A 72089-nucleotide genomic window follows, 5' to 3' on the forward strand; every position below is an offset into this window, starting at 1 on the left:
AGGCCCAACAAAGAAAATAACAGAATGCCACTAGCCATCACCTTCAGCCCCCAACTAAAACCTCTCCAACGCATCATCAGGGATCTACAACCTATCCTGAAGGATGACCCATCACTCTCACAGATCTTGGGAGACAGGCCAGTCCTTGCTTACAGACAGCCCCCCAACCTGAAGCAAATACTCACCAGCAACCACACAACAGAACCACTAACCAGGAACCTATCCTTGCAACAAAGCCCGTTGCCAACTCTGCCCACATATCTATTCAGGGGACACCATCATAGGGCCTAATCACATCAGCCACACTATCAGAGGCTCGTTCACCTGCGCATCTACCAATGTGATAGATGCCATCATGTGCCAGCAATGCCCCTCTGCCATGTACATTGGTCAAACTGGACAGTCTCTACGTAAAAGAATAAATGGACACAAATCAGATGTCAAGAATTATAACATTCAAAAACCAGTCGGAGAATACTTCAATCTCTCCGGTCACTCGATTACAGACCTGAGAGTGGCTATCCTTCAACAAAAAAACTTCAAAAACAGACTCCAACGAGAGACTGCTGAATTGGAATTAATCTGCAAACTGGATACAATTAATTTAGGCTTGAATAGAGACTGGGAGTGGATGGGTCATTACACAAAGTAAAACTATTTCCCCATGTTAATTCTCCACCCCCACCCTACCCCCTACTGTTCCTCAGACGTTCTTGTTAACTGCTGGAAATGGCCCACCTTGACTATCACCATAAAAGTTTTCCTCCTCCCCGCCCCTTCCTGCTGGTAATAGCTCATCTTAAGTGATCACTCTCCTTACAGTGTGTATGATAAAACCCATTGTTTCATGTTCTCTGTGTGTGTATATCAATCTCCCCACTGTATTTTCCACCGAATGCATCCGATGAAGTGAGCTGTAGCTCACGAAAGCTTATGCTCAAATAAATTTGTTAGTCTCTAAGGTGCCACAAGTACTCCTTTTCTTTTTGCGAATACAGACTAACACGGCTGCTACTCTGAAACCATTCTCCTTCTGTCAATCAAGCCAGACTTATAAGGTGATCAGTATGAGGTCATCCTGAGAGCTGATGCTGATACTCACTCTGCCTTGATTTTCCATGTACTCACCTATTTTGCTTGGTCGTGTTTTACCTCTGGCATTCCCTGGATTCCTGCCTGGTAGCTGTCATTTATCGGTTCCGTCGACATGCTGGGCACAATCAGCAAGGGCAGAGAACTCCAAAGGTTGATGCTTTTCTCTGAGCAGCTAGCACATTGGTCTACGTAGCTCACTCTTTCTCTCTCCCGTCCCCTAGGTGGCCCTGCAGGGCTTCTAGCTAGCAGCACCCCCTGCTAGCATGAGAACCCAACACTACTTTCACAGGGCCACAAGCCCCTTCCTTGACTGGCTGGCTGGGTAGATATAGCAATTATAGTGGAGCACCAGCTCTGCTATGCTTAAGACTGAGCATCAGACTGTTTAAAGCTCAACCATTCTAAGTGCTCTAAAATCCGTGTTTACTTGGATTACCTTGCAATTTTCTGTGTATCACAGTGGTGTGGAGTAGTTTAGTGATCCAAATGCATAGTAATTTGACAAAAGGGGTCCCCGAGATACAGTCCCCCCAAATTCAGCTGTTAACAATATCGTCTGGTTCGTCTTTTTTTCTGAACACCTGCAGCTCATACTATGGCTTTGATCCTCCTCAAACTGATCTCAGCCACTCAGGATTTTCCCTCAGCAAGTGCATGGCACCCATGGTCCCTTTTGGGCAGCAATATTGAAAGTTAGTCAGGGTTAAGTTTAGAACTCCAGGTCTGTGCATCATTAGCTCAAGCCAAAGAAAATGAAATGTGCATGTGTAGCAAGACAAGGGCTCTGTTAACAGTCAACAAGTTTCCAGGTAGGCTGCTATTACCAGCACTGTGTGGCTCAAGAAGACATGCTGCGGACATTGAAACTTAGCAATACCTTCATGCTATGCCCCACTGGTGCTTTTCACATAATGTGTGCTGTGCAGGTTCCTTGCATTTTGCCGGGGTTCCTATTGGAGGTTTTGCCCTGATACCAATATTTCTGGTTTATGAGCAATGTTTTAAAGCATTCTAAAACCAACATGCACACTCAGATTTTACTGTAGAAATATTGTCAAAGACATTAGCATTAATTAAATAGAGAGACTCTGCTAGGCACTTAGCATAATGTCATCATGTCTACAGCCAGTTGGAAATTTTTCAGCAAGATGGTTTTTCATTGGAAAATGCCTATTTGTTGAAACCAAAACTTGTCGTGGGAAAAGCTTATTTTTGACTCAAAAAATTATTTAAAAAATGTTTTGTTTTGACATTTTCTAAATGAAAAATTCTGGGTTGGCTGTTTGCAATGACTTTTCATTTTGAAATTTAAGCTAATAATAGTGAATGAAATTTAAAAAAAATTAAAAATGGTTGAAGTTGAAATGAAATGTTCTGACATAATCTTAACGTTTCATTTTGATAGACTTGGACCAATGTTTTTCTCCAGATATTTTCTTCAGATATTCTTCATAACATTTTTTGAGATTTTGACTTCATCTTAATTCAGGGCAGGAGACATTTTTGATATCTCAAATTTTTTCCTGGGATGGGAAGCTGTAAATGTGACTTATACTCTTCACAAGTTTTCTGAACAATGGCACTGAGCATGATGAAAGGAAAGTAAGTCGCTGAGCCATTTGGGCAAGGGGTTCTTCATACTCAATTCCTTCATATAAGCTATTCATAACATTTTCAGAGTCTTATAACTTTTTGGTGCAGAGCTAGGGAATATGGGGGCTCAAATACTGCGCCTCTTCTACACAAACCCACCCCAGACTTGGAAACTGTTACCTTCCCTTTACCCTGAAGATTACTTCAGAGACATTGCCTTCACTTATTCCTCACTAAGCTGTGAAGACCACTGTCATGTCTTCCACCAGACTGCTGACAATCCTCATGCCAAAGACCCCTGGGCACTACTACTGACACACCCTACAGCTCCCAACCCTGAAATGAGGCAGACTTCATCCCTCGAGGTACACAGGTACTTAACTATATCACAGTTACAGCTCTGTCAAGATGCTCCAACCAATCCCACAGCTACAGCTAATACAGTGAAGGCAACTGGAGTGCATGCAGAGAAATGATGGAATTCAAGTCTATGGAACACAACACAAACAATGGCATATGCTCTTAGTTCTTCCTCATACCCACTTACTGTAGATTCTTGGAATTTAAGGCCAGAAGGGACCATTAGGTCACCTTCTCTGACCTCCTGTATAACACAGGCCAGAGGATTTCATCCAGTTACTTCTGTTTTGCATCCAATAACTTGTGTTTGACCACAGCACCTTACAGAAAAGCATTCAGTCTTGATCTGAAGATGTCAAGAGTTGGAGAATCCACCACTTCCCTTGGCCTTTGCTAACCTTTGCACCGCCCTTCCTGAAACATTCTTGGTAGACATTGCCAGCTGCAGGGGCAGAGTTAAGGTTGTGCTGTGAGGCTGGCATGTACCTTAACTTTGTATTTCCTGGTTTTCAGAGGTTTAAGGTTAGCCTCTCTCCACATTCTACAAGGGCATGAGGCACCAATGGGCAATCTTAACTCTGCATTAATGAAGTTTTGGGTTACTTAATAGACAGTAGTTCCGGGACACGTTTTCCCTTTTTTCCCCATGAAAAAAAAATTCAGTTCGGCAGAAATGTTCTTCATTTTATTAAATGTATCATGGATTCCAAAACCCAAAAATATTCCAAAGAGACCCCTATCTGAGACACAAGTGGAGTGAACGTAGCAAGTATTTATATGCATGCTCATCCAATTGAGGAGGCACGTAAACACCACATGACAACATGCCAATATCTGTACCCTATCAAATGTTACTGTCAGAATCACCAGGCTGCTGGTTGAAGCAGAAGCAGGTGCAGGCTGGTGTAGAGGCTGGCTAGCATGGAAACAGGCACAGACTGGAGCAGGAGCAGGAGCAGGAGCAAGGGCAGTTGGTTGAAACTACTGTCAATAGGAGTGCTCCTGGCCAGGTACTGATGTTGAGCAGACTGAAGAGACTGCTTCCCCTAACAGCCTATATACCAACCTTGGAATCATGTGGGTGGGTTCTTGCCTGTGATTGGCTGGACCCTGGTTGACTGGCTGAAGGAAAAAAGGTGAAAAATAAAGCAGAAAAAATATTTGTGAAAACTGTTGACAAAAGTTTTCATACAACTGACACCTTGTTAGAACCAAAAAGTTTGCCCCAAATTTTCCAATTTACAAGTATGCTATTTTTGGACCAAAAAGAGAAAAAAGTTCAAAAAATTTCAGCCAGCTCCATTTGATTGGTCTATAAGCTTCATGGACTGCTGTCTGACTTGGTATTGTGATTAGACACAGGATATAACCAGAAGTCAGGAGATGCAAAAGAAGCCCCTCCCAAACATGCCCATATTAGGATAGAATAGATAGGCTCACAGAAGCATATTCAATTACAGTTGGGCGAGGAAAGGATTCTAGCTGTCAGCATTCACCTGTACCTCTGCCCATACCCAGCACATTGCATTTTATGCCCATCTGCACATTCATGTCCTTCTTGGTGCTACCACTGTACCCACCTAATCTCAGCCCTCCTTAGTCTAGGAATTCTTGTTCTCTCACTCTGTTACCGAACCATGACAAGGATTCTGGTATCTTGAATTTCACTATTCAGGTTCACATTCAGAACTCACTATAACTCAATGCTTTATGGAGATGAGAAGACTTGCAGTTCTCTAGGTATCTGACGCGCCACAAATTTGCCACCGTTGCCAGTCCTGCTAATTCCCCACCTGCAGCTCTCCCCCAGGCCCCCATGATATACAATCAGCAAACAGCCTCCTCAAACAGAGCCCAGACATAGACACCAGGCCCTGAGCCTCATGCCAACCTAACCAAGATTTGTGTCCAATAATCCCCACACCATCTACCAGGTTATCACTAACCAATCCCCCGCCCACTCTGTTTCTCAGCACCCCAGCTGGCTGGCACTGCAGGCCATGGGCTAGCTGGTCCTGCCCCCATCCACACCCAGGGCACTCTATTCACCACCCACCCACACCCAGGGGAAGGGGAGGATAATCCTCCTATTCCTTTCTGGACTCAATGGCAGGAAAAGCTCATTCACATCAACATCCTTAATTGCATCCATTTAATCTGGGAGCCCAGAGACGAGTGTGACCTGAATGACACTACAGCTAGTCTATAAATGTCCAGTCATCACAATGTTCCCAGAGTCAATGTCAGAGAGAGAAAGACAGAAAGCAAGAGGGACTTTCTCACATGGCGAGGAAGTTCACCAGACTCATGGTCTTGGTAGTCTTCACCATCAAAGCAATAGCCCCAAGAACTCCTACCCAGGAGCTCTCCATCTTACATTTCTCTCAGGTAATCTCTGAAGCCACACACCTTGTCAGCCACATCTTGGACTGGATCTTTGGATGTGGACATAAGAAATACAATGACTTGCTCCACCCGTCATCCTGGTTAGGCCAATTCCTCTTTCAGGTGGAAACAAGTGTTTTCCTTTCCTCCAGACATAAGGAAAACCCCATCATGGTCCTGTCCCTCAGAACACTTGGCAATATTCCAAAATTTACTTTTATCAACCCTTACCCCCGAAGAGGCCCAGGGGTAGAAGAATCAATGAACCCCCAACTGCTGCTGTAGATCCCCTCCCACCCCAGGGCCTACATAGACCCCACTTTGCAGCAGATGGACTCAGACACAAGGATTTTCTACAGGCCTGTGCCACTGCCAGAAGGCAAAGGGAGCCAAACCCACCAGAGGGGCAGCAACACTAAGCCCCAGAAAACTTCTCTCGCCAATAGATTGGTTACTAAGTCCAGACACCAGATGCCACCTCTAGCTGCCAGGAATTACAATGTTATTTCTCAGAAGGGATCACCTGCATTTGGGACTGACTCAGAGGCCACTAAAAACCACCTGCCAAACACAGGGCCAGAAGCGCAATGCCCCCCTTCGAAAAACTCAGCCCATTTGCAGAAGTAGTAATCCTGGAAGCCCTGGCTATCTCATTTCTTATCTGGCCCCTTCACTGCCATATCTGGCCACCTCACATATATTAGTAAATGTATCCTCATAGCCGAGGTGATGTGTAGGGGGCAGTATGCAGGGTCACGTGCTCCCCCCCGATTTGCTGGTTGGCTTGGATTGAGCATGCTCACAAGGACTGAGCATGCTCAGTAACACTGCTGAAGCTGGCTGTCCTCACTCTGTCCCCCGAACTATCGGCAGGCATGGGTTGTCTCTGCTTATAGCACCCCTGGGAGGTAGGGCAGGGCTTTTAAAACTGAGGCACTGAGAGACTCAGTGACATGGCCAAGATCACACAGGAAATCTGTGCAGAGCTGGGAGTTAATCTCCAACTTTCTGAATCCCTGAGAGTGCCTTAGAGCATCCTTACTGACTTAAATTGGGCCCAGCCTTCCTCTCTGCCACTGAGTGCAAAGCTTTGAGCCTGGCCACTGTCCCTCTCAGACTCTCTTAACAGAGAGAGGACACCAGTAGGGTTGCCAACCCTCCAGGATTTTCCAGGAGTCTCCAGAAATTAAAGATTAATCTTTAATTAAAGATTATGTCATGTGATAAAATCTCCAGGAATTCGTCCAGCCAAAGCTAGCAACCCTATGGGTCCCTACTAACAGAGACTGTCAACACAGCCTGTCACAAATAGAATCTACCGCCTACCTTAAAGCTTTACTATAGTCCAACCCATACCAAAGAAACCATTGCTTGACGCTAAAAGCCTTGCAAACTTTCCTGTGCAAGCTAATTGAGAAGCTAGAAAACAGCAGCTAGTTGCCAGTAAAGAGATACCACTTGTCACCCAGTGGAAGGACTATTTTTGTACCTGGACAAAGGAAATACATCCATATTCACCTCCTGGGCCCTGCTATGACATTTGATACAGCTCATCATTGCATATGGCTCTAGGTTTGAATGGAACATGCCGTAATTGCTCATTTCCTTCCTTTCAGGCTGAACCTAAAGTATTCTTATGGGTAGCTGTTCTTCCACCTCTAGAACCTTTGCCTGCAGATTCCCACAGGCACCAGTTCTCCTCCGCATCTCCATGAAGACATGCAGAGATTGGTGTGGCTACAAGGGATGAAGTGTCAGCACTCTGCAGAGAGCACTTGGCTCTTGATCACTTTTATGTAAAATGTAAAGAACAGCCATCAGTCAACATTTAGGCAAAGAACAGCTGGCTAAAACTGAACCCCCCGCAACACGGAGGTGCTGCTGGTTGGAATGTGGTGTAAGAACCTGAACAGACTAGAACAGAACAGGGGACCATTTAAGAACTTTTCTCCTATATAATATCTCCATTGCCCAGAGCATCTCTTCTCAGACAGTGAAGTCAGTCTGTATCCTGGAGATCCACTTCTCTATGCTACTGGGTGCTCAAATAACCATAGCAGCCAAAACACCCCCTTTACATCTGTGACTGGCTCAAGACTGCACCCACATCCTACCAGACTCCAATCTGGCCATAGTGATCCATCCAGTTGTGGTCTCCAGGCTTGAGAACATCAACTTATGACTAGGAATGAAGTCACATGCCCTGAGAAAGCTCTGGGTACGAAATAGAGCAGCTCATCTACTTTGTGACACAGGTTGCTGCAAGCACTTCACCCCGGTGTCTGCTTTCTGCATTGGCTCCCCACTAAACAGAGAGTTCATTTAGAAGTCTCTGCCCTCATTTTCCAAGTCTTCTGTAGGACTGTATCTAGCTACATAAGAAAACGACTCTCCCTCCACAGCCTTGACCTCCCATGCCAGAAATGTTCCACTGGAACCATGAAACGATGGACAAATGAGAGGAGGCTTACAAGCCCAGGAGAGAACTTTCCTAGGAGCTGAACCTACCTTGTGGAACTCCCTCCCACAAGAGACAGGAATGACCACAGACCTCTCTGCCCTCAGAACTAAAGGCAAAGCTCCCCTCTTTGACTTCACCTTCCCTCTCTGAACAAATAAATAAATCCTACAAGAACCCTATCAACTAATCACACTAGATCTATTAAATGAGAAGGAACAAAAAGAGAGCGAGATTGTTATAATTATTTCTAAATAAACATGAAGTGCTCAGCTATCACTGTGATGGGAGCCATAGAAGTACCTGGGTAGATAGACAGACACCTAAAAAATCACATATTACTACACTGTTGTGTTCTTAATGCTCGTGTGTGCGTGTGGAATATATAGAAAGTTCTATGTTGCTCTGCGCCATCAACTCAGGGTTAACCTATTAGGATTATCAACAAAGCTTGGGAATTCTGGGAATAAAGAGATCCACTTTTTCCAAGGGGACACAGAAAGAGAGAGAGAGATGGGGGGAAGGAAGCATTGGTGAGAGAAAGAAAGAGAGAGAGAGTGTGCAGGGAGGAGGGGAAATGAAAGGATATTATTTTTTTTGTATCTGTCATTTCCCTGCTATCTCCCATATGACTTCTTAATCCATCAGAATGCTGGGAAGATAATGTTTTGGGCGAAATAACATGAGAGAGAGGATAGACTCCCAAGGACCAATATCTTTATTGCTCGGAGGATAAACGGATTATGTCAGCCATTTTCTGTTGCTGACAGCTTTTCTTATTAACCGATTTTATTTTTTAATCTTCCAGGGAAGAAATATGGTTTTATGTCACAATAAAACGCCGGTCACATCTAATTCTGCCCTCAAACAAACAGATTTCTGAAAGCCTTGCAGAGAAATTTGAAATAACTTTAAAGAGGGGGTTTTTGGATAAAGTCTTTATCCAGAGGCTTGTTCAACCGCAGTGTAAAAGGTTTAGAGAGCAAGAGAGAGAGAGTGAGAGAGAGAGAGAGAGAGAAAAGTCCCTCACAGTTGTTTTTTCCTGGTTGATCCCGATTAAAAGAAACTCTTCATTGTGGCGTACTCAAGGAAATACAGCTCAGACGAAAGAGTCACATGAATGTTAACAAATATGACTATTTGTGTGGCTTATGCTCTGCGCTGGGCTTAGAGATGTTGTATGTGACACTCAGAGAATGAAGGAAGCAATCATTAGAATCCCAGCAACCTGCTTAACTGCCTTCTTTCAGACTCCCCCTTTTGATCTGACACTTTTTTCTTCAGTTTTGCTGGGATTACTGTGGAAGATGCTAATAAAGTATCATATACATTGTAAGCAGAGTGATAAGAAAGTCTGTTCTGATGAAACTTTGCAGTTTAGAGTAAGTCAGGCTTTTACTTGTTGCTCAGTTTCCAGCATAGACCTGCAATTTACTAGTGTTTTTGTTTCTTTGTTTTTTCCCTTATAGAAGACTATGATGGGTCCTGTATATTTCAGGCATGTGTCTTCCAGGAATTTATACAAGTCTCTATTAGGCTGATCACATCCCAGACTCCTATGGATATTCCTCTTCACTGGCTCTTATTTACAAGAGTTAACGCTAATCTTACACCCAAATTTACTTCTCTTCCTCAGGGATAGGATACTATTGTAATTGTATGTATTAGAAATGCTGTCTCATGAAATAGAGGTTACAGAAATCTGTATGTATGCCAAAGGAATGAACTCAACTTCTTTTAAATATCCATTTCTAATGCAGTGCACTCCTAAACAATCAAACTCTGACTAATTGAAACTCCTTGTTACCTAAAATTCAGTACCTGTTGAAGTTACTTTGAAGCTTTAATTATTATAGTTAGAATTATGATAGCACCTAGAGATTTCAACTGAGGTCAGGTTCTCATCCTGTTAGATGGTGTGCACATAAATAGAAACAGACTGTCCCCATCCCAACAAGCTGAAAATCTAAATAGGCAAAGGAAGCATTAGTATTTCTATTGAGGAAATGAGGCCGTGAAAGATTAAATGACTTGCCAAGTATCCCATACGAGGACTGTGGCAGAGCCAGGATCCAAATCTCCACAATCTTCCTTCAGTATCTCAACCACAAGACCTTCCTTTCTCTCTCTTCAGTGCATTCTGGGTTTCCCAAGCTGATGCTGCAGCGAAAAGGAGCTAGCTAAGACTGGCCAGTATTGGCAAGGTTGCATTCCCCAGGCCTGAAGTGCAGGGAAGATAAGGCGAGCTACAATGCAGACTAACTGGCTTTAAAGGGATGACACTAGTATGAACACTTCCAAAGCTGGCCAGCCTGGCTGGCACCTTCTAAACTCAAGGGAGGCAGACAACATGGTTTGAGGTCTGTGCTCTAGGGCTGAGGACCCAGAGTACAGAGTGAAAAGATATAACAACATCTATATCTATATCCCCCATTAGTTAGAGGCTTCCTCATGCCTTGGACAAGAATAATTTAAAAATCCTTGCTGTTGTTCTTGTTCTCTGTATAAATGCCCAGTCCTCTTCTAAATACTGTTAATCTCTTAGCCTCAGTAATTTCTTGTGGCTGTGAGTTCCACAAGCTAATTACACAATGTGCAAAAAAATTTTTTGTTTCAATTAGTTGACTTTCAGTTGTATTGAATGTCTCTTCTTCTTGTGTTTTGGCAAAGGGTGACTGGAAGTGCCCAATCTACCTTCTCACAACTTTTCACTGTTTTATATATCGTTAGCATGTGCCCTCTTATTCCTCACCTCTGTAAGGTAAGCAATCCCACTCTTTTCAATTTCACTTCACGTGAGATTTGCTTCATGCCCTAATCAATCATGTCACCTGTCTTCAATCCCCTCTAATTTTGTGATATCCTTTTAGAGTTGGAGTGCTCATTGCTGCATACACTATTCCACATGAAGCCGCACCATTGATTTATATACGGCACTATATTTTTTAGTCCATTCCTTATGCATCCTAACAATGTGTTTGCTTTTTGACCTTGCCATGCATTGAGCAAAGGTCTGCAAAGATGCCCTGCTCCCTTTCCTGGCCTGAGTAATTTAGAGTCCAGCAGCAGACCCCTTTCAGTCTTTACTACAGGTATTTATCATAATAGCTGCTGACGCCCTGGACAGGCAGTTGGCTTAATGTTGACACGGCAAGGAGATAGGTCTGTTCCTTACAGCCTTAGAATACAGACTATTATAGAGATCTGGCTGTACCCTTCACAGCTAGCATGCATAAACACAGCTACTGATTTTTTTGTGTTAAATGTCCATCCACCCAGCCATCCATGGTACTTATCTGGCCCCCATCACTGTAGTGTGCAAGCCACTTACACTCTTTGATGCATTTGTCCTCACAACGCCCCAATAGGTAAGAAAATGTATTACTCCCATAATACAAATGGGAAACTGAGGCACAGAGAGGCTCAGTAACTAAGGTTGCATAAAAGATGGATATTTATACAGCAGTTTTCCTACCTTAGCCAAAGACTCGTGTTACGGTAATAAATCAAACAAGATTCAGAAAGATATCTAATGGCACAAGCACTTGTGACTATTATATTGTTTGTGTGACTGACAGAGGGTCAAACTGGGCCAGACTCTGTATAGGTGCACAAGGAGGAGAAGGCATAAACTGCTCTCACCAATTTCCCCAACTCTTTGCTTTGCCTTGGTCACAATTGTAATCCTCACTCTCACCTTTGTGGAAAGACTGACTCCACTGATGTCCCCAAAAGGGTGGGGGCAGGAGAGAAGCTGGACCATTGGGTGTGCAGCTACTGACATGCTGTTCTGTCCACCTGGGGTCTCTGGGCACCACCCCCTAAAGCAGGGCAGTGAGTAACCCGCACAAGCCAGCAGTTCTCCAATCCCCTCTGGCCAGACACCAGTCAAACAAGAGAGACAAAGATGACCTCATGCTTTGCAAACTGTGCTGCACTCACCCACATGACTATTACCTGTTGTGACTGGCGGATGACAATGCAATATAAATGGAGATCAATGAAGTCAGTCAATGCCTTTGGCAGATACCTGAGATACTGTTGTGTGTGGAATGTAGGATACCCCAGCCAGACCATTGGTACTAAGACATAGACCGTGAGAGACAGCGACAACATTCACACACCAGACTAAGCGCATATATGCAAACTCATTTACTTCATATGACTGTGACAAGAGGAAAGCTGAATATGAAGCCTGCTAAGCAAATGTATCTCACATATAAGGCTGCTCAAAAATCTTCCCTGTGACATTTTTTTTTAAGGAAAAATGGGGGTTTTGGTGAGGCAAAAAGTGTTATGGAAAGCGTCTGCTTTCCTTGAAAAATTTTGATTTTTTGGTCAGAAAAATGAAAAGCCAAAACCCCATTTTTTAAAATCTTTGGCCAATTTTTTTGGTTTTCAGCAACTGAAACAATTTTTTTTTCAAGTTTTCATTTTTTTCAAAGAATTTGATGAATGTTTTTTCCTACTTTTGTTAAAATTTTGCATGGGAATTTTTCCCCCATCCAGTTCTACTTTCATTGCATTTTCACTCTCTCAGTTAGGAAACAACCGAGGTATTATTCTATCTGATGTCCATTTTCAGAGCCAGATATGGTCTTCCTTGTGAAACGGAAAAAGGAAAAGAAAAGATTTTAAAAGTCCTAAAATTCCTTCTGCCAACTGATCTCCTGATGTCTTTTTCTCCTTGAATTGCTTCCCACCCTGTCCAAAAGGGATCCAATGCTCCATGCTTTAGTCAGGTTCTGCTCCTGAGTATATAGGTCAGGGATGACATACTAGGCTCTTTGAAGTCAATGGCAAAACTCTTATTGACTTCACTGGGGCCAGGATTTCACCCCAGATCAATAAGTCAGGGAACAAAAACAATACCATATCATTCAGGTGAATGGTCCCACAGTTTGATTAGTAAATCATGACTATTGAGTACACTCTCTCTCACACTCTAACTCTCCCTTGTTTTTAAAGGCATCTATCACTGTGGTATCTGTTTTTTCCACCAAATGCATCCGATGAAGTGAGCTGTAGCTCACGAAAGCTTATGCTCTAATAATATCTCTCCTCTGTTTTTTCCACCAAATGCATCCGATGAAGTGAGCTGTAGCTCACGAAAGCTTATGCTCTAATAAATTTGTTAGTCTCTAAGGTGCCACAAGTACTCCTTTTCTTTTTGTGGTATCTAAGTATCAATTCCCCAGTTCAACAAGGTACTTAAGAATATACCTAATTTTAAGCATGCAAGTTACGCAGTTGACTTCTGTGGGGCTCCACATGTGACAAGGTTAGGCTTGTGCCTTGCAGAATCCAGGCCTGAATGAACACTCACCACAAAGTACTCACAAGCAAACAATCTTCACTTTGTTTGCGTAAATATTGCTGAGCAATTATGGATTGCAACAAAAAAAATCATAAAATTCCAAATCTATTCACAAGTAAATCCCCACCACAGAAAAAGGATAATTTGCTTAGCACATTACTCATTACTAGTGCTGGAATTGAAATTTTAGATGGAAGAGTTTTCCATCTGAAAATGCAGTTCTGTCAAAATCAACATATTTAATAGGAACATGTTGCTTTTGATGACATTTTCCATGGAAAAAGTCAAAACATTTCATTTTCAAAATGTCTTGATTTATTTTCTGTTGATTATATTAATTATTAATTATATTATATTATATTATATTAGCAAAATAAAATGAATCAAAATAATAAAGGCGAAACAAAACATTTTAACACTATCAAAATGCAATGATTCAATGGTCTGAAATGATTTTGTTTTGAAATTTTTAGTTTTGGGGAATTTTTGTAATTTCAGGTTTTTACTCCTGTTTGGAATGAATTTTTGTTTCAAAATGTCAGAATTTCTCATGGAACAGAAACCGCACGTCCCAACTTGCTCTACTCATTACAATTTGTGAACCTGGCTGTGCTCCACAGTGCAGTAGCTTGCATAGCTGCAGACTACATTTGGGCAAACAATTCATAACAGTAAATGTATTTGGTAAATTTAATGTTTTATACAAGCCCCCTCCCCTTGATCTAAAGATATTAAGCTACTCAGACTTATTATTTTCTTCCGCTTCTACAGCTGGATTTGTAAATGTCTTAAGCCAAATAGCTTTGTAATAATCTACCTTCGTATGCATGCACACCACATCCATTCTTAAGTGTGTAGCTTTTATTTGTCTATAAAGTGCCATGCACACTTATGCTGCTATGTAAATAGCAAGACCATCTTAATGAAATGTTCTGCAGCTCATATTCAGTTTTGCATTTTAAACGTTTCTAACTTTGTTCCTTAGAAATCATGCTTTCCCTCCAGACTCCCAAAGGACATGATGCTCATTAAGGTTCATGTAAACACTAGGTGTGGCACTATGCCCCATATTCTTCATAGAATTATTGTTATGATATGAATATGGCATAAATAAGTTATGTTTTATGTAAGATGGGTCATGTGAGATATCATTGCAAAGGTTATGATTTACTGAATGTGATTATCTTATTTGTATGCATGTATCATTTCTGTGTCTGAAGTTAGGAACATGGACTATGTATCAATTACAAAAGTGTTTGCACCTAGGGTACACCCACCAGCCAGTCGGCAATTAGCCTGGATGGGCCATTAGGAAGGACAATAGGACTTTGAAGATACTAATCTCCCACTTTCCTGAGAAGATTCCTGACATGCTGCTTTGACACTGCAGGGTCAGGTGATCATGTCACCTGGTACTGGACCCCATCATGACTTGCTAGTATTTTTCCACAAAAGGGATGAAGACCAAACTGGGGAATGAAGGATTCCCACCATATGTAAATTCTATTTGAGGCAGGGAAATGAATTAATCAAGGCTCCTTCTTCACTGAATCACCACCCAGGATGACTGCTGAGAAGATCTAAGAAACAAGGACTGTCTGGCCTATGAAAGAAATGCCTAAAACAACATTTAGGGTGAGAAACTATCACTTGTGACCAGTTTCTTTCGTGTGTTGAGCTTAGTTTGAGTGTTTGTTTTATTTGCTCAGTAATCTACTTTGATCTGTCTGCTAACCCTTATAATCACTGAAAATCTATCCTTTGTAGTTAATAAACTTGTTTTGTTTTCTAAAACCCAGTTTGTGCAATTCATAATGCGGGGGAGGGATGAACCTATCCTCCATGAATTTATCTAGTTCTTTTTTTAACCCTTTTATGGTCTTGGCCTTCACAACATCCTCTGGCAAGGAGTTCCACAGGTTGACTATGCATTGTGTGAAGAAATACTTCCTTTTATTTGTTTTAAACCTGCTGCCTACTAGCTCTTGCTCCCTCTTCTGAGAGCGGGGCTACCTTAGTTATGCAGACTCAGCTGCTTAAGTGAGATGAAGCTTATTGTCACAAGAGGGATAGTGCTGCTCAAGGCACTGGTAATAGGTCAGGCCAGGGATTAGGTGGGGGAGAAAAAATAAGAGTTTTCATGGATCAATTTGGGGATTTTTTCCAAAAGTTTGTGATGAAGTGGCAGATGGAAAAAATTCCACAAAATTCCTGGGAAAAATCCTTTCCCACACCCAAGGTAGCGCTGGGACTTACTTGAGGAAGGTTTAAACTTGAGAGTTTCCTTAGCTGCCAGTCTGGGGCTCAGCTGAAACTGGGCATTTTTCACACAGGAGACAATAGAAGGCATTGTTCATGGTTTCTGCAATATCTCTGCCAGCTACCAAAATGAAAAAGCCTGCCTTTAGGAATGGGCAAATAGCCTTTCTCCTCTAGAAGGATGGTCTAGATCCAGTCCAGGGCAATGCTTACTGAAAATCATTACCATCTGAGGTCTCAGTGGCCTGAGAGAAAGGAGTCTGGTGGTCTTGATGAAGTTCCTAGTGGATGCGTGTTCACATCACAACCATCTTCATCACAACTAGATCTTGCTGGCAGCCTCAGCAGGCCTAGGACCACATGGGCAAGGAGACTGAAATACTTCTCATACAAAGGAATTCCTGAGGGAAATGTGCATTGGTTGCCATTGCCTGTGCGTATCTGTTCTGTAGATAATCCGAGGCCTTCCATTTTCAGAGCTGGCCATCAGGGCACATAAAAGAAAAGCCATTCACACACACGCAAAAGAAAGAGGGTTTACTGGAACAGCTGTTTTAGGCTAGTTAGTGGCAGTTTCATCCCAATAACGCTGCTAATGGATATGGCTATTTTGGAAATGTATAATATTTGCAAATGTGATAAATTGCCCCAAATAGTCAGTTTGCTTAAAGAGTTTGATGCATTGGCTTTTCTGACCCAAGGGACTGCAAAGATTTCTGAAGAGCAGTTACCCAGTGTCATGCCGATCCTTCTGGCTTCATGAGCTTAGGAGCACAACTGCATTGACAGCCCTGCAAAGAGGAGAGCTGGTGATCGTAATGGCAGGAAGTTCCTCTGTTAACTCAAGTTCTTTTTTGCAAAGGTGCATACCTCTCTTTTGCAGCAGGGGTGCCTCTGTCAGGCAGATGCATCTTGGGGCCTCTGACTCATGTTTGTATGGAAAGGCTTGCCATTCCCCCTAGCAGAGAACCTATTGCTTTTTGGGAACAGCACTATTCTAGCAAAGCCAAAACTGGCTGTCAAACCTGCAATCAGGTACTTAAATGTAGCTATCTGACCAGACTGTTGGAGCTCCACAGCACGAAGCTGACAGCATGGCATGGCTTTAACTCTATACTCCTCTCCTACATGTCACCTACCGAGTGAAATTTTCTTGCTGACACATTTCTGTGTATGGACAATCTAATTATGCCATCTCATTTCAGGTACCGAACAATATCAGGGAAGAGCTCTGCTTACCTTCCATTGCACCTTTGATACAAACTAAGTAAAGATGGGCCTCAAATTGATTGGCACTGGGGAGTCCTAAGAGGGCATAAAGCTAGTGGAGCTGGCTCCTACACCACCATTCTAGCTGTCTCCAATCTAGGGGGGAAAGAGGGGCACACAGTGTGACTGAAGCACGATGTGTTCCAGCAGTCTCCATCTGGCGCATGGCCCCTTGGAGACCACAGCCAGCTGGCATATATTAGAGAAGCCTCTAGGCTGCTCTAATCTGGGGCTGGAGTGAGGAACGGAATCAGCAAGCCATAACTAACTCCTCTCTGCCACCGCACTGAACCCAGCGGAAGCTGAGCACAGCAGAAAATCTTGCCAATTTTCACCTCAGACTGGAATTGCTGATCCTAATAGTAGCCCACAACAGTAGCTTTTTTGCCCCACTATTTTGTTATGTGAGCTGCAAGAAACCCTACACATTATGAGCTGACAGCCTGTAAAAATCCTGGTACAAGGAAGGCTGGCCCACATTTTTCAGCGTGGTGTATCTAAAATCCTTAATCCATAGGTAGCCCTCTTAATACCACATCTGATTTTCAGGTATGCTGTGCACCTGCAGCTCCCTCCAGTGCCTCTAAAGAAGCAGCTGGTAAACAAGCACCCTGCCCAGAGCTGTGCTGACACCCTCAACAATGCTGATACCCAACCAAAGCAGAGAACCCACACAGCTGCATTAAGATCAGTTCCATTAGAAACACAAAAAATAAATAAATGCTGTTTTCCAATGTAGAAAAGAAAAAAAATCAATAAGGAAAGAAATATTATTTTTAATCTTCTAAGAGGTTTTTACAAACAACAGGGAAGGGAAAAAATTGAAAACCATGAAAAAAGGCTTGCCAATGTCCTTTTAACCTTTATTTATTATCACTCGGTCCACATCAACCCCTGACTGCATGATAATTTGGAATTTCATTTTAATTTCAATGTATCATGTAATTCAACACAGCTTTTCACATTGTGTGTGTGTGTGTGTGTGTGTGTGTGTGAGCATGCTGGAAACTTAAAAAAAAATCTCTCTATAGGAAATGCATCAGAGAAAAGCCCCATAACCCTTCTGCAGCAGTTACTTAATTTATAACATGAAAAGGGTTTGTGCTAAAATATGATAAAAATAAAATCAACAAACTTCAAAGAAAAGGAATATTCCTTAATAACATGCTTAAGCTTGAAGGGTGGCTGCTGCTTGCTTTTCTATGGCTGTGTCTGTTCCTTGCATTACAGTGCAAGTTATTCTGAGACTGGCTTTATGGGAAGTCTTGTACAGCAGCTTGGTTAGGTCTATTTAGTGCCATATATTAATGGCAAGTTTAAAAAGAAATCTGGGTGCAGTTGTGCAACTAGAACGTATGTCCCTGTTTAGAGGTGAGCAGGAATATACAGGCTCCTGCCATGCAACTCTGTAAATGATCTTTGTGTAGCATGGGTGGCACCTGCTGTCATCTGGGAGGCTCAGACCAATTGCCCCCTGCTCTGGGGCAGGCCATTCTCAGTGTTGAGCCTCGGCTGTGTTACTCACTCTAGTTCACCGCACCTAGAGTTATCGACTTCCAAGGCGTGCTACGTGGCTGATTTATTTTTCCCCAAGGTGTTAAGGCACATGCAGGGATTGGGGAGAATGGTATTCTGTAGACATGGGTGTATTTTAACTCAGTTTTTATAAACCGTAAAGTACCCTGTAAATAAAATGTAACCAACCCCTACAAATCCTAATCTCATGAGAGGAGACTTCTAATTGTAATGTGGGCAAATAGCCATGAAGAAATGCACTAAGAACACCACATTTTAGGCTCACCATTGACATTCTGGGCAGGATTTGAAGTCAGATTGCTGGCCAGGTGGCTGGAGCACCACTGACCCAATATAGTGCGTATTGTAGTCAATCTCCATTGAGTTCAATAGGCTTTGGATCAAACTCTTACCCATTACAGTGCTTAGCCTTGTTCAGAGTTGCAGATGCTTCCCTTGTCAATTCACCAGAAATGATGTTGCAAAAACACATTGCAAAAAGCTTCTCTCTCAGCTACTTCAGGTTCACTGGCACATTCCAAACCGAAACCCTTTTAATGTTGTCCTGGAATCTGCCAAACAAAGGGCTAGTTCATCAAGTGATCCATCCCCTGTTGTCCATTCCCAGCTTCTGGCAAACAGAAGCTGGGGACACCATCCCTGCCCATCCTGGCTAATAGCCATTGGTGGACCCATCATCCATGAACTTATCTAGTTCTTTTTTGAACCTTGCTATAGTCTTGGCCTTCACAACATCCTCTGGCAAGGAGTTCCACAGGTTGACTGTGCATTTGTGAGGAAGTATTTCTTTTGTTTGTTTTAAACCTGCTGCCTGTTCATTTCATTGGGTGAACCCCAATATTTAGTTAATAACCAAAGTTACTATAATGAATAATCCGTTAAATGTACCTGGAGTTTTCTGCATTTGTGGATTTCTGTGTGATGATGCCAATCTGTCCAGTTGGACCAGCGTTTTGCGAGATGGTACCTTATAGAATTCAGACAGCTCTGCTGTATAGAGAAAAGCAGCAATCACAAAATCCGATTAGGGAATATGCACAGGTGCAAAGGAAATGGTGCCTCACTCTGACATTTCATGTGGACTTTGTGCGGAAACCAAGGCACAGTTACCCTGTTTGTCTTGAAATGTTTTAGAAGCACAGACATGCAATTACCCATCAGTCCCACCATCATTCCAAAATCCACATGCAGTCTTACAGATGTTTGGTGTGACACTGACATTAGAGGCATCTGAACCGATTGAGACCAGCAACCCATTACGCTAGGAGCTGTACAGCTCCCTCGTCAGAGACAGTCCCTACCCCCGTCTATTTATAATCTAAAAGGAGATGAGACAGACTAAGAAAGCAACATTCTCTCCATTTCACAGCTGGGGAACTGAAGCACAGGAAGATAAATTGACTGGATCCTGTGTCAAAGCCAGGAATTGAACCCAGCTCTGCAGCCTAGTCTCAAGCCCATTCTCACTCTCGAAAGTAGGTAACTGTGCTAAGTGCCAAGGAGGAAGGGCCACTTACAGCTGCAGTCACTTATACCATCAAGGCCCAGGAACTGTAAGTCCTGGTCTGCTATTATGCAAGCTGGGGGAGGATACTGTGCCTTCTTGAACATAACATGTTGCAGTGCCTGTCTCTGATGAAGTGAGCTGTAGCTCACAAAAGCTTACGCTCAAATAAATGTGTTAGTCTCTAAGGTGCCACAAGTCCTCCTTTTCTTTTTGCCTGTCTCTGGGGATGTCTAGCCTGCACCAGTAGCATGGGCAATAATACTAGTGAAGATGTGGCAACACAGGTTAGCAACCTAACCAGAGAGCAAGCCTGCCCAGGGCCTGGGTACAGACTCTGGGTGCTAGCCCATGCCATCAAGTCTACACTGCTACTGTTACCTGTGCTAGCTAAATTAAAGCAAAAAGGGGTATGCCTACCTGATCTGCTGATGCTGCCCCCAGGGCCCTGCCTTCCACCCTGCAGAAATAAGAGCAATATCTATGTCTTACCTAGTACTTTCCAGCAACTCCCGAATGGGAGCTGAAGCACAGCAAGGTGAGGTGACTTTCCCATGGTCACCAGTAGGCTGGCAGTAGAACTGAGAGTAGAACCCAGTCTGAGTTCCAGTGCAGTGCTCTGTCCACTAGGCCACGCTGCCTCCTAGCCCACTGTGCCATGCACAGCTATCTCATTCATTGCCTTGCTCCCAGCCAAGTATGTCTCAGTCCAGGCCCAGGCATCTCACCCTGAGGTCTGAATAGGGGAGGAAGAGAAGAAACTTCCTGTTGCAAATGGCCCTGGGGTAATGAATGGCTGGGGACAGCACTTGTTTATCGCCCTGGCACTCGGTTGATTGCCACAATTTTTCTCGCTAATCATGACTGATGGGAAAATAAGTTCTTTGATTGTTTTTGTATAATTTTATTCACAAAAATTCCAGCACATTAATTTGCTTAATAGACCCATGCTGCAGATGGTGCATTTTGCCCAGCGTGTTGGCACTGGCTCTGGGCAGAAGGAATCTCATATATTTGTGTCAGCACCCATTGGCAGACACGTTTATCAGCAGGCTCCTTAAGTGACAGGCACAAAAGGGTGGTTTGTGTACTTAAAACTCCCAGTTGTTACGCTGCGCTGCCACTGGTGAGTTGTATATTGAGCCTGAAACGAAGGTGATACAGCCCTGGTAAGAAGCTGATAGACAAATAAATTCCGTGTTTTCTGACCATTCTCTTGAAAAAGAAGCTGGGCCCATGTCCCTCAAAACAGCTTCTGAAATCGCACCCAGAGAGCATGTGTCTCATTGTGGAGATCCTGGAAATTAGAGCTGATTAGAGAGATTATAATTAAAAGTGTTGTTTGAAAGCCTCCTGATCCATGGGTACTTCAGTTCTAAGGCCAGAAGGGATGATTGTGATCATCTAGTCTGAGCTTCTGTACAGCACAGGCCAGCGAGTTTCACCCAGTGATTCTGGTAGTGCTGACAAAAGCCAGTGGCAGATTAGCCACTGGGTGAACGGCACCCCTGACCAGGGACCCCGGCCAATTGGGAGCCCCTGGAAAAATGGGCACCCCCCCAAATGTTTCCCGGGTTCATATCTGTTCATCTTGTTTGCTCATTTCCATACGCCCCTGCTTTGAATTTACTTGGAGCAAAGGGCTCTCAGTACCAGTCAGTGCTGGACCCAATGTCTGACCGTCTTAGGCTTAATGTTACCACTAGTGGGAATGGAATACAGGACCTGCATCACTGCAAGAATGCGCCACTCTGTCTTGCCTTGGCTAACAGGCTAACCTTGCTAACTGGAAGCAGTCGCTGACTCATAAGCCCCTTATTTGAACCAGCCATGAGAGGGGGACAAAGACTCCCATTCTCCAGAGTTGTGCCAGTGTTGCTGAGAAAAGAATCTGACCCTCGTAGTTTGAGGTGCTTGAGCCGGGAATGCAAGCAGTCCCAGCAACACCAAGTTAGGTACGGACCCAAAGTCAAATGGCCCTTTCAAGTGCATGAGGTTGAAATGGCTGCTTTTTTGTTAAGTGAGAAGCCCCCAGATGGTCTGGCCCTTGTTTGGAGTGGCCTTCTGAGTGACCACTCCAGCCCAGGTACTTAGAAAGGTGCTGTGAGGTGTTTGGGGTGGCATGAGGACACAGTTTGCCCCCAATGGCAGGAGACAACGTGTGAGAGGTGCAGCCTGGCTGCAGAATCGAACGGAGCCACGTTTCCAGAGAAGGAGTGCCTGCAAGAATGTCACTGCTCTTTTTGGTGTCCTGGCATGGTCAGCAGGCTTAGAGGAAATGGGCCTGTCAGGTGAAATCGTCCCTTGTGCAGGAGGCCAACCCATGGCCCAGGCACCACCTAAGCCCAAGTGGGTGAGCAAGGGGGTAACGTCCCTTCACCCAGCTTAGCCTACCTGGATCTTGGTTGGGGTTTCATGTGGAGTACAGCCCCTCTTCTGCAAATGCGCCACGCTCCCCAGGCCAGGCACTAAGGGGAGTTGGAACTGCACCCTTTGAAGAGCCAGAGTAGCTTGCTTCCCGCCAGAGCGAGAAGGGAGCTGGGGAGCTAATAGCATGTGACTATTTGGGACTGTGTAGGCTCTGTCGACACTGCATCTGGGACCGAGCCTCCCAACCTGGACAGACAGACACATGCTAGGGGTTCCAGCTAGTGTGCTAGAAATCGCCCAGTGGAGTCTGGCAGCTTGGGTTCTCTAGGCTTGGGGGGTCTGGTGGACTTGAGAGCCCAAGCTGCCATCTGAGGAACAATGTTCCCAGGGCTATTGTTAGCACGCTGGCTCAAGCACAACTAAGTGCGATTCTGTCTACCCTGGCTCCTGGCTCGCTCCCTGATGCAGTGCAGACATGCAAAGCAGTCACACTTCACCCCTTGCTCAGAGCTGATCCTAAAGGCTCAGACTAGCCTCTAGAACTTAAGTGATGTGTGGCTGGTTCTCTGCACACAGGTGAATTTCACCCCCACTGAGATAAAATAGACTAGGAAAAATAACCCTAATCTGCATCCAAGCACTGCTCTCCCAACAAGGACCACTCCAGAAACCCCAACCCATACGGCTTGCACAGATGCTGCCACATTTCTAGCTATTCTGCAGTTGGGCTCTTTTCGCAATCAGATGAATTTGTTAAAGGTTTGATATTCAAACACAACCTGTCATGACAAAAGCCGAGACAGAAATGTTACACTAATCCATAGCTGGTGATGTCTGCGGATGGCTGGCCCTGCAGAGGACAGATTGGGCCATTGTGTTGTTTCATATTTGCAGGGTTGTATACAGTTAGTTTTCCAGGGAATATGGACCTGGGGTTCATTTAAAGAAATTCCAAGGAAGGAATCTAATTTAATCTACCCTGGCATTTTCTTTGCACTTATCATGGTACAATTTAGATACCATATGCAGTTAAATAAAACAACATTTCTCTCTTTCCACTCATCACTGTGGTAGCTGAATGTGTTACAAATTCCAAACATTGCATATCATCCAGATCTCTGTTTCTTTTTCTCTCCATCCCGCAATTAGCTGGGTTGTGTTTTTTCCTCTTCTTTCCTCTCCCCCCACCCACCCTTTCCTGTGCATGTTTGAGTCTGTCTTGTGGAATTCACAGAGATGTAGCTGCCCTGGCTGGGGAGAGTCAGGTAGTGAGAGTCAATTCTATAGAGGGCTTGGAAGATCAGAAGTGGAACCTTGAACTTCATGTAGTATTGAGCCAGCGTATGCAGCAGGACACTAGGAGCAATGCACTCTTGGCAACTTGAGTTGGTAAGTAGTGGATCACCATGGCCAGGCCTGAATCAGATAGCATGGTGTACAGTCAGCTGTGTGTGCAAAAGCGTATTTGTCTATAACTGCATCTGGTCACAGTGAGGAGTGCAGTAGGACCTCATGGCTGCAGACTATTTGGACTATCTGAGAGCAGATATTCTGGATGTTAAGTGATTTGATGTTGGTGGCAAGGTTTTCTAAGCCATTGCTCCCTTGCGGTCAGTGGAGGGTGTAACTTCCACAAAGTCTTGTTGGTGAGGCTCTCCAGACTTGCAAGCCCCGCAGATACTAAGATTGGGATAAATATTTTTCCCAAAATAGAATTTTGCTCACTGGGCCTCCTCGGGGAAGAAAGGTCCATGGCAGGATGGGAGTAGAATTCTGCCTCCTTATCTAGTGTACTTTTGCCTATTTTCAAAACTTTCTTGACACACAAGCATACGTGCATGCGCGCACACACACACACACACACACACACACGAGGAACATGCAGACATGCACACATACAGAAGAGACATGCAGCACATCCATGTAAGAATAGTTACACATACATAAACATACAGGAGGTGGTGGCAATGCACATACTGGGCCACACTGCACTGGTCCACCGAGTGGCAGAGTTCAAAGCAAGAACCTGTTTCCTAACCCAGTGTGGAATAGCTGAGGGGGGAGCACAGGGACTGTTCACTCCTTCTGCCCCCAGGAATGCAAAAAGAATCTGGGAGGACCTTGATTCTGTGAAGTACCATAAGAAATGAGCTTATTATAATGACAAGAGAGAAACAGTCTAAATGAGCCCCATCTCTGAATTTCACAGTGTGGCCTCTCACCTGTGGGTCTTGATTACATCGTCAGCTCTTTGGGGCAGAGAATGGCTGAATTTCTGTGCATAATGTAGTAGCACCAAATGCATTGTTGGGGCTAAACAAACTGTAACAATACTTAGAGCTGGTCAAAATTTTCTCCTGCAAACACCATTTCTGCAGAAGATGGCTTTTTGATTAAACAAAATGTCACCAAAAAAAAAATCCATTTTCATAGAAAATTTGTGGAAAAACTGAAAATTAAATTTGTTTGGTTTTAAACAAAATAAGTTTAGTTGTCAGACTTTCAATATAAACCACAAAATTGTAAAAGAAAAATGTCTAAGAAAACCACATTTCTCCTCCCTTTTCATCAACATTTTGGCCAGGAAAAAAATCCCATCCAGCACCAACAACAACAATCCAAGCTTTGGACTCTTGAGGTACGGTATCCCCTTGAGTAGTCACTGCCAGCCAGCGCCAGATTTGAACCAGAAATGTAGCAGAGAAACATTTTGTATAGCTACTGAATGCTACATTTAGTCCAGTTGCTAATCCACTTTTCAAACTGAATGGTAAAGCAAACGACACCATTTGTTTGTTAGCAATATGTCCACTGCCAAAAATGTGAGTCCAAAACTTTCATTTTAATTGAAAGCATTATGTCCTAAAACAAACTATTTTAAATCTAGCACAAAATAATCCTTCCTGTTTGAACTTTCAGAACTCTTCTGATGAGGATAACAAGTGTGGATTTTGTTTCATTAAAATAAACTCCAGATGAAATAGCTCTGTCAGCTCCATTTACTTTCCCTCCCCTCTCCTCTCCTCACATATACACAAATATTTTTTCTCCATTATATTCTTAACTTCTGTTGTAAACAACGATTTACAGAGGAACAATATGTACATTACAATGATTATCATTATCTTTAAGGAAATGTTATCTTTGGCTGATGAAAACTGGCTACAGCTGAAGATCTCTCCTGATATATCCAACTGCATGATCTAGAAAGATAGAAAACTGCCTCCAAGGCCAGAGGTGCTGGGCCAATGAGACATATTCTGAAGATGCATGTGCTGCATATTTCATAGTGATTGCAAGCTCCATTGTGTCTGATTGCATGTGTGTGTCATAGAGAGGGGGAGGGGCCCTACATGTTGTGTAGACTTGATAGGACAGCTTTGTGTCAAATGAATAGGTACGTTTATTACATACATTGCCTTGCTCCAAGCTTCAGAGGAGAGAAATCCTATAATCCCGCCCTGATTTAATACTGGATTAATGTGGATTTGTTAATAAAATGCTAGTGAAATCGAGAATAATTTGTAATTAGCTCGAACTTCTACTTCCCACATCATTTGGAATATTTTGAATAGGAATGAGGAATGGGTTTAGGTGCTACACTGTGAGAGCCTTGGCAAAAAAGATTAAACCATAGCAATATATTTAGATGAGTTCACTGCGAAAGAAACTCCATTGCGATAGCAATGGAGCCCTGGCCACAACTTAACTTCCAGGATTTTGAGAACTGTGTTTCTCTATTAGCAGAATATGATTAAAAATTAACGTCACTATTTTTGCAAAAGCCATATACAACCAGGCAAGACTTATAAGAGGCAAATATAATGTGAACAATATGAAAACTACTTATCAACCACCGTTGGTTTAGAATTAGAGCATTAATGTTGAGCAGTTCTATCTGCATTAAAAGATCATGTACTGTACACAAGAATTTTAGCCAAGATACTTTTATGATCTAAAGTCTTTATAAGCACAGAGAAATACAGGATTTACCCTACCAGATCAGAATAGTGGGCCATCCATCTCAGTAGCCTGTCTCCAGCAGCATGTGTGTGGGGAGGCGGGGGATTCTCCATAATGCACAAAGAGAGTTGTGCAGCCCTGGGCAATTCTTATCTACATTACAAGACATGAAAGGGAGGAAAGGTAACTAAACAAGCACCAAGTGTGTAATGGGACCATTGAGATGTGCATTGCATGTGTAACCACATGGTCATATTATTGTCACCTCTGTCAAGGATCCTCAGGCACAGACTGATCCAAAACCCACTGAACACAATAGAAAGATTCCCATCGACTTCTGTGGACTTTGGCTCAGGGCCATGGTGACATGTTTTGACTGGATGGTCTTTAGGGCAGAGCAGCTCCCATGTCCCCAGGGAGTGCCTAACCACTAGGCTATTGGTTAGTCTTCTTGGAGCTGCTCCACTTTGTATGTATAATTGAATATTCAGTGAGCAAGAGAGACTGACTGTATAGACCAGTGGCAAGGTCACTCATCTGGGATGTGGGAGACACAGATTCAAATATTTGCTGTGACTGAGGCTTTGTCTACACTACAGGGAAAATTCGATTTAAGCTACGCAGTTTGAGTTACAGGAATCAACAGAAGAGTGATCTGTGATCAATTTCGCAGGTCTTCTCTAGATGCATCCATCGCCACTTGTCAATCCCCCAGTAAGTGTAGACAAGCCCTCAGAAAGAGTAGGGTCTTGAACATGGATATCCACACATGATATGGGGTCACTACCCAACTGGTTTCTGGGCTGGATCTTTCCTGCTTTCTGAGACCTGAAAAATGTCAATCAAAACTGACACATTGATGAAAAACCATTTGGTTGAAAGATTCTTGATCAGCTGTACTCAAAACATAATGACAGCAACCACAACAACAACTAACAAGTCCTTCCTGAACGCTGTGGTTATCAGATTGCCTGATTCTGGAAGCAATCTGATTATCTGTATCGTGGCATTCAGAATTATGAAGGTTATGCTTTGCCACAAAATTGGCAAGGGTTTTTTTCAAAATCCAGCAACTGTGTTTGGCTCCACCACTGCTTTTGCCATTGAATTCTGCAGGCTATTCTTCTTATTATAATATGATTAATTAATAATAAAATAATAATAATAAATAATAATAATGTTTGTTATTGCTGTAGCACCTACATGACCCATTCATAGACCATGACCCCATTATGCTACTTCATTTATTTGTTCTAAACATAAGTACCATTAGTTTCACTTCATGACTTCTTTTTCACTGTACTTTTACAGGAAAATAGTACATTTTGAGCATGCTTCTTATAGTTTAAGAATACTTTCAAGTTTTTTTTTAACCTTCAACATTCCCTGTATGCGACTCTCATGTCCAGTTTACTGGATTGTGTTAGCTGACAGCAGTTTTTTGGTAAATGAGTTTTCTGTCTATACTCCCTCAGCTGTGTTTTCAGCAATGAGAATGGCTGTAGAATAGAAAAGCGTGAAGGGTGTTATCCGAGAAGGCCTCAAGCCAGAATTTCAAATTGGAAGCCACTAAAATGTTTGTGAGGTGTTAAGAGTTGAGGCTCTGAAATTAAACTAGTCCCTGCAGTTTTGGTTGCGAGTCAGATGCAAACCCTCAGAAGGAGAGGGAGGACTCATCCTGGATACAGTCAGACCCTAACGCCTGATTCCTGAATAACACTTCACTTTCCAGGGAAAGGGTACATGTAGCTCCCGCTTCTTTCTGCAGAGGGGTCAGACTCTGTGCGGGGAGTGGTGAGGAGGAGGTGTTTCTTCTCTTTCCACCCTCCATTATTCCCTGCTCCCAAATTTCTAGGGCTGATTCCAGACCATTCTCTAAGCCTGGTCCCTCACCTTGCAAACAGTCATATCTTTCAATGCATAGGAGAGAGAGAAAGTATGGCAAGAGATATCCCTGGCTTAGCCAGCAGATCTTCAACATAGATGCTGGAACTACGGGTGCTGGGGATGTGGCAGCACCCCCTGACTTTAAGTGGATTCCATCATATACAGGATTTACAGTTTGGTTCAATGGCTCTCAGCACCCTGACTATAAAAATTGTTCAAGCACCCCTGATATTCAATTACCTGAAACTCAAAAAAGGAGTTAAACAAAAAGTAGAAACTCAGTCAAATTTCAAAGGCTGAATTAAAAAAAAACCAAACACCAGACCCCCTCCTCCACAACACAAGCATGTAGGGACAAAAGTAGAAGGCCAAGGCACAAAATGAGATTAAATCAGCTAGGGTCATGAAGGGCAACAAGGAAGCTTTTTATAAATACTTTAGAAGCAGGAGGAAGACCTAGGACATGGTGGTCCATTACTCAATGAGGAGGGAAAGACAACAACAGAAAACGCAGCAATGGCTGAAGTGTTAAATGCCTTTTTTTGTTTCAGTTTTCATCAAAAAAGTTAGCAGTGATTGGACAACTAACACAATGAACATCAGTGTAAATGTGGTAGAATCTGAGGCTAAAATAGGGAAAGAACAAGTTATGAATTACTTAGACAAGTTAGGGCAGGGCCTGGGGGAACACATTCTAGAACACTTCAGGAACTGGCTGAAGAAACCTCTGAGCCATTAGCAATTGTCTTTGAGAACTCATGGAGGATGAGAGAGAGCCCAGAGGACTGGAAAAGGGCAAATATAGCACCTATTTATAAAAAGAGGAATAAGTACAAACAGGGAATTATAGACCAGTCAGTTTAACGTTGGTATTCGGAAAGATAATGAAGCAAATAATCAAGCAATCAATTTGTAAGCACCTAGAAGATAATAAGGTGATAAGTAACAGTCAACATGAATTTGTCAAGAACAAATCATGTCAAACCAACCTAATATCCTTCTTTGACAGGGTGACAAGCCTCGTGGATAGGGGGAAGCAGTAGATGTGATATATCTTGACCGTAGTAAGGCTTTTGATACTATCTCACATGACCTTCTCATAAAGAAACTAGAGAAATATAGCTTAGACAAACCTACCATAAGGAAGGTGCACAACTGGTTGGAAAAGTGCATTCAGCATAGTTAGCAATGGTTCACAGTCAAGCTGAAAGGCCATATTGAATGGGACCCCACAGGGATCAGGCCTAGGTCTGGTTCTATTCAATATTGTCATATGTGATTTGGATAATGGCATAGAGAACACACTTATAAAGTCTGCAGATGATACCAAGCTGGGAGGGGTTGCAAGTGCTTTGGAGGACAGGATTAGAATTCAAATTGATCTTGACAAACTGGAGAAATGGACTGAACTAAACAGGATGAAATTCAATAAGGACAAATGCAAAGTACTCCACTTAGGAAGGAATAATCAATTGCACAAATACAAAATGGGAAATGACTGCCTAGGAAGGAGTACTGCAGAAAGGGATCCGGGGGTTATAGTGGATCACAAACTAAATGTGGACAACAATGTCACATAGCTGGGGGGGAAAAAAAGCAAACATCATTCTGGGATGTTTTAGCAGGAGTATTGTAAGCAAGACAGGAGAAGTAATTCTTCTGCTCTACTCAGCACTGATAAAGCTTAAGCTGGAGTACTGTATCCAGTTCTGGGCCCCATACTTTGGGGAAAAATGGACAAATTGGAGAAAGTCTGGAGGAGAGCAACAAAAATGATTAAAGGTCTAGAAAACATGACCTACGAGGGAAGACTTAAAAAAATGGATTTGTTTAATCTGGAGAAGAGAAGACTGAGGGGGGACATGATAACAATTTTCAAGTACATTAAACATTGTTACAAGAAGGAGTTAGAAAAATTGTTCTTGAGAATGTCTGAGGACAGGACAAGAAGCAATGGGCTTAAATTGCAGCAAGGGAGGTTTAGGTTGGACATTTGAAAAAACTTCCTAGCTGCAAGGGTAGTTAAGCACTGAAACAAATTACCAAGGGAAGTTATGGAATATCCATCATTGGAGGTTTTTAAGAACAGGTTAGCCACACACCTGTCAGGGATGGTCTAGATAATACTTTGTCCTTTCTCAGTGCAGGGGACTGGACTAGATGACCTATCAAGGTCTCTTCCAGTACTATATATCTACAATTCCATGATTCTATATTGCCTGCCATTGATTCTATAAAAGCCAAGAAAACCATCACCAATTCACTGCCATCTTCCACCAAGTGATGTGAGGGGAGGCACAAAAGGGTAGACCATACGTTGCTTTCTCCTAAAATTGCAACAAGTCTGAATTGCCCCGAAAGGAAAACGAAGACGAGAAATATTCTCCAAGAAGCCTAGCCTGCAAAGTCCTCAGCTAAAGTCTTCCTGTTAGGTGTCAAGTACACCTTAACTACTACTTTCATTGAGTAGCAAAACTCTCTCATCACCAGCATATAATATCCATCCCAAGAAAGCAACTGATGGGGAAAAAACCCCCATAAAAACCTTACTTGACACCTCCAGCTGACACTGACTAGCCAGATCTACGCAGGGAAAAAGTGCCATTTAGTTTTCTATGGCAAAACAGATTTCTGTGAATAAATCTCGATTTGACAGGAGGCTAGGCAAATCCAGCCATCCTGAGTGACGTTTCTCTACAACATTCCAAACAGAGAAAATCCCCAGGCAGTAGCAAGCCTGACAAATGCAACTGGTGTCACAGGCCTCAATTTTTAGCATATCTATTGCTATCACTCGTTTCACTCTGTCTTTGTCCACTTCACTTGACCGCTGAGCTGTGCCCTTTAGCAGGCCAGTAATTGACCCACAATACATTCCCATGCTGGACTCTAGTGCAACCGAGGGCTTCATTCTATTAAAAAAAATCAAGGAAGGACTGCATGTAGCAATAGCCTCTCTCAGGGGCAGATGTCTGCTGAATGACACTGCAGAGGACAAAAATAATGAAGATTTTTAATACCCACTTTAGCCCTAGGCCTTTTTTGTTTGTTTTTTAAAAATAGAATTCAACCCACAGTTAAGACCAAATATTCAGAAGAACTCAACTGCCAATTAGGCACCAAAATTAGTGAGTAGTTTTTCTAAAGATCTCAGCAATTTTTTTTTAATTGGGGCTCCCAGTGTGGTCACTGAGCATTTGAAAACTTAGCCTTGAATTCTTTCAAAAATCTGGCCCTATATGAACCTCATGCCTGAAGCACACGTGGTATCGAAAAAACCGTTGCCTTCTACATCTCTTCCAAGCAATTGTCATTCTATCTCTTACTTGTCAAAGTATTATTGATCTGAGAATAGCGATAATTGGATACATTGTGTATAATCGCACTCTGTGTGTGCACACCACCATTCTGCATTCCTTCAGGGGACCACACAGGAACATCCCTTTCTGTGCTTGATCGTGAAGGTTTTTCTGGTTGCCATGACATACTGTAATTAGGAGAAAACAGTAGCACTGTATGGATCATAATCTCTTTATTCCAGCACACCTTTACCAGCAACAGCCCTTTAGCACGCAACACACAGGTGAGCTCTAGCACCACCTAGCCTATTCTCAAGGGAACTGACATCAACACAGATTGCCCCTCTGTGAAATACACCCCTATTTGTGGGGTCCCTCCCTGACACTGTTACTGGCTTGACCCGACAGTATTCCCACAAATAAGTACTCCTTTATTATAGGAGTTGTGGCAGGGCAAGTTTCAAAATTAAAAATAATAGGTCTTCAGCCTGCAAACACATACATGTTTAATTTTCACCTGTGGGTAGTGCCAGAGAGTGCTTAGTATTGAATAAAATACATGACGAACCTTGAAGGACAATCATTTTTGGTTTTGGGGACACCTTATTCACAAGCAGCGTACATACTTAAAAAAGCCCCTATTTTTTGTCATTGTTGATGTTGTTTTATTATATGCAACGAATCTCCCATAACTAGACATCCAGTAGATGCAACACTTTTAATTTGCTAAGGTGATCCATGGTGGTTGCAATTCATTTACTTTCCCGGAGAGAGACACTGAAAAATAATGGAGGTGGGGTTGGTAGCATATAATTTAGTAGACTTAGTATGGATGTATGGTAATAAAGAGGGCAAAAGGGGGAATTTTCTTAGCTAGCTAGCTAGACAATCAGGATCAGGGTCTAAAATTTATATTTTTAGTAAGACACAGAAAAGCATTGTTATACAAACAACACAGCAACTGCAGTGTCACCAGCATTTTTACAGGATGGCACATTGGCAGCAGAATCATAGCCCCCCCCCCCACATTCCCCTCCCCAGGTGTGCTGGCGGCGAATAATTTTGTGAGATTTAGAGGTAAGATACTCCCAGGAAAAGCTATTATGCTACAGTGATGTGTGCATGGAAAAATCTGAGAAACGTTAATGTAGCAACAAAACACAACAGCGACATCCCCCCTCCTCCTGATACAGGGTGCTTGTCGGTCACATAGGAATAGGAGCAACAGTACCGTGTGCACGTGTGTTTGCTGAATGATAGCAAATGATATCATAGTGTGAGGCCTATGGTTTATTGTAACCTCCCTGCAAGGGGCAAAGACATCAGAGAACACAGCTGTGCCATTTGGGTTGCAAGGTGTATCTACAGCTGCAGGCAGCTGTAACTGAAGGAAGAAAATATGTGCAGCCCTCAGACATTTCCAACTACAGTTCACACATGATGCGGTGCTCCATCTCCCACTGCTCCCCCTCAGGTGGATATGGCTGTGATTGCAGTGGGTAAAAGGGAGCATATCCCACATCTTCAAGGCAGGGAGGATGACAGGGCCTGTGGAGGGGCAGGAGAGAAGAAACCAACAGAGAAGATTGCAGCAGTGGCTGGCAGTGCTTAGATTCCTCTCTTCCCCTCTCTGACTGGACCTGCAGAGTCGCTCGTCAGCTATTGAGCAGAGTGGAGTTGTTGCTAACTCAGCTGCGTCTCTGCAGGCAGCCCCTCAAAGAGGCTGCACCAAGGAGACCTCCTCAAGAGTCTGCAGCGAGCTTTTGGATACTGCAGTATGGGGGATGAGGGAATTAACTATTTATTAACTACTGGTCAGTGAGCCAGGTTTCCATAGCTAAGAAAAACACCACTGTGCACCTGTGTTTGTCCACAGCCAACCTGGGTGCCCAATACCCAACGTATGGACTCAGATTAGGTGTGTATTTTGGCATACAACTAGCTAGGTGTCCAGTTCAAGTCAGATCAGTATTCAGAAATGGTACTGGGGGATGTGGGATCAAGAACCAGTCAGGGAATGTATCCATGTTTGGGACTGGGAGCCCTTGAATTCTGGAAAGGCTGGGGGAGGGGGAGAAACATCCCCCCCATGCAGAATTCACATGCACGCTCTTGCTGGCATGGCACCCACAAATGAGGAGTCTGAGGAATCTGCTTCATGCTTTGCTGATGAACATACAGCCTCCTATTCAGCTGCCCCAGCAGGTCAAGTATCACCCCCATTTCTCCCCCAGCCACATCACCACCACCAATTATACCCACCTAGTCTTGAAGGGGTGTCCTCACAAATAGGTCCCCCTGGCAGGTGAAGGCATCTTCTCCGCATGCTGCCATGGAAGAAGCCAAGGAGATGAGGAAGAGGAAGAGAGCCCTTCCCAGCCAGGTCTCTTTTGCATTCTCTCCCTAGCAGTTAACACAAGCACACTTTTTATTTCTGTACTCCCACTCTTTCTTACTTCTGCATGGAACGCATTTACTGTTTAGTGCACTAACCCTTTTCTTCTATTGGCTGCTATTCTCTGGCGTTCATCCTGGGTGAACTCTCCAACACTAACTTGTCACCCAGAAGAACAGTCTTTCAAGAGGAGAATAGGGAGAAAACAAACTAACTAGTTTTCAATTGGCGCTTGCTAAATGCATGGAATAGGATTATATGATGGGGTTACCTGTGATGGCAGGAGACTGGACTCAGTGACCTAGGAATTCCCTTCCCATCCTATGTCCCATGTAAGGTGGCCACTGACACATTCCCAGAATACCAGACTTCTGGGAATGGTATTGGTCTGCCCCCACCCGCATGACCCCCCCTCCACCAATGTGACCTCACACGCACCACCCCGGAAGTGGTGGAGCAGCATGCTCTTCAAAATGATGTCCTTTGTGCATGATATCCCACAAAACTACATCCGCTTTTAAATCAGTATTAGACAGGCATGCCCACACCAGTGTGTACAGCGCATGTATGTGCATACTTACATCACCCTTCAACAATTCCTTTCTGCCACTTATGGGCTTCATCAATTGTTTCTCTCTTTACAAGGGGACATAAGCTGCAGTGAAAATCCCTACACTGACTTTTAGCTTTCTTGGAATGCAGGCTGATTGTAATTTCATTAGGCAGGACATTCAAGTTCTCCAAGAACATACCTAAGCTGCTCTCTTCCTATAGAAGGAATATTTTGAGATCTTTTTGGCTTTGAGGAGATTTGCGCAAACACAAAGTTATAGAAGACACAAGAGGCCATTTGTGCCATTCACTATACCACAGATTTTTGATTTCTCAAGTTCCACCCCCCTCCTTTTCTTTTCCATGAGTTCTTCATGAGAGAAATTATTCTCCGAACAACGTGGTGAGGTCTCAAATGCAAACCACACTACCAAGGGTTTGGTTACCTTGAAAATAAAAACTTGCCACCCAGCTGGAACTTCAACCCAATTCTTAACCTCAGCATCTAGACATTTGAGTATCATAATTCCTCTTTAAAGCACTTTGATCAATATGATTATAAGACTCACTTAACTTGCCCATCACATTCTCCTGGCAATTATCCTCAGCAGGTCCATGTTCCTGGTCAGAGATGATTTTCAGATCACAAGGTACATTTCATCTCTGTCTGGTGACTAAAAGTAGTAGTTCATAGCCTTCTGACTCTTCAGAAGTGGGTTGATGGCTGGGAGACAGGATGGTCTCCAGATCAGAATGTGAGAAAACAGGCTATAAAGTCAAAGGACCCATTCAGTACTTTTACTCTTTGATGACATATGAAACTCTTTGAGACTTGTAGACCTTCAGCATCATCATAGCTGAAAACACTGCATGAATTCTTAGCCTTATTGCACAACTGATGACAAATGCAGTTAGTTTGCAGAAGTTTGGGTCAAGTGGCTTCCAGAATGGTGAAGAAAGAAGGGTGATTTCTGTAGTTCAAAGACTGACTCTTAGCAGCATCTCAAATATTTATTTTCCAGTTTTGCTTGGATCTTTGCAGATATTGCACTTTCATTGTCAATGCTGTAGAAATCCAGAAGTTCCTTCTCATAAGCCGCAATCTTTGAAAAGTCTCTGGTCATTAAAGGAAACCATTACACATGTCCTTTACGTGACAAATCACATTAAAATGAAAATGACTTATTCTTTAGCTTTCCCAAGACCAGATCAAGAGAGTGGGGACCAAACACATTTTCCACAATGCTTTCACATGTTGTATGCCTACAGTGGATTTTCTTGCTGGTTTTGGAGACATTTTACAGTGTGTCACAGTCCACGAAAAAATAATTGTGGTGGCAAGATTTGTCATTACATAAATGCAACATTCCCCCCCCCAGTGTACAATCTGGACTGTTGAACCACTGTGTCTCTAACTCGTCAGCCCAGGGTAACACAATTGAGACCCTCTGCACTGAGTCCATCCTCTCCCTGAGAAAGTCAGAGCTCAGAGCATTCTATCAGCCATACCTCCTGCTTATAAAGGGTCGGTGACTGAGGCAAGGACCAGAAATAAAGCTGTGTTACTTAGGTGACCAAGCTGGAATTGCAAACAATGCATACCATCCTTGAGACCATTTTTGAATAATCCATGGTGTTTGTTTTTACTGTTTACCAAACAGCTTTGAATACTGTTATACAGTTCAAACATCAGATTTGCTTCATGAAGGCTTCACAAACTGGCAAAAGCCAAATTATTTTATACACCTCTATCGTGGTTCCTCTTTTTCATATCCTCTCTAAATTAAATAGCCTTATATCTGCAATCTTTTTAATCTCTCTTCACGTGGAAGCCTTTCTGTGCCTGTAATAATTTCCTTTGCCCTTCTCTAGACCTTTTCAATCTCTGCATTCTGAGATGGGTTGACCAGAACTGAACACATTATTCCAGATGAAGGAGTATCATGCAGTTATACAATGGCATTATAATATTTGCAGTATTATTATTCTCTCTCTTTCTGAATACAACCTAACATCTTGGCTCCTTGGATTGTTGCTGCACATTGAGCTGAGGTTTCCACCGAGCTCTCCACAATGATGGCGAAGATTTAAAAAAAATGATTAGCAATTTTTGTCGTCTCAATTTTTAGGTGCTCAGATTGAGACACCCAAATGGGGCCTGATTTTCATGACGGGCTAATTATCAACTCTATGAAAATCAAGTCCCTTTAAAATGACTCAGGTTGGACATGCAAAAACAGAGGTATTCCAAATCACTAACTGCTTTTGAAAAGCTTGGCTCCTGGAGCCTTTTTTCCTCAGTTGCTGCCATTAATTTGGAACTCATCAATATTTCTGAGTATTCAAATTGCTCCTTCCAATGAGTGTTGCATTTGACTTCATTGAATTTCACCTGTCATTGTGTTGCCCACTTGCCCAAGTTTGTCAGATCCTTTTGAAGTTGCTTGCTGGTCTTCACCGCCCCAAATAATTCTGGGCCATCTGCAGAACTTCTCACTGCCTCTTAGAGATCATTTGTAAATACATAATACCTCCAAGCATAGCTTTCTGTAATGTGAAGAGGGGAAAAGGTCAGATGGTCCAAGAGGTTCACTAGGAACTTTGCTGCTGGCAACCTATTCTACTTTGAAGGCCCTTTGATATGATGGTAACAGACAGACTAAAAAGACCAATACATCTCACAGTGAGTTAGAAGAGTTTCTGAAGTGGAAGCAGAAGCAAAAGAAGAGCTCAGCACTTGCCAGTTTTTTCCCCATGGGTGGTGAAATCCTGGTCCCATTGAAATGAATGGGAGTTTTGCCATTGATTTCAATGGGGCCAGGATTTCAACCCTGGAATTTATAACCTCCCTGTCATGGGGTTTACTCGCTGTTGAGGTGCCTCTTTGTGGCTGCACCTGGGGATTTGCTCCTTTCAAATCTGCGCCCGCCCCTTCCAAAGGCGCCCACAGCAACCCCTCCTTGCTCTGTAGGACTTGTGGTGCTCCCTCTCCATGACTCAGCCCTCCTGCCAGGGCACTGTACAGTCCTCCACATCTGGGTATCAAAGTCCCACTGGATCCGCTGTCTTCATGCCATTCCAGACAGTCTCCCACTCCAAGGCCAAGTCCTGTGCCACTTCCCCAGCAATTGATAGGGGAACCTGGGCCTACCCACTACTCCATGTTCCAGCCCAGAGACCCTATGTCCAACAGCTCCAGTCTGCTTGCTCCCAGATCCTGTCACTATTTCCCTGGACTCCTTCCTACTCCCCTTCTCTGGCTTCTGCCCCCCCATCCCAAGTTCACTCCTCTTGGGGAGTAACTGTAGCCTACTTCCCCTCTTTGACTTCTTCCCAGGTTCTGTAGCCATAAACAAACCTCACTTCCCCCAAGGCACTGACTGCAGACTACTTCCCCTGCCGCCCCCTTCTGTTCTTGGCTTCATCCCTTTACACAGGCCCAACCTGCTCCTTCCCAGCCGAACTTCATCTTTCATTTGGCTTTATTACTCCCTGGCTCTCCTCCAGGTGAAGTCTAATAGGTTAATTGACTAAGTGAACCATCACACCCCTTTTAAAGTACGGTTGAATTTAACATACATACTAAAGACAGATGCCATATTGAAAGCAATGGAAGCTTAAGTGCAGAACATCTCCAGTCAGGGAGAGACATTGTCTCTTCTATCACACTACTGATGGGCCTACACCCTAAGTCAGAGGGGGCACCACCAAAAGTGAAAGCTACTGTACACCCTGGAATGCTGCGTTTTCTTTCTATAATCAACCCATGGACAGTAGTACTACACCTAAGAAGTAATTTGGTTAAACAGAGACTAAGGCAGAGAGATGCATGCAAAAATGAAGGTTACTCCCTGTAACTGGAGTTCTTTAAGATGGACTCTACTCATTCCAACTCTTGGGATGCCCTGATGGTGAACTCTGGTCCAGTGGAACCTGCTAGTAGCCGTGCTTGTTGGAGCACTCTTGTGGCCCCCCCCTTCTCTTACTGGCATAAGATCCCTTGCACCTCCTGGTGCAAGAACAGGTCAGGGGCCCCCAGCATACCCAACCACCTCCCAATATCCGCCATTCCCCCCCACAACTCATCCCACTTCCTCCCAACACCCCCAACTTGTCCCCACTGCCCTCAGCATCCACATTCCTCCAGAGCCCCCAAAACTCATTGATGTCAATGGGAGTTAGGCACCAAACCCCTGCTGAGGTGAAAATCTCACTAAATGTCTCTCTGCATCTTTAGGCATCTAAATACTTTTAAAATCTGGCCCTAAGACAGTAGGAGAGATACCATAAACAGGGGAAATGGATGTACCCTCTATTGGTAATGATCTCCCTCAATAAGCCATAGGTTTTTATGTGGAGCGCTGATTGAGATGTGAATCATGTCCTGACACATGTCCTGTAAATGGAGATCTGAAATCAGTCTTTGCTAGATAAGGAATGGATAACTGAAGCTAGGGTAACCATGCAGAATCTGAACTTTCATGTGACAGAGATGAGTTTCCAAAGGTCTAAAATGGGTTGGAGACCTCCATCTTTCTTTGGGTTCAGAAAGTACCCGGTATAAAATCCCTTGGCCTGAAACTCTTTGGGAACTTACTCTTCTGGCACTTAACTCTAGTAGCTAGCAAATGTCTGATCTTAACAAAGTCCCATAGACTTTAAAGTCAGAAGGGACCATTATGATCATCTAGTCTGACCGCCTGCACATTGCAGGCCACAAAACCTCACCCACCCACTCCTAAAAAGAAAAGGAGTACTTGTGGCACCTTAAAGACTAACACATTTATTTGAGCATAAGTCTCTAAGGTGCTACAAGTACTCCTTTTCTTTTTGCAGATACAGACTAACATGGCTGCTACTCTGAAACCACCCACTCCTGTGACAGACCCCTAACCTCTGGCTGAGTTACTGAAGTCCTCACATCATGGCTTAAAGACTTCAAAGTTATAGAAAATCCACCATTTACAGTAGATTAAACCTCAAGTGACCCGTGCTCCATGCTGCCAAGGTTGGCAAAAAAACAAACAAAAAACAACACCTCAGGGTCTTTGCCAATCAGACCGGGGGTAAAATTCCTTCCTGACCCCAAATATGGTGCTAAGTTAGACCCTGAGCATGTGGGCAAGACCCTCCAGCCAGACACCTGGAAAGAATTCTCTGAGGTAACTCATGAGAAGAATCCTTAACGAGGAACGGGAAAAGGATGTTGGGTGGAGAAATATGTTTGAATTGAATGGAGCAACCCTACTGAATGGTCTCCAAGAGCAGCTGATCTTTGGTTTTAGTAATCCAGGTATCTAAGAAGTAGGAGAGATGGTTTCCAAATGAAGGAGAGGCAGCAAATAGATTCAGAACTGGTCAGGGGTTCTCAGGTGTCCCATCAAACCTGGGGCTAAGGGGCCAGTGCAGAGGAAGATGATGCAGCAGGTTTCCCTTTTAGCTTAAGGTCTGTATCTCTGCTGATGCGGCCTGTTACTAGTATTTCTCCTTTTGAAATTAATAGGAAGCATAGGCCATGAACAAAGCTGTCTTTGGTAACAAAATGTTGGTAGCCCAAATCTCTCCCTAGAGCACTGAGAAGAGATTGCCACAGACATAGTATCTTTTAATGTCTCTACAATTTCATTTGTCCTAAAGCAAATGGCTGCTCACCATCAAATGGGTGATTGTCTACCAGGGTTCTTGTTTCCAGAGGCAGACCACAGGAACATAATCATGAGTGGTGCCTTAAAGTAAATATGGATGCCGCAGCTCTAGATGCTGCATTGGAAATGTCGAAGGATGCTCTCACAGTGTGCTTAGCAACTAACTGACCACTGGTAATCAGTGCTTTGGCCTGCTCTCTCTAGTATTCTGGCAGTGACTGGGCAAACAGTGCTGTTTTCTCCCATAGATCGTAGTAATCTATCTGGACATTGCTGCCTGATTGTTCACCACTTTAATGCCCAGTGTGTCTCCATTTGATGGGATAGCGTGGACTTGATCCCATTTTGCTCTTTGAACAGCATCTGCCACCACCAATAAATTCAGAGCTAGGTGGCACTGGTAGACAGAGAAGCCCTCAAGAGGCAATTTCTAAGAAATTGCAATTCAAGATATTGCTTTCCCCAGGTATTTTTTTGCTGGCTGTAATAATTAGACTAGAACTGGCAGGATGACTGATCTTACTATAGAGGGTGAACCCAGAGTATCAAAAACTGGGTGTGTAGGTTCCTCTAAGGTTACCAAAGCGTTGTTTAAAGTAATCACCATCCTTTCTATGATTTCATGAAATTGGAACAGGAGAAAGATAATGCACCAACATTGTCTTCCAAAGCCGCTTGAACATCCGTATGATAGGCCCATCTAGTTCTTCAGACAGTGTGTCTGGGACAAGTAAAGGAGATTATTCCCACAGAACCAGCAAGAGCCATAGATCTGGCCAGGATATTTCCCTTGAGTCCCCGTGGGAGAAGGATCCCTTTGCAGGTTTCTCTCTTCAGCCTTTTAAATTCAGGGTGATGTGTAGGGGAAGGCCAACATGGCCAATTGCCCATGGTGGTACCACCTAGTCCTAGTCCAGGAGTTGGTAGGGAATTCCCTATTGCAATATTTGGGAGAGGAAGGAGGAGTTCAGAGTCTGAGAGGCTGGAAGTCTCTATAGCATTCTCTAGGCTCCCTGATCCAATCCTTGGGAGGAGAAGGACAAGGAAAGGTATCAGGCTCGTCATGGCCTAATACTGGATCCAAGTGTGGATCCGAGGCCCTTTTCTAGGTTTCCAAGGGTGACAACAATGGCTTGAATAACCCCAAAGACAAAAGGGATGAGATATATTTCTCTGAGGACCCAGCAGGGGTCCTAGAGGGAGGTTCATGCATCTCTGGGGAGCTTTCCATTGTGTTTTTCCACCTTTCCCACACAAGAAGAAGGAACCAGCCTCACCACTTTATGCTTCTTTCCCCGTTCTCTTTAAGCACCAAAGATACTATACCTAGTGTTGCACAAGGGACCCCCTGATTTGAAGGTAGATCTGAATGAGGATGTACCAGGGTTGAATGGAATATGGCATGTACCTAACCCACCATGGTGACCCTGAATTCAGTAGGAACCAATGGCTCTGAGGAAGTGCCAGGTGTCTTAGCAGGCTTAGAGTGAGGTTGCAAGACTGGACCTCAGATCTTGGACTGAGTGGAAGCAAGTGCCTTGGGGGTTTGCTTTTGTACTTCAGCCATGGAGTTGAAGTCCTGGATCTTTGGGGTATGTTCTTGAGGACCGGTTCTATCAGCAGAGGCCAACACCTGTGAGGCCAAGCAATTCTGCTTGCTGAGATCCCATCTTTGCAGATTTATAGAGACCAGCACCTTAGATTTGACTCCAGTCAAGGAAGCAGACACCTACACCAGGACTTTGCCAGGCTATTTAACCCCCTTGGGGTTCTGAGCTGAGACTTGTCTCCCAGCACTTGCAAATCCCTGCCTTTTGGAAATGGAAAGTTTAGCTCATAATGCTTCCTGGAATAGCACAGCTTGGAGGCAATTCTGTTGCTCTTTTCTAGTATGGAGTATGAGTGAGTAAGTGAATGACTTTCTCCCAAGCAGGCCAGACAATGCACAAATGCATCCAAAGCAGGAAAAATGACAGAGCAAGAGGCATGCCTTTTAAACTCTCCTTTCTTTGTCTCTGGCTTTGACATAGCAGAACCAAGGACCTGGACATCATGACGGGAGATCCTCAGTCAAAGCACACAGAACGAACTAGCTGAAGCTAATTAAAAGATGGCGGCACTGGGAAAGTTCCTTGCCAGTGAACCTGGGTCTAAGGACCTGGCGAGGTCCATCTGCCCTCCTCAGCAGGGGAGAGGGCAGAAGTGCAAGAGTGCTTCTGTGGGCACTGCTGGTTAAAGGGTCCACTGGTCCAGGCTGTACTGGTGACACATCCTGAGAATGGGAATGTGCTGAGGTCATCTTGAAGAACAAATGTTAATAGCAAGATGCTCAGCTCCAAAAGAAGAAGTCACAGAAGTATAGGGCTGGAAAGGACCTCAGGAGGTCATCTAGTCCAGCTCCCTGCACGGAGACAGGATTAAGTATAACTAGACCATCCCTGAAAGTGTTTGTTTAATTTGTTCTTAAAACCTCTAGTAATGGGGATTACACAACCTCCCTATGTTACCTGTTTCAGTGCTCAGCTATCCTTATAGCTAGAAAGCTTTTCCTAATATCCTGCCAAAATCTCCCTTGCTGCACACTAAGCCAATTTCTTCTTGACCTCTCCTTGGTGAGCAATTGATCACCATCTTCTTTGTAACAATGTTTTACATATTTGAAGACCGTTATTGCTCCCCTCTCTCCCAGTTTTCTTTTCTCTAGACTAAACGTGTCCAATTATTTTCTCATAGGTCTTGTTTTCTAATCCTCTTATCATTTTTGTTGCTCTCCTCTGGATGCTCTCCAATTTGTTCACATTTTTTAAAGTGTGGTGACCAAAACTGGACACAGTAGTCCAGCTGAGACCTCACCAGTGTCAAGTAGAGTGAAACAATTACCTCCTGCATCTTACATATAACACTCCCGTTAATACATCCCAGAATGACATTTGCCTTTTCTGCAACAGCATCACACTTGACTCACTCACTTTGTGATCTATTATAACCCCTACATACCTTTCTGCACTACCACTGCCTAGCCAGTTATTCCCCATCTTGAATTTGTGCATTTGATTTTTCCTTCCTAACTGTAGTTCTTTGTACCTGTCTTTAATAAATTTCAGTGTATTGATTTCAGAACAGTTCTCCAATTTATCAAGATCATTTTGAATTCTAATTCTGTTCTCCACAGTGCTTGCTAGAAGTGCATCACTGCTGACAATAAGCATTTCTCCAAGACCTAACAACTCATACATTCAGTTAAGCATAATTTCTAAGACTATCTGTCAGAGCACTATCTGATGACTGCCTGGAATACTACAGGAAGATTAGTTTGTGTATTGATTCAATCCTTAAGGTCTTTGATCAGACTGCTAACAACAGCATCAATTAATGCCTGCTGCATTGGTCTTTTTTGTAGTGAAACATCTGTCCACTGGGAACTGGACTGAAATGACCAATGCATTTCAAAAGGGTGCCCAAAAAGCCATTAAATATTAATGTCTCTTGATTACTGTTGATTTGGGGAGGACCTGATGAACCAGATACTAAGAAGTCAAGGATTCCTTATCTGAGAAGAAATTTTCACTTGTGTAAACTGATTTACAGTGAATTACTCCAGTGTTATTGCAGTGTAACCCAGAGCAAAAATGTGTGCCCCATTACCCAATCACCTGAGCAATCCATGTCCCCCTACAGCGCTGTCATATAAAATGATAATCCAAGGAAGTCCAAGCTTTGTAATGGACTTGTACGTTTTGAGAAGTTTTAACAATCTATTACTATTTTCCTTTGGGTACTGAAAATGAGAACTTAACATCAAAACGATAGTTACTAAAAAGTTATAACACAGGTAATGACAGGCTCCTAGGATTACACTTTCAAAGTGTAACACATATTTTCCCATCAACACACATCCACATGCATGCACTTGCAGCCGTTGTCATACATGCACTCTCACAGGCACACAAATCTCAAAAAGCAATTTTTCTTTACCATCAAGAAAGTTCCTTTTTCCACTTAAATGCTTTTCTGATTCATTTTACTTTATTTTATTTTCTTATTTATTTCTCTGCTGTATCCTTTTCAATCTGGAAAGTGACTTGGCCTCTTTTCTCCCATCTATTTTCCTCCTGCCACTATTCCGTTTAGGCATGAAACACAGAACTAGATTGAAAGCATTCAATGGCCATTCAATCGGAGAAGAAAAGAGCTCCTCAGAGCTTTATTAGATATGAAGATCCACAATAAAAATCAATTTCTGCCTCTTTATGCAGTTTAAATGACAAAGCACCCACCCATTCTGCAGCCATTGTGCCTGGGAAATGTAATTCAGTGCCGGAGCTGGGACCAGAGCACCATGGACTCTCCGACCTGCACTGGCAGATTCCAATATGATACAGACCTTCACAGATAATGAGAGCCACTTCATCTCACAGCAGGAAAAAAGTTATCTGATATCTTTGAGGGTTAAAAGGCTATGTGGGCAGCATTTTTAATAGCCCTCTAAACCAGCATCTTAAAGATATCTCTGCTTCCCCCTCCACACTTCCTATACCTCACCCACTGCCAAACCCACTCTTGTGATGGCCATCAACTCCTCCATCCAGACCTGGTGGACTACATGCACTTGGGGAAGAGTCTTCCCCAGGTACTTAGCTGCAGAACTACCTGCAGGAGTTGGTTCAGAGAATTACCTGAGCCTCTCCTGATAAGTGAGGAATAGGTAATGTGGTCTGCTGTGGGGCAGGTTTTCAATGAGACCTTAAAACCGAGGGTCTATTTGCTTTGTGTAGACATTACAGATCCTGTGGTCCTTATCACAGAACATTGGAATTGCCATGCTGGATCAGACCAATGGCCCATCTCATCCAGTATCCTGTATCCAACAATGAATAGCCAAGGCAAGCTGCTTCAGAGGAAGTTTCAGGACCCTTGCACGGGGCAGATATAGAATAACCTCACCCCCCCGGGGAACGTTTCCTCCTAACTCTCAATAATTTGAGGTTGGTCTGTGCTTTAATGCATGAGGGCTTATATCCCTTTCAAAAGTCCATTTTTTTTTAAAAAAATAATCCTTACTATTGTAACCTTTGGGTCTTCTTGTTATCCATGTAAATATTCAATCCTTTGAATCCTACTAAGCTGTTGGCCTTAAGTACATCTAGTGGCAGTGAGTTCCACAGGGTAATTTTGCCTTGTGTGAAAAAAGCACTTCCTTTTTATCAGCTTTAAATTAACCACTTTTCATTTTGATTGGATGCCCTCTTGTTCCTGTGGTATGAAAAAGGGTGAGTGGAATTGCCCAATCAAGTTTCATTAAAGCATTCATTCCTATGTATATTATACTATTTCATTTAGAGATGGATGTAAGAACTTCAGCAGAACTGTTTTCCATCAGAAAATGCAGTTCCACTGAAATCAAAGCACTTTGAAAAATTGTGTTGATTTTGCAGGAATTTTATTTCGGCTAAAAACCTGGAAAAAAGTTCTGACATTATTGAAATGTCCCATTTTTGACATTTTTGGAATGGATTTTTTTTTGTTCTGAAATGACTGTTTTGAACTTTTAAAATTCTGTATTCTATTGTATATACTACAGCATTTTAGAAAGTCAAAATAAAAATGAAGCATTTCAATCTTATCAAAACAGAATGTTTCGATTGATCTAAAATTATTTTTTTTCCAGAGAATTTTGAAATGATCAGGTTTCATTCTGATTTGGAATGAAGCCCAATTTTCAAATCTTAAAATCTTTTGTGAAATGGAATTTCTGTCCCCTGCACAGATCAAATTTCATTATTAGATGAGAGACTTTCCTTCGGGGCCTTGGCCAAAATTCTCTGTTTCTGCTGCACCATACCGAAAGTCAGTTGTCCATCTTGGTATCCCCTTCACCCTAGAGGGGTGATGCATTTTAGTGGAGTGATGCTGTGTATACATTTTGCAAAGTTCAATAGGATCTTTCTGGATGCAAAAACTGGGGTGGGTGGGGTGATTACAGTCTCAAAGAAAAAGTCCCAAAGAGAAGATATTTTTCAGGTACTTCTCAAAATTCTTGTTTAAATAGGACCTATTTTAAATTTTTATGATATGTATAAAAATGATTAACATGTTAGTTTAAGTTTGTACCTTTCTTATTTACCCTCTAGTTTAGCGTATTAGTTCCCTAGTGCGCTTTAACACAGAATTGTTTCAAACAGCACTTTAGTGCACACAAGCCAGGTCTACATGAATCATTTAATGCACAACACATTAGTGTGCTTTTAGAATCATACCCTGGTAATCTACATTACTGCTCCATGCAGATAAATCCTTAGATACAAGCCAGGGACAGAGAAATCACATATATAAACAAATTGCACTGGGACCGGGGTGAAGTTAACGTCAGTTGAGTAACCATTTCTTGTGTTTAATGGATAAACACCTGTTTCATTTTTGTAATCAGGGTGTTTTATTGGTGGTTATCGGTTGAAACCTGAAAACAGAACTCATAGCTGTATAATAGACAAGATGGAGTTTAATATTTACAAGCTTCTTATTATTATAGGTTTTGGTTTGTTTACAAAACAAGTTTGCATTTTGTGAGCACTCCCCCCACACACAAAAATTAAACCTATGTTTATTCTCATGAAGGTGAAACTAAAACAGGTAGGCAAACCTAAAGGAATTCCCATGCTTTAGAAAGTATAGTAGAACCTCAGAGTTACGAGCACCCCAGGAATGTAGTTTGTTTGTAACTCTGAAATGTTTGTAATGCTGAACAAAATGTTATGGTTGTTCTTTTAAAAGTTTACAACTAAACTTGACTTAATACTGTTTTAAAACTATTATGCAGAAGAAAAATGCTGCTTTTAACCATCTTAATTTAAATGAAACAAGCACACAAAGTTTCCTTACCTTGTCAAAAAATGTTTAAACTTTCACCCTTTATTTTAGTAGTTTACATTTGTAACCCTTCTGTCAGGCTGAGTTGATAGCAGCAAAGACTGGGTTCAGTACCCAGGGGTTCCCTCTTATCAAAGCAAATGCAAATGCATCACTTGCAGTCCCACAAACTGCTCCACCAGCTGATCCACAAGCCACTCCATGAACTGCTCCACAATATATCTTCAGCCTCCCCCCTACTTAACACAGTGCTCAGTGATTTCAGCTCTTAAGTAATTTCAGCTTGTAGTAGTAGTAGGAGCCTCCATGCTAGTACACCATAAGGCCAAAGTGAATTCAGCTCAGCACCTGTAGCTAGACTCCTAATAGACCCAAAATTAGCTCTGATGTTCCACACAGGTGAGAGACAAAGGCGCAATTGATGTTTCCGGCCCTCACAAAAGGTCCCATACCACCAGATACTAATACCTATTTCCAGCTACTCTCAATTCACAGAGTTTTGGAACCCATGTCCCTAGTGAGCGCTACTTAGTTGATGGCGAGTCCCTCCATCATAACAAAAGGCCAAGTACAGTTCCACTGTCCTTGATTCCCATAATCAGGATAATAACAATTTATTCTTCCTGCCACAATAACAGAGACACTGGGGATCCCACAGCAGCCAAAGTGAACATTTGGGCAGCCATGGGCTCATTCTAGGCGGGGTGGGTGTGCCTATGCAAATGAGATCAGCCCCTGAAGTTCTTTTCCACAACTTGCCACACCTCACCACCAGATGTCAGGGTGGAGCTTACACATTTAACACTGTACTGTATTTCCTTTCCTTTTTTTTTTGGTCTCTGCTGCCTGATTGCGTACTTCTGGTTCCAAATGAGGTGTGCAGTTGACTGGTCAGTTCTTAACTCTGGAGTTTGGAATTCTGAGGTTCTACTGTTCTGAAATATGCTGTTGTTTACTGCTTGCTCCTTTGTCCTAGAACATAACTAACCACTTAGCAAGGAGTGATTTTTTTTCAGAGAAGGACCTGCAGAGTCAACAAAACACTTTGAACACAAGCTTAACTTTCCAGTGACTTGGCAGAGCTGGATTCAAGTGTCTGTTTGACCACAGACTTCCTGTGTGAGCTGAAATGGGTCATGTGGCCTTTCTGTGCCCTAGTTTCCCACCTATGAAATGGGAACAATAGCACTGCCCTGCCTCACAGGGATGCTGTCAGGATAAATACCTTAAAGCTTGCAAGGCATTCAGCTATGATGTGATGGGGACCAGAGAAGCACGTTAGGTCGATAGGTTTATGCATGTGAACAATCCCAGGGAAGCCAATGGAACTCCTATGGCCAGAGTGCACTGCAGATTAATACATCTCACATAGAGTAGAATGTATTGAAAAAAATGCACTAAATTAGCTAGTCAGGGACCACAAAGCTACCCATCCATTGTACAAAACCATAAGTCTAGCAATATGGTATGTTATTTTTGTTTCCAACCTTGGTTGAACCTGTACAGTTTGCCTTGGAGATTCTCTTTGGAAAAGGTCCAAGATAGTTGTTGGGGAATAAACATTCTAGGTGATTCATCTGTCCCTGTAATATCTACTGTTAACCTACCTTGTGCAGAACTGAGAACTAAACACACAGTTCTTCCATGGAGTGCCCCTACCCCCAGAGAAAGGTAAGATGGCACTAATCTTTTGGCAATTAATTAATAAACTAATAGACCAGTCTGCCTCCAACTGGGCTGGGCTGCAGGAGGCCTGGGCTCAATTTCCAGCTCTGCTGTAGATTCCCTCTGTGACTTTGTCATTTCATCTCTTTGGGCCTCACTTATCCATTTGCAAAATGGGAGTAAAGAACTGTTCCTTTTTCCTTGAGAGCAGGGATTGTGCCTTATTTGGTACATACACAGTAACACTATCTAGTGCTTTTTCATCAGTAGATCTCAGAGAGCTTTATAGAGGTCTGTATCCTTATACCCATTTTACAGATGGGGAAACTAAGCCCTGGTCTACACTAGGTGTTGAGGTCGAATTTAGCAGCGTTAAATCGATGTAACCCTGCACCCGTCCACATGACGAAGCCCTTTTTTTCGACTTAAAGGGCTCTTAAAATCGATTTCCTTACTCCACCCCCGATAAGGGGATTAGCACTGAAATCAGTTTTGCTGGGTCAAATTTGGGGTACTGTGGACGCAATTAGATGGTATTGGCCTCCGGGAGCTATCCCAGAGTTCTCCATTGTGACCACTCTGGACAGCACTCTCAACTCAGATGCACTGACCAGATAGACTGGAAAAGGCCCACAAACTTTTGAATTTCAATTTCCTGTTTGGACAGTGTGACAAGCTGCAGGTGACCATGCAGAGCTCATCAGCAGAGGTGACCATGATGGAGTCCCAGAATCGCAAAGGAGCTCCAGCATGGACCGAATGGGAGGTACGGGATCTGATCGCTGTATGGGGAGAGGAATCCGTGCTATCAGAACTACGTTCTAGTTTTTGAAATGCCAAAACATTTGTCAAAATCTCCCAGGGCATGAAGGATAGAGGCCATAACAGGGACCTTAAACAGTGCCGCATAAAACTTAAGGAGCTGAGGCAAGCCTACCAGAAAACCAGAGAGGCGAACGGCCGCTCCGAGTCAGAGCCCCAAACATGCCACTTCTATGATGAGCAGCATGCCATTTTAGGGGGTTCAGTCACCACTACCCCAGCCGTGTTGTTTGACTCCTTCAGTGAAGATGGAGGCAACATGGAAGCAGGCTTCGGGGACGAGGAAGAGGAAGATGATGATGATGAGGTTGTAGACAGCTCACAGCAAACAAGCGGAGAAACTGGTTTTCCCGACAGCCAGGAACTGTTTCTCACCCTGGACCTGGAGCCAGTACCCCCCGAACCCACCCAAGGCTTCCTCCCATACCTGCCAGGTGGAGAAGGGACCTCTGGTGAGTGTACCTTTTAAAATACTATACAAGGTTTAAAAGCCAGCATGTTTAATGATTAATTTGCCCTGGCATTCATGGCTCTCCTGGATATACTCCCAAAGCCTTTGCAAAAGGTTTCTGGGGAGGGCAGCCTTATTCCAGCCACCAGGGTAGGACACTTTACCACTCCAGGCCAGTAGCACGTACTCGGGAATCATTGTAGAACAAAGCATTGCAGTGTATGTTTGCTGGCGTTCAAACAACATCCGTTCTTTATCTCTCTGTGTTATCCTCAGGAGAGTGATATCATTCATTGTCACCTGGTTGAAATAGGATGCTTTTCTTAAGAGGACATTCAGAGGTGCCCGTTCCTGCTGGGCTGTTTGCCTATGGCTGAACAGAAATGTTTCCCGCTGTTAGCCATGCGGTGAGGGGAGGCAAAATGCGACCTTGGAACGAAAGCACATGTGCTATGTATGTAATGTTAACAACAAGGTTTACTGTGAAAGAGTGTACCCATTGTTCTATAAAATGTGTCTTTTTAAATACCACTGTCCCTTTTTTTTTCTCCATCAGCTGCATGTGTTTCAAGGATCACAGGATCTTCTCCTTCCTAGAGGCTAGCGAAGATTAGAAGGTGAAAAAAACGCACTCGCGATGAAATGTTCTCTGAGCTCATGCTGTCCTCCCACATTGACACAGCACAGACGAATGCATGGAGGCAGACAATGTCAGAGTTTAGGAAAGCACAAAATGACCGGGAGGAGAGGTGGCGGGCTGAAGAGAGTAAGTGGCGGGCTGAAGAGAGGGCTGAAGCTGAAAGGTGGCGGCAGTGTGATGAGAGGAGACAGGATTCAATGCTGAGGCTGCTGGAGGATCAAACTGATATGCTCCAGCATACGGCTGAGCTGCAGGAAAGGCAGCAGGAGCACAGACCACTGCTACAGCCCCTGTGTAACCAACCGCCCTCCTCCCCAAGTTCCATAGCCTCCTCACCCAGATGCCCAAGAACGCGGGGCGGGGGGCCCTCCGGCCACCCAGCCACTCCACTCCAGCGGATTGCCCAAGTAATAGAAGGCTGGCAGTCAATAAGTTTTAAACTTTTAAAGTGCTGTGTGGCCTTTTCCTTCCCTCCTCCACCACCTCTCCTGAGCTACCTTGGTAATTATCTCCCTATTTGTGTGATGAATTAATAAAGAATGCATGAATGTGAAGCAACAATTACTTTATTGCCTCTGCAAGCGGTGATCGAAGGGAGGTGGGGAGGGTGGTTAGCTTACAGGGATGTAGAGTGAACCAAAGGGCGGGGGGGTTTCATCAAGGAGAAACAAACAGAACTTTCACACTGTAGCCTGGCCAGTCATGAAACTGGTTTTCAAAGCTTCTCTGATGCGTACCGCACCCTCCTGTGCTCTTCTAACTGCCCTGGTGTCTGGCTGTGCGTAACCAGCAGCCAGGCGATTTGCCTCAACCTCCCACCCCACCATAAACGTCTCCCCCTTACTCTCACAGATATTGTGGAGCACACAGCAAGCAGTAATAACAGTGGGAATATTGGTTTCACTGAGGTCTAACCGAGTCAGTAAACTGCGCCAGTGCGCTTTTAAACGTCCGAATGCACATTCTACCACCATTCTGCACTTGCTCAGCCTGTAGTTGAACAGCTCCTGACTACTGTCCAGGCTGCCTATGTATGGCTTCATGAGCCATGGCATTAAGGGGTAAGCTAGGTCCCCAAGGATAACTATAGGCATTTCAACATCCCCAACGGTTATTTTCTGGTCTGGGAAGAAAGTCCCTTCCTGCAGCTTTTGAAACAGACCAGAGTTCCTGAAGATGCGAGCGTCATGTACCTTTCCCGGCCATCCCACGTTGATATTGGTGAAACGTCCCTTGTGATCCACCAGTGCTTGCAGAACTATTGAAAAGTACCCCTTGCGGTTTATGTACTCGCTGGCTTGGTGCTCCGGTGCCAAGATAGGGATATGGGTTCCGTCTATGGCCCCACCACAGTTGGAAATCCCATTGCAGCAAAGCCATCCACTATGACCTGCACATTTCCCAGGGTCACTACCCTTGATATCAGCAGATCTTTGATTGCATTGGCTACTTGCATCACAGCAGCCCCCACAATAGATTTGCCCACTCCAAATTGATTCCCAACTGACCGATAGCTGTCTGGCGTTGCAAGCTTCCATAGGACTATTGCCACTCGCTTCTCAACTGTGAGGGCTGCTCTCATCTTGGTATTCTTGCGCCTCAGGGCAGGGGAAAGCAAGTCACAAAGTTTCATGAAAGTGCCCTTATTCATGCGAAAGTTTCACAGCCACTGGGAATCATCCCAGACCTGCAATGCTATGCGATCCCACCAGTCTGTGCTTGTTTCCCGGGCCCAGAATCGGCGTTCCATCGCATGAACCTGCCCCATTAGCACCATGATGCCCACATTGCCAGGGCACTTGCTTTGAGAGAAGTCTGTGTCCATGTCCTCATCACTCTCGTAACCGCGCTGATGTTGCCTACTCACCCGGTTTTGCTTTGCCAGGTTCTGGTGCTGCATATACTGCTGGATAATGCGTGTGGTGTTTAATGTGCTCATAATTGCCAAAGTGATCTGAGTTGGCTCCATGCTTGCCGTGGTATGGTGTCTGCACAGAAAAAAGGCACGGAACGATTGTCTGCTGTTGCCCTGATGGAGGAAGGGGTGACTGACGACATGGCTTACGGGGTTGGCTTACAGGGAATTAAAATCAACAAAGGGGATGGCTTTGCGAGAAACTGAATGGCCGCCTCAAGGATAGAACTCAAAACCTCAAGGATAGAACTCAAAACTGGGTTTAGTAGGCTGTTGATTTCTCTGAGGGAGGGAGGGAGAGAGGAGAAAATGAATACAAAACAAATCTGGTCTATTTCTTGTTTTGAGCCACTTCATCTATCTTTATACATCTTGCTGGCAGCAGACTGTGCAGTACGACCGCTAGCAATCGTCACTTCCTAGGTGCTCGGCAGAAGACGGTGCAGTATGACTGCTGGCCATCATCTTCTGCTGGCTGCAGATTAAAAGACAGTGCACTGCCGGTAGGACTCAATTGCCATGAGACGAAACAAGGGAAATGACCTGGCTGAGTCACTCCCATGTTTGCCCACGCGCCCAGTTAAAAGAGCACTCAGGACTACGTCGACGACAGCTACCAGTCTTACTGCAGTGTCTGCTGCCAAAAGGCAATAAACTGCTGCTGTGTAGCAATGCAGTACTGCGTCTGCCAACACTTGAGACATACGGTGACAGTTAGCTGAGCGGGCTCCATGCTTGCCGTGGTATGGCGTCTGCACAGGTAACTCAAGAAAAAAGGCGCAAAACAATTGTCTGCCCTTGCTTTTATGGAGGGAGGGAGGGAACGGGGGCCTGACAATATGTACCTAGAACCACCTGTGATAATGTTTTAGCCTCATCAGGCACTGGGATTTCTACCCAGAATTCAAATGGGTGGTGGAGACTGCGGGAACTGTGGGCTAGCTACCCACAGTGCAAAGCTCCGGAAGTCAATGGTTGCCTCGGTACTGTGGACACAGTCCGCCGACTACATGCACTTAGAGCATTTGTGTGGGGACACACACACTCGACTGTATAAAAACGCTTTCTACAGAACCGACTTCTATAAATTCGACCTAATTTCGTAGTGTAGACATACCCTAAGGTACAGAGAAGTGAAGTGACTTGCATAGGGTCACTCTGCAGGCAAGGAGCAAAACCAGGACTAGAACTTAGGCTGCCTGAGCCCCAGGTCAGTAGTCTATCCTCTAGGCCACACTGCCTCCTAAAGCCCTGATCTGATTTGTGGTCTGTAGGTGCTACCTTACCACAAAACCATACATAAAAACAATGTAGTGTGTGCCTCACTGAGGTCTACATTTCTCTGGATCCAATCTGCATGATCTTCATGGAGGGAGGCCAGAAAGAACTGAATGTCTCCTTGACATGAGCCCCACAGTAAGCTATATGGGGCAGAGACTGCTTTTCTGCTGCATATCTGTTCAACTGGGCCCTGATCCCTGACTGGTCACCACAGGCACTGCTGCAATGTCAAGAAGAAATAAGTGAATTCCCCCAGAGAGGTCTTCGCCTCTCTGTTCGCCAGCCTAGCAGCAGATAGAGAGGGTGCTGCAGCTGTGGGCCCAGGAAGAGGCGGAGTAAATTTGCTTTCCACTGCCTTTCCTTTTGTTCCTATTCCATGTCACACATGTGCCCGGAGACAGGTTAGACTGGCACATTTGAGACACAAAGGAAATTGTATTCCAACAGACTACTTCAGAATATGCACACATTCCTGAGCTGTGGCTGGTAGAGCACGCATTGCTGAACAGTGCTGCCCAATAGGTGAGGTAAGTCTCATCCATGTGCAGGCATAACAGCAAAACGCTAACGAGAATATTCCTCTCCTCCCTGTGATATGAGAATGAAAGACAGTCATTTCCTTACAGTTAATTAGGACTAAAGGAAATGGGCCCCTGCTGATTGACTGAAATGGGCTGAACAAGCTTAAGTCAGACTGGAGCTCTGTGCGCCATGTGTTGAATCCAATGGAGGAATTAAAAGCATAAGTATGTATTTAATACGGATATAATTTGGTGAATAAAAAAGGCTGCAAGCCAAAGCACTGGCATCCTGCCACTAGCTGGAGCAGAAGACTACAATTACCCTTCTCTTGAACAGAGGGGTCCCACTATGTAAGTTCAGCGAGGATCCCTTTCCTTGGCTGTAGTTTTCCCAGGTACGTTGGTAGCGTGGCCCACGCTGCGCTAGCTGATCAAAGACCTGGAAGAAGATTTATTGCATCTCCTCTCATGACATGACATTGGGTTAGAAGCCATCTGAACCCTGCCAGGGTTGAAGCACTTCAGAAATGGTGACCCCCAGCTGTGTAGCGTGCCACATAACCAATCTTCCCGGAACTTTTGACTCCAGCCTTTGCCGCTGCCTGACTGGAGAGAGCACGTCTAGAGGTTCTGGGTTCCAGCCAAGCTGCACAAGGGAACCAAGGAGATGCAAATTGATGTGCTCTTTTACAAAATGGGGAAAGATAAGGCATTTGCATTTGAGGAAGAAGGCCAGGAAAATAATGATGATGTTGTGATCACGACATTTGCTGAGTACTTTCTCCCAAGGTGCAGTATCAATAAAGCATACTCACTCCAGCATTACCAGAACAGTGATAAAAGAGTTAGGGAGTAAAGACCTGATCTACTGACTGCCAAGGAGCTACCCCGATTTACACCAGCTGAGGCTCTAGACCATAGAATTTGCATAAATCTTCAGAGGCTGAATGAAGCAATTAAATAGAAATGATTTTTTCCTCTGACTTTATATAATGTTGCTCCTAAACTATCAGGAGCCTTGTTTTCCCTTGATGCTTCCATTGGGTGTGGGCAGATACCTCTGCACAACAACAGAGCAACTTTCACAGTGTTTATGAGCGCATTATTATTTGCACTAAGAACCCTTTAAACTGCCCTGGATATGTTAAGGGGCCTTAAAGTTGGCTTACATGCAATTAATGTATACTTTAAAGGGCCCTTTACACTGGCAGGCTTAGCATAACTGAAAATAAGGCTGTCTGTTTTCAGTGAATCCCATTTGGAATCACCTCTGCACTGGCATATTCCAGAGAGCAAAATGACTGAGCTGCCAGTGGAATACAAAGGAGTGGTAGCTGTAATGGGCGACATTATCATAGAATCATAGAATCATAGAATATCAGGGTTGGAAGGGACCCCAGAAGGTCATCTAGTCCAACCCCCTGCTCAAAGCAGGACCAAGTCCCAGTTAAATCATCCTAGCCAGGGCTTTGTCAAGCCTGACCTTAAAAACCTCTAAGGAAGGAGATTCTACCACCTCCCTAGGTAACGCATTCCAGTGTTTCACCACCCTCTTAGTGAAAAAGTTTTTCCTAATATCCAATCTAAACCTCCCCCATTGCAACTTGAGACCATTACTCCTCGTTCTGTCATCTGCTAGTCATCACATATAGGAAGGAAGAAGAAGAACATTTGCATGACAAACTGAGCACTCACAGCATCCAGATTAAAGCTAAACCAAGTGCCAGGGCAAGAAAAGTGAGACTGAGTTTTCTGTATATATTAGAAGTAAAGATGGATTAAAAGTAACATAAACAATGTCAAAACCATTAAGACATTTCCAGACCCCCAACCCTCCCTAAAAAAATGTTACAGGGCTGCACTAAGTGATTGGCATGATTAAATTTTTCAGTAGATTTCTACCGCCTTTGCCATCTGTCATTCACTCAAAGCTGATCTATTAGGGCAGTGACTCTAAACCTTTCTGGACTACTGTACCTCTTTCAGGAGTCTGATTTGTCTTGCATATCTCCAAATTTCACCTCATTTAAAAACTATTAGTTTACAAAATCAGACATAAAAATACAAAAGTGTCACAGCAGACTGTTACTGAAAAATTGCCTACTTTCTCATTTTTACCATAAAATTATAAAATAAATAGATTGGAATATAAATGCTTAGGAACAAGCTTTCAACAGAGTCAAACACAAGGCGTCATTTGCACTAGTTCTGGCATTCTGTGATATCAGAAGCACTGCAGTGTGGAGAGCAGATTCAAATTACTTAGGTAAAGGCGGCGAGCTGATGTAGCAGAATGTCGAGAGGTTTCTCTTCTAGATGCCACTTGCTTCCAAATGCTACATGGCACAGAAAAGATACACCCAGAATGAAGAGGAATGTGTACAGCAGTGTGGAACTATGAGCAATTTGCCTGCAATCATTTATGGATTAGAATCTTTCTGTCTTTTCATGGGCCACAAACTACTAGTGTCACTGATCAAAAGCAAAGGTGTAGACAGAGTGCCACTTCGATGTCACTGACTCTTTGTGAGAGTCAGTGGCAAAGGAGAACATACCCCAGGGAAAAAAGTCTAATTGTCAGCAGCACCCTTTTAAGACGTTCTGTGCAAGAGATAAAAACATCAGAACCAGAAGAAGAAATAAATTTGCATATGGAAGAAACAGTGGCTGTCAAATCAATTTGAAGAGATGAATTAGGGATAATAAGAAAATCATCACATAATGACAACAATCTACACATGGTCCTCATATATAAGGTTGGCCAAGATATATACAGCAGATTCCTAGAAATGTAAAGAGATATCAGACCATACGTGGGGAAGTATCGGATATATGGGACTTATTGTGTATTAGGACCGTTTTGTTATACTAATCCATATCTACACTATGGAATAAGCTACACTGGCAAAACCTCAGTTTTTTCAGTATAGCTGCATCTGCATTAGGGGCTTTTGACAGCTATGTCATTCAGGATCACACATCCCCACAACCCTGACTCACACAGCTGTGCTGACAACAGTTCAGACCTGGCCCTAGATCCACTGAAGGTCACTAGGATCTAATAATATACTGGACATGAGCCAGCAAGTTTGCATGGTGGTAAGCACTCAGTAATGATGTCATGGGCAAAGTATCTACATGTGAGTTTTGTCAGGGTCACAGATCAGTGCAGAAAAAAAGAGCCCTTTAAAATTATCTCATGATCAGAGGCACAAAAAATTTCTGCTCCTTTGGGTGAACCAGGATAGCAGAAATATCTGGTATTTGTCAATTATTCTTGCAGGTTTACTGCTTTCCCTAAACCATCTGAGCCGGAGCCAAATTACAGGCAAGCTCAAAAATATGTGTTTGTTCACTGAGGTATGCATAAAAACAAAATTGGGTTATGGGACTCAATACACAGGGATCAAGTCTCTGGATTTGAGAAATACATGAGTTCCAGCCTTCTATACCCAGCTCTAATTACCTGCAGGGCAATGGGGCTGCAGAAAGGGCAGTGAAACTGCAAAACAAATACTGAAGCAGAAAGATTCCCTTTCAGCTTTAACGTGGGATTTAGCCACACCAATTGTTGCACCGAGGAATAGTTTCCTTCCCAGATACTGTGGTGATGAGGGCCACAGAAGGGGAAGGTGGCAAGAAAGAGAGAGAGAGAGAGGCCTTGTCTTCAATGGTGAAAAAAGTGTATTTTTTATCTTGGCATAACTAAGGTTCATGAGCTATCCTGAGGTAAAACACAGAGAAAGCCACACATTTTCATTTTACCATAAGATAAACTCACCAAGATCAGCCCCTAGAAGGTGGTAGGGCTGTGTCCCTCACCACTCGGCCTTCTCTGTGTTTTTACCTCAGGATAGCTCACTGGCACTCAATTCCCCAACGTAAAAAACACACCTTTTTTAGCAGTGAAGACCAGGCCAGAGAGATAATGATAGGACATCAGATTAGAACCACAATCTCAATAAGCTTCAGGAAAAACTTTAAACTCATTTGGTAAATCACAGATTGTTACAGAAAGCCAATGAGGGAGTCTAAAAAGCTTGTTCCATAACTGATACTTCTGTAAGAGAAGACATTTTGCTAAAGATCTCTCTGAGCTGGAACCTGGCAAAGTTGACATGGAGCACCATCTGTTTAGGAGCAAGAAGGCAGTTCCAAGGTTCTCTTCAGTAGAGACAGCTGATGAAATATTCTGCAGCAATCAAAGATAGGTTGTCTGTCTCACCAGCAAAGGAGAGTAGGTAAGCCAGAAAGGGCAAGCTGGGATGTCCCACTCTGTCATCTTGATATAACAGAGAGCATTAACCAGAGCATTTAGAGTTCAGTGAGCAGGCTGCACTGATTGTGTATGTTCCCAGAAATGGTGGGAGTGTATGATTTTGTGGGGCTAAAGTTGAATCCAGTTCCAAACCAAAACCTTTAGACTTATTTGGTCAACTAGGAGAAAGGGTGAAGTTTACAAAATGTAACCTACTCCAACATATCAACTAAAAAGAAAAGGAGTACTTGTGGCACCTTAGAGACTAACAAATTTATTAGAGCATAAGCTTTCGTGAGCTACAGCTCACTTCATCGGATGCATTTCGATGCATCCGATGAAGTGAGCTGTAGCTCACGAAAGCTTATGCTCTAATAAATTTGTTAGTCTCTAAGGTGCCACAAGTACTCCTTTTCTTTTTGCGAATACAGACTAACACGGCTGCTATTCTGAAACATATCAACTGGTAGTGTTAGAGTTAAACTGAAGATATATTCCAGCCAAAAGGTTAATCAGGTTACCATTAGAACCTGCGCAAAAAAATTTAGGCTAAATAAATAAAATAAAAAAATGCAGATTTGGTAATACTGAAATGTTTTAGTCAAAGAACAAAGCAAAAACAATTCTGAAAGAGTCTTAATGTTTCATTTCAACTTTTTGAAACAAACTGTTTCGATGTTTTGATTTGAAGCAACTTTTTGTTTTGAATATTCCTCAATTTTATTTTGGAAAAATTAAACAATGTTTGAAATTGAACACAACACTTATTCTGCCGGAAAACAATTTTTTAACAATGTTTCTATTCATTGACAATGTTTTAGATCAACCCAAAATGGAAGATTTATTCCAAATACATTGCTATTAACCACCCCTGCTTGCATTATTAGGAAGAACATGAAATGGATTTGGACTGAGAAGCTAAGGAAGACTTTTGAGGGAGCAGAAAAAACCTGATCAGTTCTATGTGATGCCTCAGTAGGGGAGGGAGATGTAATTTCACACATATGAAATGATGGGGAAAATAAACTTAAACCATTCACTTCCAACCACAAACAGAGAAAAGTGGGCACTATTTTGGGAAAATTAAATTCCTTGAATACTTGTTTTGGGGAAAATATCATCTGGATCCATGATCACAAACCTCTGGTAAAGATACTGGCTCCAAAGGCATGTATTCTACATCTTCCAGCAACCAAAATGCATATGGGGACTTTGAGCTCAGCTGTATATCAATAAATCAGATACTAACAGCAGCTACTGCTGATATACTATCCCTAGTGCCTATGAAAGCAGAGACATAACCTGATATATCAGTGTACAGATTCCTTTTCCTACAGGACTTTCCCATTACAGCCAAAGAAACAGCCATGGATACTAAGAACATATGATGAAATTAAAGTAATGGAATATACTCTTTCCAGATGCTCAAACCCATCCTGGAAATGAGAACTTTTGTCCCATGAGCTAATGAGGGGTGTCAAACTCATTTGGAGGAAAGGGCTGGAATCCATGCTTAATCTTGGACTGTGGCCAGGGTATAAATTCAGGACTACATCCCTCCCACAGTGCACAGTGGAACTTCTTCTGGACTTAATGGGAGTTTTGCACAGAGATCAAGGGAAGAATATGGCTTTGATCTAGTAACTAAAGTTTTAGTTATTTATTCTGTGTCTTATTGTTACATTCATCATTTAGTTAGGAAATATGCTCCCTGCCAAGCCCACTGCTATTTCTACCCTTTCTCTTCTTTCTTCCTCCTCTTTTCTCTATAACGCCTTTGAGAGTCTCGTCTGTTATTTCCTCTGCATTTCCTCCTGTATAGCAACTCCCAGTTCTCAGTGTCATAGGCTTAACTGCCACCTGTGCCATCCACTAAAATGAGCTAATGTTGACATTAAAGTGTCATGGCTGGGCTTTAGAGTTGACACTCTATTCAATGAATAGAGGGCAGAAATTTGATAACTCTGAGTCAGTTTCACGCTCTTTGCAAACTCAGGCAGATGTGACTGGATTGGTTTATTAGAAAATTATCTTTGAAGCCATGAGGGCTACAAACTTCCTTTTAAAAAACATGGAAATATGGGATTCTGCACAATCTGAATATATCCTGTGGGCCACATAAATTCTTTATACAGGTAGGAGTCAGACCTCAGGTTGTATGTTTAACACTCCTGCTCTAATGTAAATATCATTCAGACTGAAATTATCTGCTTGCTTTTTGTGTAACATAGAAAAAAATGTAATAAATATCCTTCTTAACTGTAGTTATCTCAAAAGGTTGGGGTCTTTCACTGATTCCTCAAGCCTGTGAATCCAAAACTAAAATCAAAAGCAGTGTGGCAGCTTTGGTTTTCAACTTGCCTACCATAGATAGGCCAAACTGACTGTGTTTTGGTTTTGCAAAAATATGTTGGTTGCATTTGGGTTTTGCAAAAGCAAAAACAAAACCAAGAGTGTTTCTAACCCAGGTTTCATTTGATTAGAGATAAAATTGGGGAGGGTTAGTTCAGATAAAATATTTGGGCATTAGATGAATATTTGAAATGATTGAAACAGTTCTGGTCATTTGAATTAAGAAGATTTGTGTAGTAGCATTTTGTCGGTCAATCAATTGCCTATCAGCTGGTACCCCCACAGTTCCCCTAGTTCAGCTGTAACAATAAAGAAAAAGGGATCATTAATGATTGAACCTCAACTATGTGAAGGGGGAACATAGATTAATAAACCACTTCCACAACCAGATATCTACACACATGTACACTGGGTCAGCATGGTCCCAATCCTCAGCTGGGGTAGATCAGCAAAGATTAGCTGAAGTCAATAGAATTCTGCCAATTTACACCAGTGGAGGATTTTATCCTGAGTTTTCAATATGAAATGATTCATTAAAAGCAGAGCCACTTTCCCTGTGCTTAGAGATCTGTCAGAAAATGGGAGTCAAGTGCCTGGAACTTCATGTTGAAAACAATTTGCCCCTGGTTTGGTTATTTGTTTAAAGGTCTATCTTTTCATTTGGAGGTGGCTTAGCCCTCTGCCCAAGCCTTGGAGAAAACCTCTCTAGAACTGGAGATTTTGTCCCTATAGTGGTCAGAAATCCTTCCCTCCCCCAACTCCCACCCCAAGCTGTCAGTTCATGAATTCAAGGCAGCACAAAACACAGCAGACCTTTCAATCACGCTCCCCAACATGCAGATCCATTCTTTGCTCTTCCTTTGGAAATGAGTTTTCTAATATCCTTCATCCCCCTCCCCCAGGGAAGGGGAAGCCTTTATTTAACTGCCTGATCGGAATGACCAGCCTGTGAAGGGGGATTTGAATAGCACCTTATCTGGGGTCTCTCTCTCTCTCATGCTTGACATCAGAAGCTTTGCTGCATTTCTTTTTTAATTACAATGGAAGAGAATGGGATTCAACAGTGAAGTTAAAATAAAATTTTAAAAAAAACTTTCAAAGTACAATGTGAATGAAAAAATGATGGTTTTACTCTTTGCCTTAAAGTAAAATAGCTTTTATCCCCCCCACCCCCACTCCACTCGCCTCCTCTACCTAGATAATGCATTTGGTTAGATTTATTTGCTCAGCCCAGAAAACTTGACACTAAGGGGATTATTTAGTTTTAGATGCGCTGTAGTCCATAGTAATAGCCAACAGGGAAAGGAATGAAGCAGCGATATTAGCAGGAAGATGGGAGGGGAGGGTGGTCTTGGGAGGGGGTGGCATAGGCTGCAGCTAAGCAAAACTGCTTGCATAAACACCATTAAGAAGATTTAGACATTGCTTTCCTTATCATCAGCACTCCTGGAAGAAATAAAAAAAAAAAAAGAGAGAGAGAGAGAAAGAAAAAAGGAAAAGGGACAGGCCCTGACTTGCTGTGTGCGCATTTCCATCAAGGTTCAATGGAAAATAAAACCAGCCCAGGGTCCAACTGCAGCAATTCTGCCAATCTCTCCAAGTTGCCTCATCATGGTCCCAAAGAGACATTTGTTCCACATGTTAGAGGAGGAAGGCGCAAGCCCATCAAGAAGAACACACATGGTTCCACAGCATATATTTGAAATTAGGGCAATTGTAAATATGTCCAGAGAGCACATTTGCTTTTATTTCTCTATAAAACACTTGACATTTCTTTATGTTCTGCCAAGAACATTAATTCTCTCTGGAAATGAGGAGAAACTAGTATGAGACTAATGGAAAACTTTAGTTAGCAGAATAATCAGTAGCCCAACTTTGAGGAACTAAGGGCTTGATGCAAAGCCCAGGGCAGTCAAGGGCAGAACACACTGTATCCAGTGATCTTGGGGAAAGGGAGGACCCAGAAAACTCTGTTGTTCAACTGAAAGAAATGGTTAGGAAATCACAAATATTAAAAGTGCTTTCAAAATGGACTCAGGCCTTTGTAATGGCCAGTTGCCTATTCACTGTACAGAGTCATTCGCTGTCCTATTTGCTAATGCTTTGTCCAATGTAAATATTTCGGATGATGAATCTTAATTCCCAGCATTCCTCTGAGCTGATTTTAAACGTGTTATTTGAGTTTAAATAACTTCTCTGCTTGTGAGATATCTGCAAGGATATCATTGTTTCCTCAGATGTATTTGTTATTTGAATATATTCACCTTTCCATATGTTTACTCTATGGCTTGATTGTGGATATTTGGAATTCAAGATGTGCTGCTTAGTGATGATTGGTTCAACAGGTGACACAGTCTGCTCTGCAAGACTATGCAAGCACTTCCATAGCAATACTTGCACATGCAACTTGGAAGTTTGGTCCAATACACACTTTCTCCACATATTTGTATTAGTCAGCCTTAGGGTTGCCAACTCTGATTGAAGCTATTCTGGAAGATTTTTCCCCCCAACATGATGTAATGTCATTTTCTTAAAATAGCCTATTAAAATCTCCTGGATTGCTTTCAGTAGTCACTGGGAGATCGATGCCGATTCCAGGAGACTCTAGGCCAATCCTGGAGGGTTGGCAACCCTAGTCAATCTAACACACTCAAATGTCCAAGGAAAGGGAATAGAAATGCTATAACAATAGTTGCAATATTAAGAATTTGAAATGAAATAACCAAGAGTTTGAAAGGGGCACAAATCCTCGTGTTCCAGGGCATGAATCAACTTCTAACTAGCAGGAAATAGTAGGAAAATTTCCTTGGGGCAGCTTATTGCAGAACTGCCTACTGGAAGATTTCTTGCACCTTCCTGTGAAGCAGCTGGTACTAGCTATGGCTGGTGAAAAAATTCTGTTTTATGAAAGACATCAAGGTTTTGGAATTTGTTTTCATTCCACTATGGAACAAAACAGAGTCCTTTCAAATATTGTTTTGGAAAAATAGAGAGAGACCCACATTGGATATGGGAAACCCAAACTTCAGCCCCTGCTTTGCTCATTGATTTTGGGTCGCTGACATCCCAGGAGAGTGCCCTAAATCATTGAGTTATTGGCCATTTTGAAGTGGGACTCTCTCTCTTTCGCTCTCATTTTGATGAGAAATTCCATCCTTGACTTGCAAAAAAAATATTTAGTCTAAAAATTCCCAACCAGCTCGAGTACTGGCCTTTGTCCTTGTCTAGCTGGACCCCATCTGGTCTGGAAATTCCTGTAAATTTATTTATGTAAACTTTTACTAAATGACAATGAAAAAGAATCAATCCGGTATTCTGGGGACCCTTAATAATCCTTTATAAACACACTAATAAACAAACAGACCTGTTTGTTATCCCAATCCACTCAAATAACCCATAAATATGGCAAAATTTAATTCACCTTCCCATATGCTCCATGCCACAGACTCACATTACTGACCCAGCCCCACCCAACACGTATCCTCGCCAAAGCAGGAGGAAAGATGGGCCTTGTGGTGCATTCTGAAAGGCTCTTAGCACCCTGAAGAGAAAAAGTTCCAAAGGTCCTAGGCCCTAGTGGAGAAAACTCTGCTACCTACCACCTCTCTCTGACATCAAAGGGGCTTTAGCTCAGGCATTTTCACTGACTGCAAACATCACAGGAGGTCTCCAAGTTAGATTGGTCGCTCCCAGGTGGTTTAGGGCTTTGTAAATCAAAATCAACATACGAATCAATCCACCAAGCAGCAGGCAGGCAGTAAAGATCATAGAGCACAGATTTAATATGCTCATGGAAAGAAACACCACTTAACCACTGCTGAATCCCGCACTATGTTCCTATACAAAAGGGAAGCAAGCATGGGTGAGGCATGTTCACTTATATCTGACAATGAATATTCACAGGATCATTTTGGCATTCATTGCCCAAGTTTACATTTTCTGGTCAGGTAGTTTATTTGCTATTCAGACTCAGATTTTCTCAATCTTAATTTTATCCCAGGATGCCTAGGACCTAGGTCCGTCAGCACAATCAGCATGAGAGTCTACTATTTGAAACAAAGGACTACCTCCATTAAAGAGAAATAATAGCAGACCCATTAACCTCTTACATAGACTGGTCACTAGAGGGAGACATAGACCCACACTCTTCCAGTACCCTTACATGACCCCCCATCCTGCGTTGCATATCTAGACCTCACCAGCTAGCATTTTTGCTGACATGTCACATTGCAAAATAAAATCTAACTCACTGCCTATTATTACGCCTACATTCTGTCTGATTTTGCATTGTGCTTTCCCATGTTTCTTCGTCCTGTTGACAGATACCCTCTCTTTGTTTTCCAGTGCAGCTATCTTCTATTGATTTACTCTGCATGGAAACCATCTCTCTTAGAAAAAATCAGAATGCAGAAACTGCCAGGCTGGCTCTAAGCAGGGGTCTATCTGGTCCAATACCTGTCTCCATCAGTGGTCAGTACCTGCTGCTTTTCAGGAGTTTGATGGGGTGGTTAATGGTCTGGACTGGGATACATTAAGGATATAATATGACATAGTCTCCCACAGTATTCTTGCCAGCAACTTAAAGAAGTATGGGCTGGATGAATGGAATATAAGGTGGATAGAAAGCTGGCTAGATTGTTGGGCTCAATGGGTAGTGATCAATGGCTCCATGTCTAGTTGGCAGCCGGTATCAAGTGGAGTGCCCCAAGGATCGGTCCTCGGGCTGGTTTTGTTCAATATCTTCATTAATGATCTGGAGGATGGTGTGGATTGCACCCTCACCAAGTTTGCAGATGACACTAAATTGGGAGGAGAGGTAGATACGCTGGAGGGTAGGGATAGGAAAAAGAGGGCCCCAGACAAATTAGAGGATTGGGCCAAAAGAAATCTGATGAGGTTCAAGAAGGACAAGTGCAGAGTCCTGCACTTAGGATGGAAGAATCCCATGCACCGCTACAGACTAGGGACCGAATGGCTAGGCAGCAGTTCTGCAGAAAAGGACCTAGGGGTTAGAGTGGACGAGAAGCTGGATATGAGTCAACAGTGTGCCGTTGTTGCCAAGAAGGCCAAGGGCATTTTGAGATGTATAAGTAGGGGCATTGCCAGCAGATCGAGGGACGTGATCGTTCCCCTCTATTCGACATTGGTGAGGCCTCATCAGGAGTACTGTGTCCAGTTTTGGACCCCACACTACAAGAAGGATGTGGAAAAATTGGAAAACGTCCAGTGGAGGGCAACAAAAATGATTAGGGGACTGGAACACATGACTTATGAGGAAAGGCTGAGGGAACTGGGATTGTTTAGTCTGTGGAAGAGAAGAATGAGGGGGGATTTGATAGCTGCTTTCAACTACCTGAAAGGGGGTTCCAAAGAGGATGGATCTAGACTGTTCTCAGTGGTAGCAGATGACAGAATGAGGAGTAATAGTCTCAAGTTGCAGTGGGGGAGGTTTAGGTTGGATATTAGGAGAAACTTTTTCACTAGGAGGGCGGTGAAACTCTGGAATGCATTACCTAGGGAGGTGGTGGAATCTCCTTCCTTAGAAGTTTTTAAGGTCAGGCTTGACAAAGCCCTGGCTGGGATGATTTAGTTGGGGATTGGTCCTGCTTTGAGTAGGGGGTTGGACTAGATGACCTCCTGAGGTCCCTTCCAACCCTGATATTCTGTGATTCTAGAACACCTCACATTCCCACTGATCCAAGTGGGAAGAAGTTTAAGAAACTGAGATCTTTCTTGAGCCAGACAATTCACCCTTGAGATAGTTATGAAAGAGTGTTATGTGAGGAAACTAGGACTGAAGAAATACTAAAGAAATATGACAGTTACCCCTATTGCAGAGCGGGATAATTATAGATTCCAAACAAAAAGTGGATGGCAATCTCCCCAAGTAAGAGCTCCACCATCTGCTCCAAGGGTATATGTTAAAATCACACCTGAGGGACAGTCCTAAAGGAGGAACAGAAGACGTCTCAACAAAACCAAGGAGGAGACTTTCTCCGTTTCTTGAGGACACCCACAAAGCTATTGAGATAGCTCCTAGGCTGATAAAAGTAACATGTGCTCACCCAGTGCCTAGTGATAAAAAACCCCAGGAGCAGCAAACATGGGCTCCAGGTGACAGATTTACCTCATTCATCGAACAGACCACTGCAGCAGGAGCTGGGAGCAAAGAGCATGATCAGAAAGTAACTGAGGTTCAAGGACAATTACTGTTGACAGATATCCAGTAAGAGTCAAAGACATAATACAAATGCTGGGTATGAGGAGAGGACAGTAAACCAACAGAGGACAGAGGTCTCCTGGCTACCATGTAGAAGAACAATAGAAAATTCAAAAGGAAAAAGTCAACATTTGAATCAAGGCCATTTTTAATGACCTATCACTTGAAAAACTGCTTGATTAATCAACTCCTTCAGAAGCATTGTCCTTTGCCTTCGGAGTAAACATGGCAATTATCAGGTCAAACCTAAATTTGGCTGTGACTTTAACAATGGAAAGGCCTCTGTCACTTCACAAGAGGACCAGCTACAAAGTTCTAACCCAGAATCCAGCATGCTGACCCTACCTCCAAAGTCCCCGGGTATTCAGGTCCACTGTTTTGGTTGAGGCCCGTCCATAGTTGGTACAAACGTTTATATCACCATAGAATTTAGCCCTGAGATTTCCATTGGCATTGTTCCTGTTCACAGCAGGTTTGAATGTACTGTACCAAGTGTCTCTATGATTGGGGATTGCAGCCTATATGTTACTGAGACTGCCTCTGATGTAAAAGAGTGCTGGGTTTGTTAGTCCCACAAGATCTTATCTCATAGGACACGACTCATCACAAGGCTCAGTTTGGATCTCACTATGGTTTTATACTGGTGTGACTCTTCTGGCATCTTGTGGCAGGTTAACTCTTTATAATTTAAATTGACAAGCTAATTGCAGTTTAACTGGAAGGAGCTAGTTCTGTCTCTTGGGGTAGTTATTGGGGAACTTTGATATTTCAGAAAACAGAAGCCCTTATGGGCAGGGCTTGGAATTACTCTGTGTTTTTATTATTATTTGTATAACATATTGGCTATCAGTCTCAGCAGAGTGCGTAAGACCCATTTCGCCAGATGCTACACAAACACATCATCAGAGACAGTCCCTACTCCAGAGAGCCATCCTCATGAGGGTAGAGTGTTTATTTCCATCTTCTCCTATAAAATCATGAATGTTATGGAGAAAGTGAATAAGGAAGTGCTATTTACCGCATCACATGAAACAAGAACCAGGGGTCACCCAATGAAGTTAATAGGCAGCATGTGTAAAACAAACATAAGGAAGTACTTGTTCACACAACACAGTGTCATCTGTGGAACTGATTGCCAGAGGATGTTGTGAAGGCCAAAAGTATAACTGGGTTCAAAACAGAATTAGGTAAGTTCATGGAGGATAGGTCCATCAATGGCTATTAGCTAAGATGGTCAGGGATGCAACTGTATGCTCTGGGTGTCCCTTAACCTCTGACTGCCAGAAGCTAGGACTGGACGACAGTGGATGGATCTCTCAGTAATTGCCCTGTTCTGTTCATTCCCTCTGAAGCACCTGGCATTAGTCACTGTTGGAATAGAGAATACTGGGCTGGATGGACCACTGGTTTGACCTGCTATTGCCATGGTTGGCCGGTGACCCAGCCACTGGGGGAGGCTAGCCTCTGGCCCCTCCCCTTGTGCCCAAGGTCCTGCCCCTCCCCATCAGCCCTCTTTCCCCCTCCCCTGCAGGAACCCAGAGCACCCCCACCATGAGGGGGAAAGGCCCCAGTCCCAATGCTCTGGGTGGCACAGGCAACACTGGGGCTCCATGCAGCAGTGCTACTGGCCCTGAGGCTCTGGGCGGCCAAGCGGCGTGACCAACCCTGAAGTGCCATACAGCAGTGCTCCCGGCCCCAGGGCTCCACGCTGCAGTGTTCCCAGCCCTAGTGCACCAGGTGGCTAGGCGGGGCGGCCAACCCCAGTGCTCCCAGCGGCAGTGCCCCAGTACCAGCTGCCCTGACTCCCTGCGGGAGGCAGGCTAGCCAGCCCCAGCAAGCCTGGGTCAGCCAAGGCAGAGTGTTGAGCACTTTGGGAACCACAGGAGACGCCTGGCCTGCGAGCAGAGTGTGGGCTGGGTCACACTAGGCTGTTTGGGAAGGCACAGCCTACCCTTGCCTACGATACCTGCCACCCATGCCTATGGCCATTCTTATGTTGTCATTGTAAGTTAGGGTTCTTTAAGGGGCACCTCTGCTTTGGTGTTTTCTGCAGGTGCAATGGAGGTTCCTGGGCTGTCTATCAAGTACGGAGTGCCTTTTGAGCCATTAGAGGACTATGGGGAGACCTTTTCCCTCTTTTCTATATCCTTTATGAGATCTGTCTTGAAAGGTAGCAGATTCTTCTCTGTCCAAGATATTATTTCCATTGTCACAGAGAAGCTTTGACAGCTGGCTACTCCTTATTTTTGAAAGGGATATAAACACTGATGCTTCAATCATAAACAAACATCTACATGGGAGGTAGCAGGAAATGTCCCCTATGAGCACTATAATTATCTACAATGTGGTTTCTTGCACTTTCTTTTGAAGCAGCATTCCGGCCACAATTATAAATGAGATATTGGACTAAATGGACCACTGGTCTGAACTATGCAGTCATGCGTGTATGTTTTCATTCTGACAACTTTGTCAGTGTTGTATCTAAGCAAATTAAATGAATGTGGATTCTAAATTTTTGACAGTTTGTCATCCATGTATGCACTCCACCTTGTGAGACTTGCTTGAGCATGTTGGTTGTACTTACATGCCCAAAAAATGGACTTTTGAAGGTGATCTGAGAAGGACATCTAATTTTGCATTGTACCCAGTAAATGGTTCCATGTCCTTAAAGGAATATCTGGAGGGTGCATTTTGAAAAATTTCATTCGGAGATGAAGCCAGTACTTGTGTCATAAATATAAAGGGAAGGGTAACTGTCTTGACACACCTTCTGAAGCCCCTCAAACATGAAACCCACACTTTCCTCTACACCCCATGATTCTGCCTCCTATCCATCTCCTCTCTACCCCCGGTATTTCACAGGGCATGGGGGGTGGCAACCATGCCAGGGGAGCTGTGAATGTGTTCTCATAGCCTCCCTCTGCACACCTGTGCAAGGGACAGGCACAGTCTGCACTCTGGTTATACATCATTGATGCAGAGAATCTGTACTGTAAAGCACCATGCACTGGGCCTGGCGAATGACAGAAAGGAATCAATGCTCATGTCTCCCTTCTCAATCTTTAATTGGAATGTCTACATGTTTATCCATTGCTATTTATACGTACAGAGCCTAGTGCAATGGGGCCCTGCTCTCACCTGGGTGCTATCATAATATAAATAATATTATCAAAAGACTGGCGATCCTACAGGCTTCTCTGCATTTTCCTGTGGAGGAAGCTTTCAATTTGCCCTTCACAGTGCACCTGAGGTAGGGGTGTAACCGTTGCCTTGTCATGTAATATTGTATGGCTCTGACTGACAGACAGGGCTACTCTTAGCAATGGTGAAAAAGTATCATGAAACCTCTCCAATGTTTTGCAGATATCATATTATTAGTCTGATTTATTGTTACAGAACCACAAATAAGGCAGAGTTTAAAAGCAAAGGGAAGTGGGGATGAGGACAGGAAAATCAAAGCAGACCATTAGGAAGAATGGTTATCTAGGCAGTTTGCTCTAGGCAAACAGTTAATCCAGACCTGGGAGAGAGAGAGCATTGGTAGTTAGAGCCCTTTAATGGCCTAAGTCCTATGATAATTAGTCCTGCCCTGGAGGTAGCTAAGAATGAGCCACTCCAGCTTGAAATGGAGCTTGATCTGCTGCTGAGGCCCTAATCCTCTCTGCACAATGAAAGCTGAACTAATTCACTGAGTAAACACTTTCTCCAGTTACTTACAAGCTGTCTTCTTTCAGCCTTATACCAAATAGATTCACTTTCAAGGGCTGGAGAGAAAATCAACTTTTTTTTTTTAAAGCAACTGAACTTGGCTGCAATGCATTTGGACTTCTTAAGTATCCAGAGCAAATCTGGACTGAGATGGTCCTGTTTTTCTCCTGCAGGCATGCATGCGGCAGCCCTTTATTTTAGTCTATTACAATGGCAGGGAACAAAAAGGAATTTTCACTCCTATTTCCTTATGCTTCTTTCCCACTCTTCCTTTGAAAAGGGGCATCTTAAAGATGTTGCAGAGTAGCAGCCGTGTTAGTCTGTATTCGCAAAAAGAAAGGAGTACTTGTGGCACCTTAGAGACTAACAAATTTATTAGAGCATAAGCTTTCGTGAGCATCCGATGAAGTGAGCTGTAGCTCACGAAAGCTTATGCTCTAATAAATTTGTTAGTCTCTAAGGTGCCACAAGTACTCCTTTTCTTTTAAAGATGTTGGTAAAGCTTACAGACACTTGGCTCTTAAAACCATCCACGCTGCATGTTCTTAGCTCACCCAAAGGTTTAAAGTGGCACATGAATTAAAAGGAAATTAAATGGCCAAGCAAAGAAACTTCAAATATCTTCAGCGATTGCAACTGCCATCAGATTTCCCCTGCTTTCTTTTTTTTTAATGAAATGGGAGTATCCAAGCTTTAGCACTGAACCACTTTTGTATGCCTCTGGAATACAATGCATATGATGCATGCCCTCACATTCCATTAAATGTTAATACTCCTGTCACTAAGGGCAAAATCTTGCCACTAGAGCTTCAGATGCTTGCTGTGTAAAGTGAGATAAAATAAGGTGTGATGTGGGCAGTCTCAAAGAACTGATGCTCTTTGACCACTCCAGACTTCATTGCATGCTGACATCCAGCTCTGTAGGTTTTCCATGTTCCATATGGTGCTGGAGCAAGAGGTAACGTAGAGAAAGGATAGTCTAGTTCTTCAGGCACTAGATCAGAACACTATAAAGCAGAGTTCGAGTCTTGTGACATAAAAATATATGCTGTTTCCATATGTTTGATGTTTTTAAAAGGTCGCTTGCAGAGTTGTAGCTGTGTTGGTTCCCAGGATATTAGAGAGACATAGTGGGTGAGGTAGTATCTTTTATCGGACCAACTTCTGTTGGTGAAAGAGACAAACTTTCAGGCTACATTTGGCCCAGACTTGAAGAAGAGCTGTGTAGCTCAAAAGCTTGTCTCTCTCACCAATAGAAGTTGGTCCAGTAAAAGATATTACCTCACCCACCTTGTTTTTTAAAGGGACATTTACTTCAGTCTATCACTTGAAACTCTCAGGAAGATAGGAAACACCTCAATAATACTGGACATAAATACATATGGAAAATAATTTACTATGGTCATCCATAATTTTAAACCTTAAGGATGAGTCAAAAGGGTAGAGTTTTCTTCTGAGATTTTATGAACCCCACAGGCAAGATGTTCAGCTGTTGTAACTCA

At 43.3% G+C, this 72089-nt stretch overlaps 1 long non-coding RNA gene across 1 annotated transcript; it reads right to left on the bottom strand.

Annotated features, from left to right (window-relative positions):
* Positions 1–32564: 32564 nt before the first annotated feature.
* On the bottom strand, positions 32565–47099 carry LOC119861881. Its single transcript, XR_005295056.2, has 3 exons — positions 46767–47099; positions 33558–33698; positions 32565–32843 (listed from the first exon to the last, which is right to left on the bottom strand). It is a non-coding gene; the product is annotated as an uncharacterized LOC119861881 (long non-coding RNA).
* Positions 47100–72089: the final 24990 nt, after the last annotated feature.

This window comes from Dermochelys coriacea, chromosome 9 (genome assembly GCF_009764565.3).
Source record: "Dermochelys coriacea isolate rDerCor1 chromosome 9, rDerCor1.pri.v4, whole genome shotgun sequence".
In the NCBI taxonomy this organism is placed as follows: domain Eukaryota; kingdom Metazoa; phylum Chordata; order Testudines; family Dermochelyidae; genus Dermochelys; species Dermochelys coriacea.